The sequence below is a fragment of the Cupressus sempervirens genome, chromosome 1 (genome assembly GCF_028749045.1).
Source record: "Cupressus sempervirens isolate cs-2001-9-10 chromosome 1, ASM2874904v1, whole genome shotgun sequence".
NCBI lineage: Eukaryota > Viridiplantae > Streptophyta > Pinopsida > Cupressales > Cupressaceae > Cupressus > Cupressus sempervirens.
In genome coordinates this window covers 805,347,655-805,419,743 of record NC_143118.1, presented here as the reverse complement: position 1 = coordinate 805,419,743, position 72,089 = coordinate 805,347,655, and the positions used below count along the sequence as shown (strand labels likewise).

At 32.9% G+C, this 72,089-nt stretch overlaps 1 protein-coding gene across 1 annotated transcript; it reads left to right on the top strand.

The window, feature by feature from the left end:
- Positions 1-15,008: 15,008 nt before the first annotated feature.
- On the top strand, positions 15,009-44,334 carry LOC149580315 (mitogen-activated protein kinase 1-like). The gene is given in 6 exon segments (XM_089804065.1): positions 15,009-15,122; positions 27,027-27,035; positions 42,240-42,377; positions 43,246-43,578; positions 43,790-43,973; positions 44,273-44,334. Coding segments are annotated over 6 exon segments (732 nt in total). The 5' UTR covers positions 15,009-15,116.
- The last annotated feature ends 27,755 nt before the right edge of the window (positions 44,335-72,089 follow it).

Genomic DNA, 72,089 nt, shown 5'->3' with positions numbered 1-72,089 from the left:
ATATTTATCTTTAGAAGAAATATAGAAATAGGAATAAGATACAAAATAATGTTCATGAAATTTCAGCCACAATATAGCAATAAAAAATAATTACAACAATAGCGAAATGATTTTAGAAACACAATGCTTTTAATCATCTCTTTGTGGGTGTAAGTATATGATGCAACAACTTTTCCATGTTTAAAAAACATTTATGCATCCCAACCAGTTGAGATAAAATTGAAACTTTGGAATAGGGCACGTACATCCATCACTATTAATAAGCTCATCGCACATCTTTTCTCTTCCTCAAATTTTTTTTTTCTCATATATTAGAACTACCTCAAAACTATGTTTTGAAGGGGTTGTAGGGATTAGTTGTCCTTTTCTCCTTTCTTTTTCTTTCTTCACCTACCACTTTTCCTAGAAGGAGAGGCTCACAATGCTTAGTAAATATTATGTCTATGAGACTATTAATACACAAGTAATGCCAAGAATATGAGCCTATATTGTTGCCCATGCCTCATTATTTAAAGAATATATTTCTTGTATTATAATATCTAGTTTTAAATTTTCAACAAGTAAACAATGGATATTACTGAAACACCTCTTGCATAATCAAAACTCTAAATATCAATAATATAGATTATAATGTACACTTTGTTTATGATTGGAAAATGCCTCCAATTTATAATAAATTTTTATTTGGCTTCTTTTTAAAGGAGCTCTTTTAAAGATTGCAATTAATAGTTGATGTATATATGATGCATATTTATTTGCCTATTCTTTTGGTATGTTGAGCATGACTTTTTCTAACTTTGAATAAACAACAATACAATGATTTAAATGGTTAATATGAATTGTTTATAGAAATTTTTAAAAATATTATTTTGATATTAAGTTCTATACTTTTTTATTGTAATAAATTTATAAGACCATGTTTGTACAATGCTTCTAGAAACTCTAAAATACTTTTTAAAAAAATTCATAAATCTAATTCTTTTTTTAAATTATAGGAATTTAATTTCTTCTTATTGAAGATGAGAAAATATGTAGAGAAAGATAAAATTTCCCTTCTATTTTCATTATTTACAGTATTGTGAAATTTCAAAAATTGAAAAATTATTTCAATTTTACATTAAGTAAATATTAGTTTATTCTTGATAATAAATATAATAAAATACATGCCAAACTCCCCCACAAAAAGGGTGATGTTAGTGCACTAAAATATTTGTCTCAATACTTTATATTCAAGATCAAAATATTAACAATGATAAAAGTTGTGATATTTCAAACATTGATTTAAACAATCATAACACAAATAATAACTAACCAAAATTAATTTCTTATCATGACTTCTTTTTTATTATAGATACATGATTTAATGTGTAATCTACCCTTCAGGTACCTTCCTCTAGATAGTTTAAACATCACACACCAAGTTTGATTCCTAGGCTAAAAGTGTTAAATAGTCAAAGTTGACTTTTTTCCTAAGCTTAATTCTTCCCTTAGTGTCTGATGTTAAAAATAGTTGTCATTCCATTTATCGAAGTGTGTCGGTGGCATCTTAGAAGTTTATGGAAAGTTTGTTAAATCATTCATTTAATATTTTTTGTGATCTACAAAAGAAATGTAATTTTCTAATTGGGACACATGGTGGTGCTTAGTTGTATTTAGGTGGAATTCTAGAAAGTTGTGGATATTGTAGAAGGTTGTGGATAATGTGTAGGTGGAATTCGAGAAGGTTGTGGATAAGTCTTGCATTGGATGGTAAGTGCCTATTTAAGCAAAGCTTATGGTCATTTTGTAATCAAGCTAATGGAGTAGAAGCTCTTTGGATAAAAGCTTGAGAAGTACAGTTCTTCAAGAGAAAGTTGTTTTGTTGTAAGCTCTTCTAGTTGGAAGTTCTTAGTGTGGGAGCTCTCTTATATTGTAAGAGTTTGGACTTCTCTCATTTGGAGAATATTGTAATTGTAAGAATTTGGCTTAGGCCAGAATTCACCCAAGAACTAAAGAACTCAACACAAGCACACAGTAGACCAAAATAGATAGAGTATGATCAAAATAACGATATTCATTCAATAACTAGTTTAGAGTACACTAGGAGTGCTTGAATATAAAGGCCTTAGGAGAGCTTCTAGAATGCATAGAAGTCAACATCATGATATGTCATACAACTAGGCACATGTCCACCAGATATGGGTTATCCTCCATTGAGCACGGAATTAAGTGTGATGATGTGAGGATAAGCCTACAATGGTGTAGCAATCAAATTAGTGATGTAGACAACATGTGCTAAATAAGGAGTGCAGATAATTGTGTTGTCAACATGACAACTCAGTAAATGATGCATACTCCTATGTTGTAGACACCATGTGCATAATTAGAGTTGCATAACTCAATGAGAGTACACAAAATCCTAAGTGTCTCACCTAAAATAATAATAAAATAATGCAAAATAATTAAATAATGCATTAACCTAAGTAAAACTTAAGTAAGTGCAATAAGTAAATACTTATTTCCACCAATAGTAATGATTTTCAAGTATCAATAAAGCATGATTGAAGCATTTTATCATCTCTTTGTCTCCATCTTGTTGTGATCATGGTTGTGAGTTGGTAAGGGTGGTGTGGCCTTGCATCAATTTCTATAGACCTATTTGTTATAAATGTAAATCTCACACTTATGTTCCACTTGGGACTTCTTTAAAGATTGACATCACTAATAAAGTTTTATTAGATTCTCTAATTATTATTTTTTAAATCTAAAATAGAAACCTAAGAATTTTTAGGATTTATGAGATTGTTTGATCATAGTTTTATCTAAAATAAAAACCAAAAACTAACTACAATCTTTTTTGTGTTTCATTTGTATATATATTTTGGAACAAGTAGAAATCTAAAACTTTTGTAGCTGTAATACTTTTTTGTTCTCTTTTTGTCATATTTTTTATTTATGTATATCAATAGATAAATGTTTTTCAACAAGATCAAAAATTTTAATTATTGAATTTAAAGTGTAAAAGAACAACTCCTATAGATGGCTAGTTTGAAGTTCAAAAGAATGAATCTTAGGGGAAGTGGTCATGCAATACTCCATCTCCAACACAATTGATCCAATTTTTTCAAAGAAAATGGTGGGACTTCTACTGCATGCAACTCTTGTTTAGTTTAGTTTTTTTGAGATCTCATATTTGACTTAATTTCTCTTGTACCAATGAAGTTAGTCAAACAAAAGGAAATTCTTAAAAATATGTACCAGAATTCAAAGAGATAGTTTTCTATGAAATTCAAGCATCTCAAATATGTATGCATGAGCCAAAGAGTGCATTAATCTAGGTTAAAGACACTAGGTCTAGTCATATTTTATAATAGAAGAATTATATAACAAGATTAAAAAAAACTATCAACCTGTTAATACAAAAAGGTTTAAAAAAGTGGACTATTTGAAGGTGATAGATTGATGCTCGAATATGGTCATGGAGTACATCACCAAGGATTATTTAAATACCAAATAGTTCAAAACAAATTACAATATGGTATTCACATTAATCTAGGTCAAAGACACTAGGTCTGGTCATATTTTATTAAAGAAGAATTCTAGAACAAGATAAAAAGCACTATCAGCCTCTTAATACACAAAGGTTAAAAACAATGGACTATTTGAAGGTGATAGATTAATGCTCAAATATGGTCATGAAGTTCATCTCTAAGGATGATCTAAATACCAAGCAATTCAAAACAAATTACAATAGGGTATTCATAACCCTGGATATGATTAAAAAATTTTCCCATCTCACTAATAGAAAAGTTTATTCATACTAGGATTTCATGTTTCCACAAATAGATGGCAATTACAAGGAGCCATTCAATGATGTATCATTTGGGATATATGAGAAAGGAGGTGTCATTTAAAATATGATATATTTTAGACTAGATCATCATGGCATGTGAAATAAAAACTATGATGAGATGTACCATATATTACTTTGTAATTATCAAATATAAAATATGATTGATATAATTAGAATATTAAAATATAAATGCCACATATTTTAATAAGCATTAATTAAAAAGTGACATATGTACTAATGAATAACAGGACTCATACACATGCTTGCTCTCTCTACATAAACAAAATTTCAATATGTGTTTAGATAAAGAAAATTATTTTTAGATAAAACATTAATTATGTATCAATTTTCTCACAAAGTCTAGTAGCATTACTTTTATGTCAAACCAAATTATTTGCTACATGTGATACATAATATCAAATAAATTGCATAGTTGATGAAATGGTTTTACTATGTAGAGATTAAATTGGAAAGTTGTGTCATGTTATGAATAGAGCTTTGCAAGTTGAGAAAGGAAGAACCTCCCTCCCCAACTTCTTTGAATGCAACCTTCTTCAGCTCCCTTCCCCTTTTTCTTATCTCCTTCACTTTGGAATCCTCCATTAATCATCTCACTCTTTTCATGATAACCTCACTTTTAAGTACAACAATTTCATCAAATTCACATCATTGAAGGCCAAGAAAAATATAGTCATCAAAGCATTAATACTACTCCCATGCTTGTGCTCTCCAAGAATCATTTCAACTCACTCTAGTTGAGAAACCCTCCTAGTGAAGGGTGGGACAAAAATTCATCCAAGGAACCCATTTAAATATTTTTCTCAATAGCAAGCTCACTTGGGTAACATTCTTGGTGCACCTCCTTGGGTACTTCAAGAATAGATAGCTTTCAATTTTCCTTATAAAATAATTTTCCTATTTCAATATAGCCCTCAATATTTTTTACAATCATCTTCAATACAATTATTTTCCTCTTGTGTATTCTCACAATAGATTCTTTAAACCTTACATACAACTGCGTTCATCATCATATATGATTCCCAAAATCTTTTCACTGATACTAAAGGTAGAATCTAAAACAAGGGATAAAATAAAATAAAATAAACAACACATAATTTTACACACTAAGATTGAATATTTTGTTCATTTATTTAGTACATAACAAGAGCTTACACAATCTACACAAGCTATAGATATTTGATATACAATAGATTTTTATGCAACTTAGGAAAAACATAGTTGGACAAATTATTAAATAATGTCCATTTCACATGTACTATGAATTATCTTGCATTGTGGGTAGACTTAACCATGCATTGTGATACATTTTTCTTGGCTTGATAAAAGTAGAAATAAAGGTGTATGCAAACTATTGTTAACTATTTTACTATAAGTGAACTAAACTCTAAACTAACTATCTAAATTACAACTAATGATGGCAATAGATGAACAACATGGAGTGGAACTATTAGAATCAATTGCATATGCATTTTCTTCAATGAAACTAATTTAAAACCCCAATAGTTTATTCAATGATTCTTATGATAAAATAGTGTCAAAAATGTAAACTAGAAGTCTTGATGGTGGAGCTAGAGTTGGAAAATTTAATAGTGGCATCAATCTTTTGTGTGGGACAACTAAGTAGGATTTGAAATAAGATAGATATCCAATAGAGAGCCTTAGGAAGTGTTAACTTTATCATCACTCTATGATTCCTCCGTTGAAATTAGGAAGTTCTAAGTTACTATAAACATATTCAATCAAGAAAAATAATATCAAGGACTAATTCTACCATAGGTTGTGTTGTATTGGTAGGAATATGTCAACACGAATGGAGAAAGTTGGAGTTGTGCTAATCAATAGAAGAGGCAGTGCACATTGTCTAGAAGATTTCTTAGGGCACTGCCATCTTGTCGACCACATAATAAGTGCAAGACATGAAATTTTATGATATAATGTAGGTTATGGGAGGTGTTTTTCTATCTAATAAGCTTACCAACAAATGATGCTCCAATATGGGGCCAAGATTTTCCATTGCAATTAGTACTCGATAAGATGGGGAAGGTAACCATGATTTAGTAGAAACTCATATAGAATGGTGAGAAAATTAAATGTCTCATCATCATGATTGTGATTTTTATGAGTTGATTCAGAAATGTACTTGTGAGTTCATTCCATCTTTATAAAAGGGAAGAAATCCACTCGTGAAGAGAGTTTTGGAAATTTAAGAGTGTAACTAAGAGGAGAGGGGTGAATCAATTACAAAAAAATCCAATTCCTTTCCCCTTAGATGTCAATACAAACTTTCACTCATCATATAATACTATCCATCTTGGTTAACATTATGATCACTCGGTTAACTAAGAAATCTTAAGATTTATTAATATGTTTTATCCTTAATTAACTTAGTTACAAAAACATAAAGTAGAAGAAAATAAAACAAGCATAGATGACACCAAGATTTAACGTGGAAACCCAATTTAGGAAAAAACCACCTTGCAGCTAGTCACAATAATTTTCACTCTTCTGAAGTGAACACTATTAGGAGTCAACCCTGTTAATGGTTACAAAGTATATTGTTAGGTATGACCCTATTAGAGGATTTAGATCACCCTGTTAGGAGTGGCCTAGTTAGAGGTCTTTAAACACTTCAATCTTGAAATGTTACATTGCTAGAGGATTTAGATCACCCTATTAGGAGTTTCCTAGTTAGAGGTCTTTAAACACTTCAATCTTGAAATGTTACCTTGATAGAGGATTTAGAAAATGACTATTAAGTCAACTCTATTAAGAGATTCTTTTCTACTACAAAGATTAGAAAGTAACAACAATTTGACTTGATTGAAGAAGCAACCAACTTTTCCAATTCAGATCTCTATTCTAGCTTGACTTTTGGATCATTCCTGATTAGATGTTCTTTGCATCTTATCTTACACTCTTTCCCACTCTGCCTTTTCCTTCGCTCACATATCAATTTTATTTCATTTTCTAGTCCTATGTTTTATCCTCACAACTTGATCTTTATTATATATCATAAGCTAGGACAAGTCAGCTTGAATTTTTCAAAATATAATGAGATAGATATCTTGATGGTTATCATTTATGGAAATATCTATTCAATATTTCATTTATGCATTTAGAGATAGAAAATTGTGTAAGTATTAGATAGTTTTACAATAGTCTAGTGAATAGATCTTAAGAGTATAGATGAATCATTGAGAGTTAGCTTATACGCAATTAAGAAAAGCTTTATGACACTTTCACCATAATGTGGTTAAGTGTGCAGATGTATACAAATAGTATGACATAAGTTATGATTAAAATACTAGTGTGAGTATTTAACAGTGCAGAACAAAGCATATTAGTATACAAAGTTGTATGGATTAAGGAATTATTTTGGTTACAAAATAATTACTAATTTATGGTAATCCAAATGTGTGGATATTAATCCATAAGTTATCTTATATTATGTCAAGTGTGTGAATACATGAAGGTCATCTAAGAAGAGTTTTGTGAATGTGCAAGATATAAGTAAAGATTATATATTTCATAGTTAGTGTGATGATATGAAAAGTAATGTGAAGTCATGAGATGTTGTAACTGTGATTTGAACTATTATGAAAGCCGTATGTGATGTGAGATCTGATGTTTGATGAAAGGAAGTGTGAGTTATAGCAGGAAATAAAATATTGTATGTATACCTATCTTGTGAAGAACTTAATTGTATCATTGCATGTTAGGGCAGTGGGCTCTTCTTACATACATTGTATTTGTTCTACCAACTCCCAATAGGGTTGAGGCTTCTAACAAGGACTGGTCTCCTAATAAGGATTTGAAACATTATATGTATTTTATAGACTCCTAACAAGGTCAATACCCTTCACAAGATCATATTGTTTATTGAATCATCTTGTGGGTATCATCCCCATTAGGGTTTTCCCTTGGCCAATGTTTCCCTAGTTCAAAAAAATAATGTTATGAGTTATCTATGTGTATGGTTATATTTACTATTCAAAATTCCCAATTTACTTTCATATACAAGTTATAAAGTAATTAACAATATACAGTTATGGGAAAATTTTTATAGAATATAGATTCACCCCCCATCCCTTCCCCATCAGTATTATCATATTCTAGCAATTCATATTAGAGCATAGTTACTTTGAAGAGACTTAATAGCTTGAGTAAGATCCCAATGAATATGGAATAGTTGAAGAAGAATCTTGAAGAAACTCTTGAGCAGATCGATCTTCTTAAATAAGAAAGAGCCACCTTGAAAGATAGATACAAAGATGGAAAAAAGTACATTGGAAAACTAAAAGATGACATTGATGATTTGAAATATGGCAAGGATTTAAATGCATAGACTAGTGGCAATGATAAAGTGGGAGAGCTTCAGAAGGAAATTGAGATTTTGAAACATAAACTGAAAATAGTTGAGCTTAAGTTAAGTCTTAAGAAAAATGGTGGCATTAGCAAACCAAGACTGAAAATTGAAAATGAAAATCTTGGATCCTAGTTAAATTTAAGTTACATCTGAATAAGATATTATCAAGATTAAACATGTTGAGTTAGAGAAATACAACATTATTGTGAAAGGAGAATTGACACAATCTAAACAAAAATTAGAGAAACTTTATTACAATAGTGAGAAGATAGATCAATAGATATTTCACTAGAAACCTTCTTATGAGAAGACAAGACTTTCATATTTGATTGGAGAGAAATCAGCCAAGAAGTAAGATGTAAATTTAGAGGTGGATGCTTCATTTGTAATGAAGTTTGACATATAAAGAGATATTGCACAAGTAACTCATTTAAAACCATTACTAATTTCTATTGTTATTATTATCATGGTTATGGACATAGGATAGTAGAATTTAAGAAACCTAAGTTTGATAGTAATAATGCAAATAGTAGAATGTTTAGGAATACTAACTCTACAAGTAATTAAAGAGCAAGATTATAGGGCAGATCCAATAATGGAGAGACATCTAATGGAGAAAAGATCCAGTTTGTGTTTTACAAATGTAACAACCTAGACACATTCCAAAGAATTATAGAGCACCTAAGAATTAAAATGGAACCAATCAAAGGAGGAATACACTTATATGTCAGTTATGCAATAACTTTGGACACACAACAATATTATGTACAATGAATAGAAGGAACAACAACAACAATAATAGAGGGAATCACTAGAACATTTTACCACATTTTTAGACCAAAATTTTTGACCATCTATTAAAATATTTTAGATTGGTCAGAATATGGAAGGAAAAATATGTTTCTTTTAAAATCCATGCCTATGTTGGTCAAAAATTTGACCAACATGAGCTTAACATGTTAAAAGTTTTAGCCTATCTTGTTGTTTTGTTTAACATGCATGCACGTGAGCTATAATTATTATCGAGAGAGTCAAGGGTTTTCCTAGTGGTCAATTGATGAAAGAGAAGAGAACTAGGGTGGGAGAGAAACATGGAAGGTTGGATGGTGCAATTGCCTACACCAAGACATGAAATGAAAGAAGGATCAACGTCTTTGGTGATGTAGTAGTCAATCTAGTAGTCTTTTTCATCAAAGATAGAAACCCACTTTTAGTCCTTGTCAAGATAATTTTTGACTTTTGGGACCATTTTCTGCCATGCCTCTAGTAGCATGTACCCTTCACTCACATTATCCCAAGACATGAAGATGCTACACTTGTCACTCCACCAAGTCAACCTTATCACCATACCCTTCTTGATCAGATGCACATACTTTGTGAACAATTTCCTAGCCATGTAAACATTTCCCCTATAAATATCTCCCCTATTCACCATAGCTTGCAGAGCATTGTAACCAATCTATCTATCCTTGTTAGTTAGAACATCTTTTTTTAATGAATGTGTGATGGTCAAATATGTACAGACCAAAGCACCAAGGAAAACCAGGGCAAATGCCAAGGTAGTCCCATGACAAGCTTTTTTTACCTGAAGTTGTGTGTTCTATCATCTATTGTCTATCGTCTATTTATAGTGAGCCTGACATGCAAGAATTAGTAGGAGAAGAGGTAGGAATCAAGGAAGAGGTGAGGAATCCAAGTACTTATCACATATTTCTGTCATGTGTTCCTCCATCTTTTTCTTGTGTTTCTTTCATCTAATTTTTGTATTTCAAGATTACATTTACTATGTGATCTTTGCATATTTGTAGGGATTTGGCTTGCTTTGTACCACATTATGCATTTGAAAATTTATTAGCAACAAGGTAGTTTGAGCTCATATTTTTATTTTGCATTCTTTCTCTTTTATCATTTTCCCTTTGTTGAATATACTTCTATTTCAGCAGCATGTGGCATTTTATTCATTTCATATTTCCTATGTGTTTATTTAAAAAATAAATTGGGTATGATTTGATCTTACTTGTTATCATTGTTTTTTATATTTTAATAGTGATATCCACAGTTATGACATTGAGGTTTTGATTTTTCACACCCATAATGAAGCCTCCATCACTATTGTGACTTTCTAAGTGATAATTCTGAATTTCTATCTTCTGCTCCTTTGGTTGCACAATCCTCTATTTGGTGATAGAGTGAACATGAATTTGGTCTCCCAAGATTATTTTGATCAAAACACCCTTCTTTCTTGAGAAATATATATACTAACCTGGACACACTTAAATTTTTCGGCTTCTTTGTTCTCACTTTCAATTGCATACATGGTTAGATATGGAACATTATACCTACAAAGAAGGGCTTTAATAGAAATAACATGACCTAGGTATTTGTATGCTGAAAAAAAAGCTTTGAAAATGATTTTAGTGTACATTTTCCTAGTCTTCTTGACCTACATGCCCATCCAGAAATTGAGAAAATAGTATGCCAAAGAAGTAAGGACTACCCATCCAAATGAATGGGGTAAATTGACTGCCATTCCACCTCTTGTATGAAATCCAAAGGCATTTTCTTTTGTTTAAATAGCATGTTAATCTTGTGTAAAAGATAAGGTTCATTGTTATCACTAGAACTCAATACAAACTTGTATGGACGATGTGTAGAAATCCCATTTTATTGAACACCATGCAATGTGCACCTCATGGGGGCCTTTGTGCCTTGAGGCACTTCATGTTTCCATTTGTGGAAGAGTGCATCTATAATTTTTCCACTAGATGAGAAAAAACAATATCATCATATCTTTTATCTCAACTTAAGCATCCACACATAATTGAATTGAGAAGCCTAATGAAGATTCTATGTGGTAACCAAGCTTTAACAATGCAATCATTTTAAGAGTGGATCTATTATGAGCATATGATTTGAGAGTGTTTCTTGAGATTTTCTAGCCTCCTATGACTTCGAGAAATCTTAAAAATAAATAGTTGAATAGCAAGAAATTCAAACCGAATACTCACCAGAAAATCAAAGGGCAGGTGGTTTCTTACACTATTGCATAGGTACGTGAGGTTCAATAATAAAGAGTTTGGTAAACTTCATAAATAATTATAAATGTTGTCCATATCTCACCACTCTTTAGGCACAAAAAAGAACTACTAGTAGTGCCTTGGCTTGATGGTAACTATAGATCAGTTCAAACAAGTTGTAACTGCAAGACAATTCTAAAGCTTATTATCAAGTCAATAAATCCCTAGCTTTTATGGTTTATTTTTTGTTCTTTTTTCTCCTAAGGATTGAAGTTGTGAAGGCTATGCTTGTTTACATCAAGGTAGACACACATATCAGAAATAATGTAATAAATTATAGATGTTATTATGGAAAAAAATTAGTAGAGTTTTATATAAGAGACATTGCTCATTATATAATTAGTTGGTCAACATCTACCACCAAATGAAATCAGCAGCGAGGATTAAAACTATTCCTTATGCCTATAACCTAGATTTGGAGGAACTATTGTAGGCCTCAAATACATCAATAAAAACCAATCATTACTTGTAGGATGATAATGAATCTGAGGTGCCTACAAATGTTTTGAAATCAAATGCCCATTGGCAAAGCAATATAGACACAAATTTTTTGTTTGCAAGATAATGATGAGCCTGACCTGTGATATTTTGAAATCAATTACCCATACTCAACATTGAGAAATATCTATGCCTAAAGGTGATATTTTGATAATCAAACTCATGGGTTCTTTGAAATACTTTTTATTCTAAAATCAATTCATCTAAAAGTTCCTGACTTAGGTCCACCCCTATGCAAATATTTTTGGACAAATATAAAGCTATAAGACCCCAATTCATTTAGGATTGGTGCAACCTTTAACTCCCAATAAATCTAGATTATAGGGGTTTGAATGAGGTAATATGATCATGTCATTTATGGATTTCTCTCTCACTTGAACTACTCTAAAGAAAATACAACTTATTCTAGAAGTCGATTTTAGATTGATTCATTCAATCTCTCTACTCTTGTCTTGCTTGTCAAAGCAACATTTGAAATTATTGTATTGATATGCTTGATTATTCCCCTTTTTAATTCTTTCAACTTTCTTCCCTTACTTTCCATGGATCACCCCCTCATTTTTATAACCAAATCAACTCCTTTTCTTGTTCTAGCATCAAACCCCTCGATTGACTATCTTCCCTTGGTTATCATCCATCATTTCTTTCTCAATTATGGTGCCTAGCTCCCATTAGTTATCTATAAGCTATGATTATTGACTCTTCACAAGGAAATCACAATGCTTAGTAAATCTTATAACTTTCTTTTCACTCTAGATGCAAGTTAGGAAGTCAACAATCACACCAAGTCATGCATCTATTTGAAGCTCAAAAAATCACTAGGATTCAGTTTGTAAGAGCATTATTAAATTTGAATCAAAGAATCCCCATGCCATGTTAAAGTTGAGTCTTCCCTAATCACACATTATCACTAATTAATTGTCTCATAGCTAAGTGTTAGGTATATGAAAACTTCACTCTCATTCCAGCTTGGATTGTTCATCATCCATGAATATTTATGGGAATGAAATTGGATTAGGAGATACTATTATTTTATTAGCAACTGTTATGACATCAACAAGCTACCCATATTTCCCTTCCTGCATCTTCTAATTCCTGAAAGATAAAAAATGAGGAACTATTAAAAACATATTGAGGAATTTTTATCAACTTGAAAACTACTAACCTTGGGGTTGGAAAGTCTATTTAAATACTTGTGCATAGGAGCCCACTATATGCAACCACTAAAAAGTGGAAGCCTATGAAGCAGATTCAATAGAAGAATACCATCTCTTCTTCTCTTTCAAAGGGAAGACCCATGCATATGACAAGTCTCTTAAGGAACTAGAAGCAACCTACTATGTTAAAGAAATCTACTTGTCAAAATATCTCTTTGACCTTGTCCTTTTAAGTACCAAATGGATGACTCCCACAAGAGTACATCCACAATCCATTTCAAAGTGAAAAATAGAAGAAATATGATAGAGCCTTACACCTAAAACATGGACACAAACATAATTTTATGTTTGGGATAGTTAATATGGGAGAGATTTTATGTGTTGCACACTCATATGTTCAATGGGGGGCAATAGATTACTACATAAACCATCCAATTATCTCCTATTATTTCCAAATTTCACAAAGAAGGAAAGATAGTGAAATGGAGGAGACTAAAGAATACATGCATCTGAGTGTACATAAATCTCCATCACTTGAAAGAATAAAAGACTTGACAACATCTTTTATCAGGATATTTGATAGTATGAAGAAGAAGAGGATTAAGAAGTGTGAAGAATGCATAATAGGTAGCCATGTTTGTAACACAAGATGTTGACCAAGGGATTGATGAGATAATATGTAAGGATACAAAACAACAGTTTGAAGTTGAGAATTCTCATTTATAGTCTCATGAATCTCATTATTTGGCATTATTCAATTCATCATTATATATGAACAATAACAAATTTGATACACAAAATGTTGAAATATTTTGTGCATAAAAGTTTAATTTGGAATATATAAAAATTAAATTGAAGTATATGTAGTATTTTTGTAATTAATTGATTTATGCACTAGTTTATGATTGATTTACTAATAAAGAGACTTAAAAAATATAAAGATAATTTTTCATCCAAATATTTTCCTAGATTAAGTGTTAGGAATATGAAAACTTCAATTTTTTGACAAGTCAAGTGGCTAAAGTATTTCTAAGGTGGTAGGGGAAATATCTAGCCCTAACCCAAATGTACAAAAATAGGGCCTCAAATATATTAAAAGAAGATTCCAATCAATCCATGGAAAATGTTTTGGCTCATAAGACCCCCAGTTCCCTAGTGCATAAAATTAGTTCCTGAAGGGTAAAAGCACAAACCTATGTCACCTTTTATAAAGAAACATGATATCAGAATGTGACAGTTCAACATTAGTGACAAAAAAAATGGTATTTGTATTTAAAATATGAAGATGATGTAAACTGATGAAATGTGTAGAATTGGATGAATTTTATGCCTATAATTTTCATTATTTTTTTGAGTAGGAATTTATTCATTTTATTTTATTTTGAAGTCCCTTTTTTAACTATGAAAAATATAGGGTGTAGTTCCTATCAAACAAGTATATGCAAATCATCTTTTTTTGTTCTGATTTGAAAATATCTTATAGATGACATGTATAGCTAGTGCACAAAAAAAGAAATAATTATTTTTGATGTATATTTTCTTTGTTATAAGTATTCAAGTTCAACCTTATCAGAATCCAACAGTTTTTTCCTCCTGTCAAAACTTTCTTATCAAATCTATACCTTCTTGAAAAAAATTTACATATTCGTGAAGAGGATTCTCTCCTCTAGAGATAAATATAATTTTTCAATTTTTTTGATATGATTTACTATTTTTTTCCTTTTTTGAGGAAGCATCTTCTAAAATGTTAAAATATTGACTTATAATACTTTGAGATTATAGCATATTATAACTAATCAAAACACTCAAAAATTTATATAATGATGATATTGAATCTGAGATCTATAAAAGGGTATTTTTAGTTTTTGAAAAAAATTGAGTTTTGATAGAGAAATGAGATTTGACCAAAATAGGTTTTGGTATCAAAAACAGTGACACAGATCTGTGCTTTTACCTTGAAGCCCTTCCATAAGACCCTACTCTTAATATTAGTTGGAAGTAAGATAGTCACAATGATCTAGTTCTTCTTTGTATTGGTTTGCCTATGTAGCTCTACAATGAATGCAAAAATAAATGAGCATGTGGCTATCAAGAAGATTTCTAATGTGTTTGACAACCACATTGATGCAAAGAGAACTCTTTGAGAAATCAAGTTGTGTCAATATATGGATATGAAAATGTAGATACTCCTCACAAAGAGTAGCATATTACATACAATGTTTCAAATTTCGTTATTCTTTTGTCATTTATTTGTATATTATTTTTGTGGACTAGTTTGGTTCAAGAACTTAACCAATTATTGCAGCTAATGGTCCATTTTTTATATTTCTTGGAAACCCCCTCGAATTGGAGCATTGTGTTTCAACCTTTTGAAATCATTCAATGTCTAATTTTGAGTCCTTTTGTTAGTGTGCATTTCTACTAGAAATATTTTAAGACCAAAGTTATTAATTATTAGTATTACCCAAGATACTCATCTATGTATGGAACATCCTTGTGCTACTTAGAGGTGAAACATTTGGGTTTAACCAATCATAGAGTGGGGAAACATTTGGGCCACAAGAATTTCTTGCCTTGGGCTACCATTGCATATCAATTATCGTGTGGTTGTTTAAGGATACTCAAAGTTTGAATAGTGGACTAACATGAGTAGGATGTCAGATGCCAATGTTATGAAACACATTTTAAACGTTATCATAGACATCATGTGAATGAAGTGTGTAACTACTAACAATGAAAGACTTATGGATATGTATATAATATAAACAGACACATGTGAATACAAGTATCTACTTGTGCTTATAAGTATGCATATAAGAATATATAATATATATGTATATATGCAAATTTATACATTTATAATCATGATTATTGTTGGTGTAAATAAGTATTTACTATTTACACTTACTTAATTTTACTTAGGTTAATGCATTATTTAATTATCTTGTATTATTTTATTATTTATTTAGGTGAGACACTTAGGAGCTTGTATACTCTCACAAGAATGTGCAACTCTAATTATGCACATGGTGTCTACAACACATGAGTTTGCATCATTCACTAAGTTGTCATGTTGACAACACAATTGTTTGCACTCCTAATTTAGCACATTTTGTCTACACCACTGATTTGCATGCTACACCATTGTAGGCTTATCCTCTCATCATCACACTTAATTCTGTGCTTAATGGAGGATAACCCATATCTAGTGGACATGCACTTGATTGTATGACTTATCATGATGTTGACTTCTATGCATTCTAGAATCTCTCCAGAGGCCTTTATATATAGACACTCTTAGTGTACTCTTGATATGGCTATATGGCATATTAAATGAATATATCATCATTTGGATCATACTCTCTCTCTTGGTCTATTATGTGCTTGTGTTGAGTTCATATTTCTTGGATGAATTTTGGCCTAAGCCAAATTCTTACATGGTATTAGAACTAAAGGAGATTTTTTATAAATAACTATTGAAGACCATTCATGCTTCAACACCTTGACTCAAATCTGGAGGATCTGTAGAAATTAGTAGTGTCTAGAGCTAGATCTAACCTCACATTGCATCTAGAGTGTCAATTTGGTGAAGATTGACTATAAATTTGCCTATGCTGGGTGAAAGTTGATCATGAAAAAAAAATTTTTTGCAAATAAGAACCCGAAGGCCCCGATTTGAAGTTTGGATATGGTCATTTTATTGATCTGATTATTTGAATTTTTGGATCTATTAATTCTCTGTATTTTCTAAACTAGTATTTACAAATTTATTAGTTGCACAGATAGAGAATTTTTTTTTAGCCGATCTGAGCAGTGACACCCCTACTCAGTTCTATAATTTTGGTGGAATTTTAGATTTTATATTTATTGTAGGGCTCATTATTTAATCCACAGAAACCTATAGTTAAATCAAGCTTCATAGTCAAAAGTTGTACCCACCCACAACCACATCATATTCTGGGTATTTCATTGTTTGAGTTCGTAGTGAAGGGTTGTGTATTTTAAATAATACATAACCTTCCCCTCCCATGCATGTGGGATATATGAAAAATAAACTGATCGACATTTATTCAAAAGCTAGCCTACAAAAGGTAATTTCTAGGTGCAGTAAAAGGATCTTTGCCCCACCTAAACAAAAATCTAGCTCTATAGAATGAGTTCTTGACATAGTTTGAAGCCACATGGAAGCCACATAGATTGCACCATGTAGACTATGGAATACATGTGGCAGATAAGACCCTGCCCATAGCAATCCACACAGTAATTCCTACGTAACTCTGCCACCCATGTCACTTGCCACATGGTGAACAGTCATCATGACATGAAGATAGGACACTTCACATCTCTGTGACATGACAGAGACCTGCAGTGACTAGTCAGCTCCATGCTGACAAATAAAATCTTACCACATAGAGATTGGTCACATCACCCTCTTCTCGACATGTGGCCCCATGTCATTGCACAGTCAGCCACCTGAGACACATGGAAAAATCTTATTCACCCACTTACTTGCCAATGTTAGTGCCCATTCATCACATTGTCAGCCAAAGACATCTTCAAAATTGATACAGTCCATACATGACACATGGCAGGCCATACTTTTTCATATGGTACTGATGTCATCATAGAGCAGAAGATTGTTGATGTCATCCTATTCATGAGCCTAAATTTGATGACCATATAACCATTAGTTCAAGCCAAATTAGAACTACTATGATGGCCTTATGAGCATCAAATTTATCCTTGTTATTTGTTGATGAAACCCCTCTCCAAATTAATTTTGGTGTTTGCAGTCTGACTTCGAGAGGCCATAACTTGGACATCTAGAATCCAAATTAGGTGCAATTTTTTTTGAAATTGGATAGAATTTTTTAAATGTTTAAGTGTTGTAGCTCTTTTCTAGTTTTGGGCATAGATTGTTCAAAATTTGCATTTTTTGGTGACTATACCTACATAATCCTGCATTTTGCAACTTCAAACACATCGTACGGGCACATCTGAAGTTGAAAATAGGTTCTTATTTTTTTGAAAGTGTGTTATTTTACTCTACATTCTAGATATTTAGTCATATTATAGGGTTGTATTGACAAAAGTGTCACTTTTAGCAATAGGGCCTTTCTTTGCTTTGTATTGCTTTAGAATTGTAGCACATTGTAAAGTTCTAGATTTGTAATGCATCAAGAGATTGTAATAAGCAAAATCAGAAGTCCACAAAGGCAAAAATTTGTAAGTGGCCCATTGTAATCCCACTACTGATAAAGTGTCCAAAGCATCTATTTTGGGAGGGTTTCTTGATTTAGTGAAAAGGGAGGGTGTTCTTGGTGTTGTGTTCTCTATTTTCTACACTTTTCTTTCATTTTCTATATTATGGGCAACTTTAAGTTTCCTAAATTAATTCCTCATAACTATCTACATGGTACATAAAAATTTGGTATCACTTAATGCATAATGGATTTTCATAATATGTAGATGGTACTCTTCCTAAACCAATAGGTCAAGTGATATTTTAGCTTGGGTAGCAATGGATAGAAAAGCCCTACATGATATATATTTGGGGGTAGATAATAAGATCATGTATCAAATCAAGAAGTGATCTACATTCAAGGAAGCTTGGGATACCCTTGAAAACCTTTATGGTAAAGTATCTAAAGAGGATGTGTTCAAAATCAAAGATGAGCTTGTGTCCTTAGATCATAAGTCATATAATTCATTACAAGATTTCATCATCAAGGTGAATGAACTAAGGACAAAGCTTACTAATTGTGGGAGTTCTATCAAAGATGATAGACTGATTTATCTCATACATAATAAGCTACCATTGGAGATTCCACATTTGTATCTTTTTTTAAAACCTCTAACACTACCTTAGGGTCTGCCTATAAGAAAGTCACATTTGATGAATATGCTGATCTATTGGATACTAAAGAACAAAAGTTGAAATCAATGGGGATTCTCAAATCACCTGCATCTAAAGCATTAGTGGCCAATAATAAGGGTTCTCACAATTCAGTTGGACAATCTTCAAATAAAGGAAATGGTAACAAGTGGATGAAAGACAAATCAAAGGATGCAAAAAAGACAACACCACAATCCAATCGACAAGGCAAGTCCTTTAATTCTAACAAGAAGGGGGACAATAATAAGGAGAAGAAAAAGTGTGCTTATTGCAAGAAATCGGGTCATGAAGAGCATGAGTGTTATCTTAAGAAGATTGATGAGTTGACAAACATCTTGAAGAAACATAATGTTCAACTGCCTAATACTTATAAGGATAAATGGTCTTCTTTAGATTCAAAAGGAAAACGGCAAGCACTCATGGCTAATTCAAATTCTTCAAAGGAATAGATATTTGACTCCAGTGCCTCCTATCATATGGGTTCTTCAAAGGAGGATTTTTCTTCAATGAAGCAATCAAAGGTACTACACATCTTCGTAGGAAATGATACAAAAATGGAAGTTGAAGGGAAAGGAAACATGGAGATGGAAAATGGAGAGTTTCAAGAGGTTCTCTATATTCCAAACCTAATTTCAAATCTCCTATCAATCTACCAAATCACTCACCTCGAAGATGGACATAGAGTTGAGTTCCTTCTAGACTTAGTATAGGTGTATAGTCTTAAAGATGACTCCTTGGTTGCAGTGGGGAAAGTGAATCATAACAAGAGGTTGTACTCTTTCTCCCATTTTGTACCCAAGTCTCCTTCAAAGGCCTTATTAACTCAATCAATTTTAAACATGCAATTATGGCATGAATAGTATGGTCATCTTGACTTCCACCACCTTCAACAACTTTGTACATAAAAAATAGTCAAAGCTCTACCTCAAATGAACTTTTCTAAGGGTGAATATTCAATAGATTTAGTTGATTTGCATCCAAAGGGGAAGTTACTAAGAGGGAAGTCATCAAGAGTGCCAGGTGTTCTCTAGATGCTTCACATGGTATTAGTAGGTCCTTTTGCATTCAACTAGGGTCACTATATACTTACCTTTGTTGATGACTTTTCAAGATACACTTGGGTCTGTTTTCTTCATAATAAGAATGAAGTGTTGGACAAATTTATAGCCTTCAAGACTCATGTAGAATGGAAATCCAAGAGAGCCATCAAAGTTCTCCAAATGGACAATGAAAGCATGTATGTGAACAAAAGGCTTATAGAATTTTATAGACTTGAGGAAATTGATCTTCAGAATCTGCAAGCATTCAGTCTACATAAGACAAATGTTGTAGCTTTGAGGATCCACACTATTAAGTCTATGGAAAGTTGTATGATACAAGCCAAGTCTCTAGATCCATCATTAGAATTCAAAGCAATATCTAGTGTCACTCACATTCTTAATCATTCTCCTCATCCAGCCTTAGATGGCAAGACTCCTTTTGAGGCATGGTGTGGCAGAAAACCTATTGTGACACACTTTAGAGTCTTTGGTTATCTTGCATGGGAAAAGGTATCTTCCATGGGTTACAAGGCATAGTCATCTAAGCCTTGTACTTTCATTGGTTATGAAGACAGTGTGAAGGCATATAGACTTCTAGATCCAAAGACACATCAAATTTTTTTGGAGAAGGATGTTTACTTTGAGGAAAGTTCACCGAGCTTGTCCTCTACTCCACTCCACACATCATATCATGTGGAAACTAATAGTGACACCAATGATAGTGCTTCAACAAATTCAGACACGTGGAGTTCTATTGGTAGTTGCAAGGAGAAGTCACTATATTAGTTCAATCCACATGCATACATAGGCACAGTGATAGGTCTAGCACAACAACATACATTCAATCTTCTAGGTATAGGTTTAGTGATAGATTTGGAGGACAATATTGATGATTTGTCTCTTCTTCTTGATCTAGTAGTACCTTCTTCAGTTGTCACAAGGGCTCCATCTGACTCTCTTGTTCATTCTCTACATGATCGATCATTATAGGTTGAAGTGATTGTAGATACTAATGATCAGTAGTTGCAGAAGGGTTCTTCATTAATTGCAGAGATAGACAGTTCTTTGGGACAAGTTCTTCAACCGATTGGGTAGGTTTTAAAGACATCACTTATCCATGGCATTCTTTCCATACACAACAGAAGTGTCTCATTTGTACCCTTGGCATTGTTTCTTCCTAAGTGGAGGAACAACATTCTGTAGTCTTGGATTAGCTTCTTCATCAAAGCAGTCACTAAATGGAATTCTTCTTTTGGGGGGTGCAGAGGGGAGCCTATTCTATCTCTGTTCCTCTTCTCAGCATTCTCTTATGTATATACTGGATGTATGTCATAATGGGGGGGTCTTGATTACTCCATCCATCCATACATCGTTTCATCTCTCTTTTTGGGGAAGGGGTTTTTGCATGAGGTTTTCCATCTTTCTTTGCTTTATAAGAGATTTCATATCATTATGTACATGGGTACCTAACATGGCCTAGTAGTTGGGACCCATCATGCATTTCATCCTAGATTTTGTAAGCTTAAGGGCATTCTCCTAAGTTGCACTTAAGGGGGGGGTGTTGGTGTAAATAAGTATTTAATATTTACACTTACATAAGTTTACTTAGGTTGATGCATTATTTAATTATTTTGCATTATTTAATTATTTATTTAGGTGAGACATTTAGGAGTTTGTGTACTCTCATAGGAGTGTGCAACTCTAATTATGCACATGGTGTCTACAACATAGGAGTTTGCATCATTTATTGAGTTTTCATGTTGACAACATAGTTATTTACACTCCTAATTTAGCACATGTTGTCTACACTATTGATTTTCATCCTACACAATTGTAGGCTTATCCTCTCATCATTGCACTTAATTTCATGCTTAATGAATGATAACCCATATCTGGTAGACATGTGCCTAGTTGTATGACTTTTCATGATGTTGACTTCTATGCATTCTAGAAACTCTTTAGAGGCCTTTATATATAGGCACTCCTAGTGTACTCTTGATATGGTTGTATAGCATATTGAATGAATATATCATCATTTTGATCATACTCTCTCTCTTGGTCTATTGTGTGCTTGTGTTGAGTTCTTAGTTCTTAGGTGAATTCTGGTCTAAGCCAAATTCTTACAATTATATATATACATTTCTATTTAAACATGTATAGTATAGGCACATATTTATACATTTTATCATAGTGGTAAAAATCTGTTAAAAACTAAGAGTTTTGACTATAGATAAAGAATTGATTATATATAGACATTTCTATTTATACACATTTATGTATATGCATATATTTAATATTTATACACTATTAATCATAGCAGCAAAAATCTGTTAGGAAAAGCTCAACAAAGAAGAAGTGAAAGATTTTTATTTTATTTTCAAATTTATTTTAAGAAAATGGCAAAATAGGAGAAAAGTGTGTTGTTTTTAATTCAATTGCATAGAGATATATATAACATATAAAATTCAGAATTGAGACTTTAGACCATGAATTGTGGAACATAGGTTTTTGTTATTTTTGTCAATATCACTGATAACATTGCATTGAAAAATGCATACTTCATAGTGTATGAATAATAAGAAAATCTAATTGTTTTTGAAAATTTTAATTACAATCTACTTTGCATAAAGTCAACTTACCAGCTATGTACAAAGTTCCAAAAACATAGAAGTAGTGAAGGAATCTTGTTACTACAAGGAGAGCTACACAAGAGGGCAGCAAGTTTTGATGATGCAACACTTGATTAAGAGCCTCTCCTAACTTGTTCAACCACATCACTATCATATTTGCACTACTAAAGGAAATCATGTACCACCATTATGGACAACATCATTTGAAGTCCAATTAAAATCTCAATCAATCTTGTTGAAGTCAATTGGCCGATCTTTCTCAACAATACATAGTTTTTACTTTTATAGAAATTTGACAAACAAAAGAACAAGGATTGCTATTTAATAATTTATAGTGATGAGTGCATGTATTTCAATACTTAAAATTTTGGGCTTTCTTTAGATGGTTGGAGGTAGCAGTGAATGATGAAATTAACAAAATAATTGAATAGTTATTATTTATAGGGCATATAATACTCAACAAAAACCTTTTGGTCTCTCATTTCCTTTTCATTAAAAAAAGGTGGTTTCTTATGTATCTATATTAATCATGGGGAATTAAATAAAAAATCATCAAGAAAAATTCCTCATTATATGCATACATGACTTATAGCTGAGCTATGCAAAACAATAATGTTGACAAAGACTGATTTCACATCTAGTCACCAATAATCATGAAGAAAACTTGCTCATTAAATGTATTGATGGCCTACAACTGAGCTATGTGAAGCATCAATTTTTACAAAGATTGATTGGATATATTGTTATCATTAGATAAGGTGACTTGTTTAAGATATTATTTAGAAGCCATCATGACCAACCAATGCCCACCTAATATCCAAGGTACAATGAGCCAATTGTTCATATGTCACTACAGAAAGATTTTATCTTTGTTGTTTTTAGTGATATCCTTGTTTGAAGCAAAAAAAAATTAGGACTATTTAAGAATTTAAATCTAATTTAGAAGTCTTGAGCTCACATTCCTTACTTACAAAGGAATTAGAATGTTACTTTGCAAAGAGTGAGCTTTTGTATTGTAGGCATAAAATTAGCATAGGGAGTTAAGTTGAATCTAGGTAAGATTTGAATCCTTGATTGGTCAAATTCAAAAAAGGTGACTTGTTGGAAAGACTTTAATGGACCATGCTCATGCAAAACCAGCAACCTATTGCTTTTAAAAGAAAAAAATTAAATGAGTAGATGTATATATGATAGAAAATGTTATTATGTATGCTTGCCATAGAGAAATTCAAGTTATGTTTGTTGGAGCAGTACCTTATTATTTTTATCCAAACTTATCATTGAAGTCTGAAATATTATTGTCTTTAAAGAGTGAGCATTTCCAGTGATAAGATTTTAATTCTAAAATTCAATATAAAAGGCAATCAATTATGTTGTTGCCAATCCTTATCAAGGCTACTTAAGTTGCATGTAGTATCAATTGCAGAACTGAGATACATGAAGAAAAACTAAAATGCTAACTAAGTATGCAAACAATGAAATGACCATTACTTTGTCAAAAGATTCTAAAAGAAACTAAAGGACAAGAATATACCTTTTCAAGTGATATAATTTCTTATGGGAATTGAATATTTATTGTGGCTAATTTAATCTTCAAAAAGTAAGAGAATTATAGGATACCTTAACTGGTTTTGGTGACAATAACTTCTTCAAGACATAGGAAGCATACAAAAAACTTGTTTTCAAAGAGGATTGAAACAAGAGTAAACCAAACAAAATAGAGAATGTGAGAAGTCTAGGTTTTTTGCAGCCCTAGCTTGTTCCCAGCCAAAACTTGGAATCCATTAGCATGCACTTTGATGTTGATCCAACATGGGCAGAAGAAACCAAAGCATTTAATAGCTATGGATGTTGTCAAATACGATAAAGCTTCACAAGTTGTTGAACTATTTATGGAGTAGGTATGTAGATTGCAATGCCTTTCAATACCTTGCAAGTAACTTTTCAAAGAAGCTCATCAAATATTTTGGGATCAATTTAAAATAAGTTTTATCACCCTCAAGAAGATAAAAAAACTAGAATTGTTGATAGATGTCTGAAGTCTGAAATGACTTGAAAAATTATGTTGTAGACCAGCAAATGCCATAACCAAAAATGTTTGTATTTGGTGGAAGATCACTAAAATACAACATTTCACACATCTATTGTGACATGTATTTAAGGCATTAGGGTTTGTTAACATCATAATGTTTTTGACACTTGAGTACCAACATACTTAATCATATTCCACATTGGATGCCGAGTACATCATGCATGCCAAGTGATCTTCATGTGCCGAGTGAAGATCAAATGTCAAGTGAAGATTAGATATTGAGTGAAGATCAGATATCGAGTGAAGATTAGATACCGAGTGAAGATCAGACACCGAGTGAAGATTAGTGCCGAGTGTTAACAAGTACCAAGTAACATAAGTTGTTGAGTAATACAATTTTGTTAAGGTGCTGAGCTATCTAGGAAACATCATGTGTCGAGCATCAGCAATACTTCAGGAGCTGAGTAACTCAGTATATCAGCATAAGAGTTTGTAATTGCACAAACTATGATGCAAATAGTTTTTATAGCTGACATAAGGTAAATCTCAAAGGATTTAATGATGAGATCGAATATTTTATTTTTCCTATGCAATTGGCATGTAACCAATAAGAAAAATGCTAAAGGCATGCAACCAATCAGCAAAAGATAAGTATTGAGTGGAAAATGAAGATTGAATATGGATCGTAGATCCATACCTAACCCTAAATCTTCAAATTTCTTTATAAGGAAGACAAAAATTCATTGTAAAATGTGAGAGATGAGAGGTATGAGAAGATATACAAGGGTTCACAAGGAATTCTATTTTTAGAAGTGAGGATTATCAGATCACAAAAAGATCCAAATCAGAGAAAGCAGAACAAGTGCCTGCAATCAGCAATCAAGGATTGTAATCAGTCAGGTTTATTGTACCTAATACTATCTAGCAATTGTATTAGAATGAAAATCCTATGGTGATAGGTTAGCTTAACAGCTATTTTGATAAATCTTTTAACTAGGTGATGAAATCCTTTAATAGGGTAACACTTCATGTTAAGTGTTTGAAAGCCTCTAACCAAGTCACTATTGACACAGTGTAAAGCCTTTAACAGGGCAGACCATCAAAAGTGGTTGAACAATATTGCTGCAGTAATTTTTGTGGGTATCATCCCCACCCCAGTTTTACCTTCTTATTCCTAGAGGGTTTCTGGGTTACCAAATTCTAGTGTTAAGTGTTATTGATGCATGTGTTTTGTTACATGTTTATTTGATGTATTTATAGGTATGTAGTTTACTTTCAGTTAAAAGTTTTATTGGCTAAAATATGATACTTATGATTCACCCCCCCTCTCATAGTACTCTTTCCATATTTGAATATTCCAACAATTGGTATCAGAGCTTAATCCAGGTTCTCTTAAGGAAAAGCCTAGCAGCTTGGAGGAAAAGATCTAAAGATGGAAGCTTTCAAACTTGGAAAGATCATTGAAAATCAGGTGATAGATGTGCAACTTGCTTTGCATAGCTTGGAGGAATTCAGAAACAAGTTAAGAAACTCATTAAAAAAGAGGAAGGATCTAGCCATAACTGAAAATGATATACACTACAAGGAGATTGATACCACCAACATATTTTCTAGTGGAGACACTAAAGAGTTTGATGCAACAATAGCAGAACTGATGGAGAAAAACAAAATTCAAGCAAAGGAGATAAGATCTCTCAAGATGGAACATGAATCATAGGCCATAATGATATGTGAAATTACTAAACACAAGAAAAGAGTAGTTGAAGATAAAGTGATGTTGGAAAACGATAAAAGAAATCTTGCAAATAGACTTGAAGAAAAATGTACTAAACTGACAAGGATCTGAAACATGCAGATGGATACACTTGCCCAAATGATGAACCTTCATCATGAACTCAATGTAAAGGATATTGAGATCTCTACCTTGAAGATGCAGAATGAACAAATGTAGAATGAATTGAATAGAGAAAAAGAGGTAGCAGAGAATCTCAATAAATCAAGTGAAGCCATCAAGTATTTTGAATAGTTGCTGAAATCACCAAAATCTGCCCATGATACATCAGGACTAGGATACAATAGCACTGAAGTTGGAGAATCATCAAAAAGTGTTGAACAGAGAAGTGACAAAGGTAAGAATTCAAAACCCACTTGTCATTACTATAATAAGAAGGGACATACAACTAATGTGTGTAGGAGCAGAAGATTCAATCAATCAAACATACCCAAAAGTTTCTGTCACAAGTGCAACATGCAAGGACATATGATACAAAATTGCAGATCCAATGTCACAAGGACTCAAAGATTTGATGGACATTGTTATAATTGCAAAAAGTATGGACATAAGGCATTTGAATGCAGATCAAAACCTATGTGGACATCAAATCAACTAGCAAAAATAGAAGGAAATGGAAGTCATTATCATTGGGATTACAACACTAGGTACAGTTGTCACTATTGTTAAGAATATGGACATATACCACAAAACTGTATAAGAACACATTTCAAAGGAAACTACAAAAGATGGTTGAATCAAACTACATGTTTCAGTTGTTTGAAAACTAGTCATATCAGCAGAAATTGTCCTACAAGATCAAAGGCACCCAAGACTGAAGATAACAAAGGAAAACAAAAGATTGATGTTGAAAATATAAGAGGGCAAATGAATAAGACTTGGAAAAAGAAGGAAGAGTGCAACACATCAAGTGGAGCGATCACTTCACCCAATGGGTCAAGTGATCATACTTCATCAAACTAAGCACAAGAAGTACACAGGACTAATATACAAAGCTATATCATACATCAGTCCCAAGACAAAGAAGCTAAGCAAAGTATAAATCTACATGAAACAAGATGTCAAGACAAAAACTAAATGTTGATGCCGAGCTGCCTTTGGATGCTGAGTTAAAATAGATGCCGAGCTCCCAATAGCGACTGAGCTGAAAATTGATGCCTAGTTGGATAACTCCAATGGAAGCTGAGTAAAGTGAAATATAGTGGAAGCTGAATTAGGTCAAAATTTCTTTAGAAGCCGAGTTTGTAGTTGAGCATTCAATGTGATGAAATTAGGGTATATTATCACGATTTTAATCAATTTTTTGCATCGCGATCAAGAAGCAAAGGAGAAGAAAGAGAGTTGAGCGAATTCATAGCAAGAATCTAGTATTTCAAGCAAATTGCAACCTCATTCAACATGTTTTTCATCGATCTGAAGGTATTTTCATTTGTGCCGAGCTACATAGTTTCATACCCATTTGTTGTATAAACCCTAGTTCACAAAAATGGCATCAAGTTCAAAGAAAACCCGGGAAAAAGAGTCATTTGAAGTCCAGTTAGTTTCAAATGAAGTGAAGAAACCTGATTTTTACCCTATTCCTGAAGTTGCCTACAAAAATGACCCAACCAGAGCTCTCTCCCACATTCCCCCAAAAGTTGTAATGGTTCAGGATGTGAGGAAATGTTACAGTTGGAAGATAGGAGCTCTAGGAGACATGGAAATTAGACAAGCTTATGATAAACTATGTGTAGATCGAGTACTAAAAGAAGAATTTAAAATTGTTGAAAGGAAGGGTTTGACCCAAGTTTTAAGTTTTCCCACCGTATTCAAAACTAAATGGATTAGACTTGTATTGAGCAGAATCCATGGTGGAAAGTTGTGGTTAGAAGATATGCCCATCAAATTGACAAAGGAAATTATACATAGAGTAATAGGGTACCCAACCCTAGATCGGTACAAAACCCTAAGAAGTGAATTGAAGGAGGTCATTAAAAGGAATACTAGTGCACAATAGAACAAAAGAGGAATGACAATTCATACCATAAAGGATCCACTAGTAGAATTTTTTGTTAGAGTCATTGCTCACAAATTCTATCAATCCAGTAGACTCAACAGTGTACCATGCATTGCAGTAGATGTAGGTTACAAATTGGTGAAAAAGGATCATACTTATGATCTTGTAGAACTGCAATTGCAATAGATCAATGAAAACCTAGCTGTCATAAGAAAAACAAAGGGCACACAATGCCAATTTGGAGCAATCCTAGTTTGCATATTCTTTTATGTACAGAATGAATTTCCTTCTTTTGGTAAAGTAGCATGGAGGAAGGACAGAACCATCATTGCACAAATTAATGAATATATAGAGAAAATGGGAGAAAATTTTGATACCTTGATGACAAGCTATTTTGAGGATTTCAAAAAATCCATGAAGCAAAGGTCAAGAATACCAGCCTCATTAGTGGAAAAGCATACTAATGGCATATGTTTCTTAGTTGACATTGATTTTACTTACATTCAAGTAGTAATACCAAGGGTAAGATGGCTAAGGCCATTTGGATACGAAATCAATATTGATGAGGCATCAGTAGCAATAGTTGCATTATTGGCAGAGGAAGAAGATAAAAATGCACCACATTTTGGCACTTATGATGTGGTAAGATCAAAAATAAACATGGAATTAAAAACTGCTTCTACATTGAAGAAGAAAGATAAATTAATCAAGAAGATCAAGAAGAAGTTTGGCAAAGAAATTGAGGTTGAGGCAGAAGAAGAAGAAGATGACAGTGAGGATGAAGATGAGCAGGAACAAGGGCCAATGGAACTAACTCAAGGTCTTGGAGAAGACAAGGAGGAAGGTGCAAAGGAAGAGGAATCCAAGGAAGCACCAACTGAAGCAGAGCCAAAGAAGAGAAAGGAAACAGAACAACCTTCAGCCATGCCCAGATCAAAGAAAGCTGCCACTCCATCACCTCAAAAGTCAACAACACGAGCATCAACAAGAGCCTCTACTCAAAAGGCTAAAGAGGAAGTTACCAAGAAGAAACAAGTCAAGGAATCATAGGAAGAGCCAAGGAAAGGAAGAAGGTATGTGGCTCAACCTGACACTGATGAAGAAGAGCAAACAGAAGAGGTAAGCAATTCATCAGTTGATACCCTATGTAAAAAGATTGCAAGTGGTGACTTGAATAATTTAACTAAATTTGATTTTAGTAAATTTACAAAAGAAGAACAAAATAAGATAGAAGAAATAATGTATGGAATGATGGCACAGTTCAAGCACACTCCACTTGAACTACATGGTCAATTGCCAAAGGAGCTGTCAAAAATTATAGAAGACAGATGGCATTTTTTCTTTAAAATGGAGAAGGAGATGAGGGAATCAACCCTAGCCAGTGTATTGCCGAATTTGACCAGAGAACAAGTCAGCAAAGTAGTCAAAAGGCATAATAACAGGTTTACACCCAAATACAAGGCATTCTTTATACTTCAAAATAGAATAGAAGAAATTGTTCAAAGAGCAATTAAATCATGGAAGAATTTGTACAAAAGGATTGAAGATTTTCTTGAAGAAGAATACAAGGAAGAAGTTGTTGTACCAACAAAGGAGAGGAGAAAAAGGGCAGAAGAAGAAGAAAAGAGAAGAGAACAAAAGAGGAAAGAAGAAGAAAAGAAAAGAGAAGAAGAAAAGAAAGATGGAGAGGAGGAAGAGGTACAAAAATAGGATACAATGGCAACAGCTGAGCAAGTGCAGCAACTGGAACAGAGTGTGCAAGACACACAATTACCACCTCCTAGCCCTCCACAAGCATCCATCTCACCTGCAAATACTATGACAATTACTGATGTTCCTAATACTTTTGGTCAGAATATCAATCCATTAACTACAGAAGATCTGAAAAGAATTCTTGACCAATCAACACAACAAGCAATATTATGTACAAATCTAGTATTGGTCAGTATAGATGAGTTATAGAAACTAGTAGAAAGTATAGTTAAAGATAAGGTGAATACAAAAGAGCCACCTTCTATCACAACTACTAGTAGTCAATTTGAAATACCAACAAGTATAATTGATGCCACAAGAAAAAAGCAAAGTGCAGCTGTAGAAAAAGGTATAGAACAAACAGGATAGACTATTACATCTGATCCTACAGCACAAACACAAGGTGCACTTCCATGGATAACAATAATTGATCATGGTAAATAGAAGGAGGAGGAAATAGTAAAAACCCCTAAAGAATAGGAGGCAATTCAAACATTAATAAATTTTCCTACCTCGGGAACTCCTTCACACTAGTCATTGCAGATTTCAGTACCATCATCTAGTACTACCAGAGTTGCAAGGGTACTTCACTATGGAGACTCTAAATTAGATGAAGAGATAGTCATACCGAGCTATGACTCAAAATCAATAACCATTGATCAAATCAATGAGGTGCAAGATGCACTAAATAGAAGGAAAAGACAGGAAATACTCAGGAAATAGTATAAAAATAAGCAAACACTTTATGAGATCAAGGACATCTTTATGGATGCCTTTAGTTTGCAATCACCAGATGAGTCAAAGCATATCATAGAGCAACTAATAGATATTGTTGACCAGGTGACAAATGAAGACCTAGAAACCAATGCAAAACTTATGGAATGGTCAGAAAGAAAATTTCAAAGGAAAGTGAATGAGAAAATATCAAGACAAATCGCACTTTCACAAGCAGAATTGGCAAAGCTTATTGATAAGGTGAAGAAGGTACTAGAGAATATATTCTCACTGTATAAAAAGTTGTGTGATTTTTCATACTTCACACAAGAAACAAGCCAAAAGATACTAAGCTTGGAAACAAATTTAAACATTTCAAGCATGCAGTTACCAAGTGATCCAGCTCAAAGTGAGAAGCATTTTGCTCAATCGCTTCACACTCACAAAGAAATAGTTTTCTTAACAACAGATGAGGCTAATATTAAGGCCAAAGTAATATAGCTCCAATCCTCCATTACCCCACATTTAGAGATACTCCATAAAGAGAAAGTATATGCTGAAAATGTACTCAAGAAAGATCCAAATCTTTCTATATTAGATGGACTTATTCATCTTGCTGCCGAGACTGCTATCTAGCATAAGTCACTAGAAATTGCTTTGAACAATTGGGATGCAGCTCTCACAATGATTATGGAGGTAAATAACACATTTTTGGCCAAATACGGTCTTAACCCTTAAACATTCTTTGACATAAGTGTCAAAAAGGGGGAGATAAAGATCAAATAAGGGGATATACAGATCAAATAAGGGGAGATACAGATCAAAAAGGGGGAGAAACGGATTAATAAGGAGAGATACAGATATGAGATAAATTAATGGGAGAGAATAGATACAAACAAATACAAAGGAGGAGCATTGATATACAGATAAGGCACAATCAACTCAGGGGGAGTTACAAAATTTTTGAGGTATATATTGTAAGATTGTAAGCCACAAATTTTGATCAAAGTTCTCAATATGTACATACCAATCAAATTAAGTAAATGTACTTATAAGGTTAATAAGTGTTTTTGTCACTCATGTCAAAGGGGGAGATTGTTAACATCATAATGTTTTTGACACTTGAGTGCCAACACACTTAATCATATTCCACATTGGATGTTGAGTACATCATGCATGCTGAGTGATCTTCATGTGCCAAGTGAAGATCAGATGCCGAGTGAAGATCAGATATCGAGTGAAGATTAGATACCAAGAGAAGATTAGATACCAAGTGAAGATCAGATATCGAGTGAAGATCAGACACCGAGTGAAGATCAATGCCAAGTGTTAACAAGTGCCAAGTAACATAAGGTGCCGAGTAATACAATTTTGTTAAGGTGCTAAGCTATCCAGGAAATAGCATGTGCCAAGCATCAGCAATACTTCAGGAGCCGAGTAACTCAGTATATTAGCATAAGAGTTTGTAATTGTACAAACTATGATGCAAATAGTTTTTACAGCTGACATAAGGTAAATCTCAAAGGATTTAATGATGATATTGAATCTTTTATTTTTCCCATGCAATTTGCATGCAGCCAATAAGAAAAATGCTAAAGGCATGCAACCAATCAGCAAAAGATAAGTATTGAGTGGAAAATGAAGATTGAATATGGATCGTAGATCCATACCTAACCCTAAATCTTCAAATGTCTTTATAAGGAAGATGAAACTTCATTGTACAATGTGAGCGATGAGAGGTATGAGAAGATATACAATGGTTCGCAAGGAATTATATTTTCAAAAGTGAGGATTATCAGATCACAAAAAGATCTAGATCAGAGAAAGCAGAACAAGTGCCTGCAATCAGCAATCAAGGATTGTAATTAGTCAGGTTTATTGTACCTAATACTCTCTAGCAATTGTATTAGAATGAAAATCCTATGGTGATAGGTTAGCTTAACAGCTATTTTGATAAATCCTTTAACTAGGTGATGAAATCCTTTAACAGGGTAAAACTTCATGTTCAGTGTTTGAAAGCCTCTAACTAGGTCACTATTGACACAGTGTAAAGCCTTTAATAGGGTAGGCCTTTAACAGGGCAGACCATCAGAAGTGGTTGAACAATATTGTTGCAGTAATTTTTGTGGGAATCATCCCCACCCTAGTTTTACCTTCTTATTCCTGGAGGGTTTCTAGGTTACCAAATTCCAATGTTAAGTGTTATTGATGCATGTGTTTTGTTACATGTTTATTTGATGTATATACATGCATGTAGTTTACTTTCAATTAAAAGTTTTATTGGCTAAAATATGATACTTATGATTCACCACCCCCCCCCCCCCCCTCTCATAAGTACTCTTTCCATATTTGAATATTCCAACAAGGTTATGATGCTTCCTTTTTTATTGATTGGTTAAATGAACATTCACATGTTCTAGCTATCCTTGATTACCTTGAAGAAAATCAATAGATCTTTGTTACCACTAAATTTTGATTAACCTAATGTATATTTCAAAACCTCTTGCCCAAATTAAAATTCTTGACTATGTTCTCCAAGTTAGAATTGCCAGGTTGTCTGCCTTTATTAAAACTTTTAAATTTTGATCTGATCACATGACCTACTACCAAGTTGCTAGTTCCCAAAAGGTCATAACTCACAACCTCTAGTTCAAAGCTTGTGGAAGGAAGCGATTAACCAACAATAGTTTTATCAAGGCAATTAAGTCTAGGAGACTAGGAATGGTGTAGAAATTTATTCAAATTGGACACCTGAAGATTATTGACATGACTACTAGCAAAGAAATTAAAATGTTAGAATGGAATTATATTATTTTGGTGAAAAGGAATGCATTTAATTCTCATGCTACCAAAATTCCATTGCCAAGTTTTCACACTCATTCTTGTAAGAGAACATTTAATAATTAATCTTTCAAATAAATTCTTCATCCACTCCTTGTACAAGATGCCTTGTGCTTGCCACCCTTAGCAATCATTTCAAATTCAGAATGGGATTACCTCCAAATGTCTAAATTTTGGAACGAAGATCCTCAACCAATATAGCAACTTGACATTATCTCCATCCTTTTCATAGCTACATGGGAATTTAAGATCTCACTATGAGAGTGACAATGTTGAACTCAAAGAGGAAAGAAATAGAGCAAAACTTCATGAAATGCTCAAGAATCACAAAGGAGACCTTGTTGTTAATGATTTCCTCGAGGACATGAAAGGATTACTCAACATGATTCATATAGATGACAATCTTGTACATTGAAAATTAATCTTAATTATGTAATTGTAATGGTTGTTTTAGGAAGATGAATGGCTGTTTTAGTGAAGGAGTTAAGTATATAAGGAAATTTTGGATTTGTGAAAGGGAGGAGTTCCACATAGGAAAAAAATGAAAAATCTCATAGTATGAAATTTGAATTTATAGTCTTTGAACTGATACACAAACATTAATAAAATGAGGATAGTCTTTTTCATACATGTTTAGGTTTGTTCTCCAACTAAAAATAGACTTTGACCTTATCTAGTTATACATTAATGTCTATTCATAGTTATGAGCTGCATAAATAATTCAATTCAAGTTAATCCTTATTATCAAATTATGTTCAAGTTGTCCTAGATATCTTCTCTTTTACTTTTTGGCTTTATTCTATCCATTTAATTCATTTAATATTAGCTTATAGCATCTACTTTCAAGGTTATAGATAGTTGTTGATGCCTTCATTTCTTTCTAATAAAAAGTATATCTAATTTTTTATTCCTTGTGAATCTTTTAAGAGGGAGTTGTACCTCTCAATTCAAAGGAAATTTATTAATTTAGTGATAACCTCTCCAACGGTTAGTGCTCTTTGTCATTCCTCTTGGGCATTTTGAGTCAGTTTATGTATTTATTCATGAAAGGAAAAACTTGTTCATTAACAATTTTGAGGCAAATAAAGCACAACTTTAATGTGGCTCAAGTTACAATAGAATCTCAACATGATCAACACCAAAGTTATATTTTGGGTAAATAATGGTTCTTTGAAGTCACATTACTATAAATAGAACTCTCTTAAAGGAAAGGCAACATAAAAACTTGGACCTTAATACTAATGGCTCTACAAGATTATCAACTACTGTTCAAGGAACTTGGTTGTATAGTATCTTTGACATCTCTGTTGGACTATTTATTGTAGTAGACATTTTCCCTTGGAGCCAAACACCCACCTACCACTCTGATGGCCAATAGAACAATCAAAAAATTTAATGTAAGTAGGTGAGTTTTTAAAAATTTGGAAATGAGAGGGAAATATTTTTGGCAAGAGACAAAAGGAATTTTCTAATCCATTCAACTAGTAGAGTTGAAGAAGAAGGAGATCAAAGCAAAGATTTGCAAAGTAGAGAAGAAGTTGAAGTTGATTAGCAGATCAAGTCAAAGATAGATGGAAGTTCTAGGTTCGTGTTTGCAGTTGCATGTGTTGGATCCTTTTGATTAGTCTATAGGTTTTTTATTTGATTCAACCTATGAATTAGTGATTGCTCCAGGTTTTATTGTATGTAGCCATTAGAGATGCAAGCTTAAAGTTTGAAGTTTTACCAATTTGAAGATTTTAGGGTTATTTTAGGGTTTTTTGGTTGAAGCTGAATGCTCCCAAATTTGTACTAGTTCTAATCATATTTGAATAGAAAGCAAGAAAGAAAGCAAGCATACTTGAATCTATTGTTCTTCCTCTATTTATTGCATTTGAGAAGTTTATTATTAAAAGCTTCACACTTTGGCTCTCTAGTTTTAATGGTGGAAAAATTCACATTGTAAGTCTGGTCTCTCAATCTAGTCTTTGTCTAGGTTATAACTTTGTAGTTTAAACCAAGCTCACTTGGCATCCACTTCTACTGAGCACCACTTTGTAATGGTTGTTGAGATCACTCAACATTTATTTATGATGAGTTGTCCTTTGAGTGTTGAGTTCTCTTGGATTCCTCTTGTGTTGAGCTCACTCGACACCCTCCTATCACTCAGTACCCTTTGGTTGTCGAGCAAAACTATCACTCGGCACCTTCATGTGCCGAGTTAAATTTTATAGTTGTGATTTTAATTGTTCACATGGTATTAGAGCTTTGAGGCCCAACATCTATAGTGAGTTAGGGCATTTTTCTGGGATATTTGATTTGGAAAGAGATACAAGAAAGATATGTTAGTAGTCACCATCCTTTAATGGACAAAATTATGATACATGGGCAAAGAAGATGAAAATCATAATGGTTGCGAATGATTTATGGGAGTTTGTAATTAATGGGTGCAATGATGTGACAGACCTATCTCAATATGTTGCCCTTACCAATAATCAAAAGACTTAGCTAAAAGAGTCTAAGAGAAAGGATGTTAAGGCATTAAGCTTGATTGGGGTAGCAACAATAGAGACAATTTTTTCCAAGATTGTAGTAGCAAATTATACAAAGGAAGCATGGGATATTCTTGAGATGAACTTAAATGGGATTGATAAGGTTAGAGTAGTAAAGCTATAGATGATCAAAAGAGAGTTTGAGAACCTTCAGACGAGGGACAATGAACCTATTGTAGAGTTTAGCTCACAAATCTCCACTTTGATAAACTAGCTCAAATCAAATGGAGAAGAATATGATTAGTAGAGAACAATAGAGAAAATATTGAGGGGTTTGCCTTAGAAATATGACAATCATGTCATGACCATAGACGAAGCAAAGGACCTCACCACATTGACAATGGATGAGTTGATGGGAACTCCTCAAACCCATGAGCACTAGATAAATAGGTCAGCAACAACTTCCCAAGAGTAGTCCTTCAAATCTCAAGAGAATTCAAGAGGTAGATGGAGAGAAAGAAATGGCTCTGGTAGAGGCTTAAGAAATAGAGGTCATGGAAGGAATGGTCAAATGAATGCAGGTGTAAAAAGCTTAGAGCAAGCAAACAAGAGGGAGCAAGCACCTCTCAAAAACAACTCTAGAGGAGGTAAGAAGAATTACAACTCCAATAGGAGTAAATTTGAATGCTACTATTGTCATAAATATGGGCATTATGCAAGTGAATGCTAGAAGAAATAGGGTGATCATTCAAATAAAAATGTTAATGTGGCTGATGTGAACATGGGATATCCAAATAATCCCATAGCCTTCATCATATGTAACATTGGTGAAGAAGGAAGCCCTGAGGTATGGCACTTGGCTAGCAGATGTAGCAACCACATGAGTGGTAATGAAAGTTTATTTTCTCTCATTGATAAGACTTTTAAGTCTAAAATTAAAATGGGAAATAATGGAACCATTCACATAGTGGGAAAAGGATTTATTATGGTCTACACCAAGCAAGGTGAGAAGAAGAAGATACAAAATGTGTATTTTACACCCGGTATGAAGCACAACTTGATGAGTGTTGTACAACTCATTCAGAATGGATATAATGTGCTAATGGAAAATAACAAATGTGTCATTCATGAGAAGGATGGGAGTAATAGATTACTTGTAGTAGTCGAAATGACAAAGAACCAGATATTCTCATTAAGGATAAAGAAATTTTTCTCTTCTCAAGTCAATGCTGCAGCTCCCAAGCATGCATGTATAGTAGTACACCAACAATAAGCTCTTAGGAGCATGATTGAAGACCCCTCCAAGATTTGGCATCTCAGGTATCAACATCTTGGCTTTGCTAGTTTAAACTTTTTGTCCAAGAAGAGAATGGTAGATGGTGTGCCAAGCATTGTAAATTCATATGACAAGTTTTGAGGCTTGCATATTGGGTAAGCAACATAGGCTTCCCTTTAATTTTGGAAATTCTAAAAGGGCTAGAGCACCATTATAGTGCATTCTAATTTGGAAGACCCTATGAAAACTACTTCTATTGGGGCAAGTACTTATTTATGACATTCATAGATGATTTTAGTCATAGGACATGGGTGTATTTTTTGAAGAATAAATCTGAAGCATTTGATAAATTTGTGAATTCAAAGCCCTAGTTGAAAAAGAATATGGTGACTATATTAAGGTCCACAGATCAAATAAAGGAAAGGAGTATACCTCCAATATGTTTGTAATTTTTTGTAGGAAAAATGGTATAAAGAAAGAACTTACAACCAATTATACTCTATAGAAAAATGGAGTGGCTAAGAGAAAAAACAAGACCATTGTTGAAATGGCAAGAAGTATCTATGAAAGAAAAAGGGCTCCCAACTGAATATTGGGGAGAATTTGTAGCAAAAATAGTATACTTGATAAATAGGTGTCCTACAAAATTAGTTTGTGACAAGATACCTCTTGAGGCATGGTCAAGGAACAGATGGATAGTTGAGCACCTGAGAGTGTTTGAATGTGTAGCATATGCACATGTGCCTAAGGAAAAAATGCAAAAGCTAGATGAAAAAGGTGTGAAGTGTATCTTTACAGGGTACAACTTAGAATCAAAGGCCTATAGGCTATATGACCTAATTAACAAGAAGATCATAATTTCAAGAGATGTAGAATTTCTTGAAAATCAGCCATGGGATAGCTCGGTAGATGAATCCTCAAGAACTTCAAGTAAGGTGCTTACCATTGAAGAGGAAGAAGATGACATTGATGATTAGCAAGAAGATAGAGAAGCAAACATAGATTGCAGACAAAGGCAAAAAGGGAAGCAACCCTTAACATACTAAGCAATAGCTCCAAGCACTCCAAGACAACCCTAAGCTAGTATGCAAAATAGTAGTAGTAGCAATACTAAAAATTTAGATCCCATTCTCACTTTCCTATTGCCAAGAAAGACTAAAAGTCTAAGGGAGATATACCAAGAAGAAAGGTATGATGCAGATTATGATGAAAGTGTAAATTTTGCATTATTATCTTATAGTGATCCAATTTATTTTGAGGAAGCTATGAATGAAGAGAAATGGTGTAATGCCATGTATGAGGAAATAAATGTTATTAAAAGAAATGAGACATGGGAGTTAACTACATTTCCTCCCAAGAAACAAGTAATTGGAGTAAAATGGGTTTATTAGACCAAGTGCAATGTTGAAGGAAAAATAGATATGCATAAGGAACATTTAGTGGTCAAGGGGTACAAACAACAGTATGGCAGAGATTATGATGAGACATATGCCCCAGTTGCAAGAATGGAAACTGTGCATATTGTCATAGCAATTGTAGCTCAACACAAATGGAAGGTACAAAAAATGGATATGAAGTCCACCTTCCTAAATGGTGTACTGAAGGAAGAAATTTATGTGGAGTAGCCACCTAGTTATGAAGTTGTAGGTGAAGAATACAAAATGTATAGATTGAAAAGACCTCTTTATGGGCTCAAAAAAGATCCACATGCATGGTATAGTAGGATTGACTCATATTTGATGAGAAATGGCTTTAGTAAAAGTGATGGTGAGCCCACACTTTACATCAAGGTAGAAAATGGTAATGTGTTGATTGTTGTCTTGTATGTAGATGATTTAATTTTCACTAGAAATGACAAATTCTTAATTGGTGAGTTCAAGGAGGCTATGAAAAATAAATTTGAAAAGATAGACCTAGGTCTCTTGAAGTATTTTCTAGGCATAGAAGTAAAACAAATGCATGATGGCATTTTCATCTCTCAAGAAAAATATGCAAGGAAAATCTTAGAGAGATTCAAAATGTAGAACAGTAAGGAAACCCCATCACCAATAGTAGTAGGTCTAAAGTTGAGCAAGGAAGATTGGAGCAAAGTGTGAATCCAAAACTATACAACAGTATGGTTGGAAGTTTAATGTATTTGACTGCAACTTGACTAGACATAATACACATAGTGAGTCTGATTTCTTGATTTATGGAAACACCAAAGGATTCCCATTGGCAAGAAGGAAAGAGGATCCTAAGGTACGTGAATGGTCCCAAGGGATTTGGAATTTTGTATACGATAGAAAATGATTTTAAGTTGGTTGGTTACACAGATTGTGATTGGTCTGGATCTTTACATGATAGAAAGAGCACTTCTAGATACATGTTCCATATGGGATTGGGTGCAATTTCATGGGCATCCAAGAAGAAACTTATTCTTTCTCAATCTACAACAAAGGCTGAATATAGAGAAGAAAATGCAGAAACATGTAAAGCTATTTGGTTAAGGAGGATCTTGATAAATTTGAATGGAAGGCAAGAAGATGGAACCACAATTTATTGTGACAATATCTCATTAATTGCATTGTCTAAGAATCTAGTCTTCTATAGGAGAAGCAAGCTTATAAAAAACATATATCACTTCATTAGAGAATTAGTGGAGAATTGAGATATCAAAATGGAATTTTGTAAGTTTGAACAACTGGTAGCAGACATTTTTACTAAGCCATTAGGCATTGGAACTTTTGTACACCTAAGAGAGTATCTTGGTGTAGTTGATTTAGATCAATATTGATCCTTTTTTTGTTTGGCTTGGGACAAAGGGGGAGTGTTGGGATATTTATTATAGTAGATGTTTTCCCTTGGAGTCAAACACCCACCTACCATCCTGACAGCTAGCAGAATAATTAGAAAATTTAATGCGGGTAGGTAAGTTTTTCAAAATTTGGAAATAAGAGGGAAATATTTTTGGCAAGAGACAAAAGGAATGTTCTAATCCATTCAACTAATAGATTTGAAGAAGAACAAGATTAGAGAAAAGATTTGCAAAGAAAATAAGAAGTTGAAGTTGATCAACAGATCAAGTTAAAGATAGAAGGAAGTTCTAGGTTTGTGTTTGTGGTTGCACATGATGGATCCTTTTGATCATTCTATAAGTTCTTTGTTTGATTCAACTTGTGAAGCAGTGATTTCTCTAGGTGTTATTGTATGCAGCCATTAGAGCTACAAGCTTAAAGTTTGAAGTTTTACCAATTTGAAGAATTTAGGGTTATTTTAGGGTTTACTAGTTGAAGCTAAATGCTCCTAGATTTTGTAATAGTTTTAATCATATTTGAATAGAAATAAAGCAAGAAAGTAGGCATACTTGAATCTATTGTTCTTCCTCTATTTATTGCATTTGAAAAGTTTATTGTTGAAAGCTTCATACTTCATCTCTCTAGTCACATTGTAAGTTTGGTCATTGGGTCTAGTCACTCAATCTAGTCTTTATTTGGGTTATAATTTTGGAATTTAAATTGAGTTCACTTGGCATCCACTTCTGTTGAGCACCACTTTGTAGTGGCTACCGAGCTCACTGAACATTTATTTATGCTGAGTTGTCCTTTGAGTGTCAAGTTCACTTGGCTTCCTCTTATGTCAAGCTCACTCAACACCTTCCTATCACTCGACACCCTTTTGTTTCCAAGTAAAACTATCACTCGGAACCTTCATGTACCAAGTGAAATTTTAAGGTTGTGATTTTAATTTCTCACAATCTCCTGTTTGACAAGTAGTAAGTACAATAACAATGTTTAATTGCCTCACCTCTACATACTGGTGAAGGACATTTGGTTTGACACCAAAAAGCTTCTTAACAACTTGAGAAATTGAAGTTTAGGACAAAGGTACTAGTAGAATGTCTCACCTTCACAATCTTTGTTATTCCTATTTTATGTAAGGTTTACTTTATGCCTTGTTCTCATCCCAATGGTTCAATTTTTTATTATTTTTGGCAGCAAGTTTTATTTTCAATGATCAAATAGTTCTATTATACTAGACCTTCTAACTTCAAATAGAGTTTCTCCACCTATCAATTTCAAATTTCAAGTAGTTTTTGTTTCTATCAGTTTAAATTCTTCCTAGCAATATCAATCTAGTTTCAATAGTTTTGTTAAAGCTTCAGATTTATTTTTCTCTATCTTGTGATTCATATTTGTAGTAGTTCCAAATTTCTATTATAATATTGCAATAGATACAGATTAGAATCACATGATTAGTTTTGAAAAATCTGGTCATAGCATCATCTGCTTGATTTTCATAGTATAATCTTCACTTTTAGTAGTGATCAATTTATGATCACAATATTAATGCTATGTTTGGAAAGAAAATTATGACCTGTACAATTAATTCTGGTATCATGTTGGTTCTCTCTAGAAAAAAATGTTTTTAATATTTCTAGTATCATGTTGGAAGTTTCTATTATAGTCTTGATAAGTATGCTATACATCTCTATGATGTGTATAGAGGAAGAGACTAGTCCTACTGTAACCTTTGCATTTTCAAACCATGTTTTCCATACTAATTTGAAAAGGATAATCAAGTTAACAATGCCTTGGAAAATGACTATGCAAATGCATGACATTCAATAGAAATATATCAACCTAGATAGCACCAAATTATTAATCTAGCATTGTGACTAGATAGTGGGTGAGGAAATCTTCTTGATATGACTTTTCTTAGGATAGTTTATTTTAAGTTTTTTGTTTTTGGATTCTTGCATAATTTCAATATTTTTAAATTTTTGATACTATAGTTTCTAATTGACTTCTATTTGGATTAGCTAAACTAGAAGCATAGTGGTGAAAGCCTATGATTTGTGTATAATAGGTTATTACCATAAGAGATATAATACCTCATCCACAAAGAGAATCTTTTAATAATGTATACATTACTTCTAAATTGATGGATATTGATCTCCACCAAATTATCCATTCTAATCAAGCTTTATTAGAGGAGCATTGTCAGGTGTGCATCTAGTTTCTAAATTAAGCTCACTGCAGACAAAAACTTTAATTTTGGAAAGTATGTCCATTACTCTAGATTCTAAATTATGGTCACTGCACACAAAAAGTTTAATTTTTGACAAGGATGTCCATTATTAAGTGATGATATTTTTGTAACACCTCACCTTAACATCAAGCTAAAAATTAAATAGTTCTAGGAGATGCTACTTGAATTGAATTATGAATGGTATATAATCACAAAGAAGGAAATACAATCTTGAGGATGTATGAACTTTGGACATTGTTTCATATTGTAAAAAATAATTTTTTAGGTGTGTGTATGTATCTATGTGCATAACATGACAAAGTTGGAACTATTTTTATTACCAACATGATATGCTATTGAAAGGCACTCTATATAGCCAAAATACCCTGAGCTAAATGTAGCTAATGCCACAAGCTCAAATAGCTCTCAACCTCTATCGAATACAAGTTTCCATGATCTTCTATGTGTGAAGATTTCAGTCATTAGGGACATAAAACCTCTACAACCTTGTCTCAATTGATTGGTAGAGAACTATGGAAATGTAATGACTAAATCAAACATTACAACCCTCAATGTTGTGTCACATGTTTATGATAATATAATTTGGTTTGATCTATATGGAATATTTAAATTACTGAGTAAGATTAAATAATATGGATCTAGTTCATATAGCTGAACACTTGAGATTATGTGTTTTCAATTTTCTCAATATGTAAAATTAATTGGAAAGCACACAATTACTTGTCTATTGGTTAATTCAGATTGTCATGTTTCTATGGTTGACAAGCTTGGTCCCTTCTATTGCTTATTAAGCACTAATATTTGTGTGTATTTTTTCTTGTAGTACTTCCTGTATCAGATTTTGCAAGGATTAAAATATATCCATTCTACAAATGTACTTCATAGAGATTTGAAGCCCAACAATCTTCTTCTAAATGCAAACTATGATATAAAGATAAGAGATTTTGGTCTTGCCCCTATTACCTCTAAAACTGACTTTATGACAGAATATGTTGTTACACTATGGTATAGAGCACCAAAACTGCTACTAAATTCATTTGATTACACTACAACAATTGATGTGTGGTCTATAGGTTGTATTTTTTTGGAATTAATGAATAAGACATCGTTACTTCTAGGAAGGGATCATGTGCATCAACTATGTTTGTTAACAAAGGTAAGCACTGTGGTTTCTAATATTCACATTTTAAATGATACTTAATTTCATAGACAAGTTGTGATGGTTCTTTATATTTGAGATGTAGTTAAGCTTGAATATTTTGTTAATTTTCTATTTTAGATTCTATTTTTGGAGAGGAGTAAAAGATAAGACTATGATAATAAATAAATATAATCAGTTTTCTAGGAAACAAATTGTGTTTTTATAGTTGATAGGTACACCAACTGAGGCTGATCTTGGGTTTGTTCAAAGTGATAATGCTAGGAAATTTTTTTAGAAAATGTATCAACATCCAAGGTAGTCATTTTCTGAAAAATTTCCACACATACATCCTTTGGCAATTGATCTTTGTGAAAGAATGCTAACATTTAATCCAACAAAGAGGATCACAGGTACACAACATAGATGTTCTTTTGCAGTCTATTCACTAATTCTCCATTTATTTAGTTTATCAATTACTGGAGAATTTGTTTATGCATGTATTTTGGTTTACTATTTTTAGATTATTAGTAGACATTATTATCTCAAATTTAACCTCTCCTCCCTTATCTCTTTCTCCAAGCTTCCTAGGAATAAAGTCCTGTACAAATAAAGTTTAGACTTTAGAGCTTATAACGGGGAGTTAGTTTACCCACATTGTTGTAATTGTTTACACTTCATTCTATAACTCATGTATGGTAATTGTTTACAGTTCATTCTATATTTCTACTTCATGGTGCTATTGAATTGGCTCTGAGGGTGGAGTTTGTCTGAGGTAAGTCAACCATATGCTTGTACTCATTTTCAACTTTAGTTTTTCCTTGAGATGTTTAATGTGTTGCTACCATGATGAAAATGTTCTCTTGAAATGAAAGAGTTGAGAAAGACCTATCGGAAACTAAACTAAGAAATGGGTATTATTTTTTGAGGCAAATAGATGCATTACCAAATCACTTGAAACTGGGGATGGATGTAGAGTTGTGTTTAAGAAAAACCCGCAAAGAAAAAACTACAAGGCTAGAAGAAGCAAGCAACAACCTATTTAATCATAGTGTTGTACATGTAATAATTAAGTAGGATGTAATGCTACCCCTGATTGGACATTGAAGAATTTCCTAGTCCATAGCCCTTAAATAAACAATGTTGACCAAGTTGAGATTAGAAACCTAATTCAACACACTTTCACTTATTTTTTCTACTTTAGCTTCTACATCAAAAATCACATAGGGATAGGAGCCCACAAAAAAGATGAAGACTATTGATCTATGGTGCAAGTTAATTAGTGATGAAGTGGACAATGAAGAAGTGTCCTCTCCACAACTCTTAAAACCATAATGTTAACCTCATGGAGATTAGAAACCTTATATTAATTGGTGGCTTTGACCCCAAAAATTTTGGTTGCATCTACATCACTCACATAATTGATGGTGCCCTATGCATAAATGTCCACTTGTTCCATGTTGTATCAAGTAATTCAATTTGCAACCTTTTAAATTTCTACAAAGGTAAAGTTAGAGTAGGAGAATTTTTCTTGTCAAAGATATCCTTTGGTTGTAAAGTGTCCATTCCATTATCTGTTGAACTAGATATGTCTTGTTTGTTAAATAGATAATGGAATGGATGATTTACAATCAGAGGACACATTTGAAAAGAATTTTTTTTTTTCTGCAACTTTATCTTTTCATAATTTTTTTTTCAATCAACCATTGGTGGAAATTTCAACCAATGCTTGTTAGTTTTCTACCAAGCATTGGTCAAAATTTCCACCAACTAAAAATAATTTGACTAACTATTGGTGGAAATTTCCACCAATGCTAAAAAAATATGACCAAACATTGGTGGAAATTTCAACCAATGCATGTTAGTTTTCCACCAAGCATTGGTCAAAATTTCTACCAATCAAAACAATTCAATGAATGGATTGGTTGAAATTTTGACAAATCAAAAAAAATTTGATGATTGGATTGGTCAAAATTTTGACCAACATTGACAAATCAAGACCACCAAAAATTAAAATTCTTTGATGAATGTATTGGTCAAAATTGTCAAAAATTGAGTTTAAATTTGCTAGTGAATGAGATTGGAAGTGATAGCAGTAAAAAAGTAGTAAAGGAATGTGTTGATGAGTTGAAGGAAGCATTTTTGAAAGCTTGTAATCTAGAGAGTTCACATAAAATATTGGAAGAACAATATTTTGATGCATCTGATGGAAAGTTAAAGCCATAGAGAGGAATATATGGTTGAGTGCACAAGTCTTGATATAATCATAGTAAAAAGAAATAGTGAAAAAAAGGTTATTAGTAAATAGAGATAGTATTTTGAATTTGTAGTAGATGTGAATTTAATGCACAGTATGATTTGAAATGATTTAAGCATCGTGAGCAAGATTCAATGTACCATTTGTTCATGCAAAGTATCTTGAGAAAATTGAAGAGTGATTTGACAACAAATTGAAGTGTGAAGTAAATTTTAGGAAGTTGAAAGTCATAGAAGCCTTAAATTATGAATTTGAGGTATTTTATGCAATATTGAATCTAGTCTAGTCTAGTATTTAAAAATTATAGAGCTATGGCTAGTCAAAGAGTGTGTGATGTTAGTGATAGACCAAGATATGAATCCAAGAAATACCCTCTTGTTTCTTTATTGGATGATCCAATAGGAACACTTTTGCAAGTTCCAAAAAATGTATTGTTCATAGAAAATATCAGAAGTTATATACACTAGAAGATTGGGTGCACTGGTGATGATGAGACTCACAAAGATTTAGGTGATATGTGTAACGATGATTTATCCTTGAAATCTAAGTATGCACACCTCAAGGAGTTGAATTTAGTGAAGCATATTTTCTATACGTAACTCAACAATAATGAATGGATATAAATCATATTGAGTAGGGTACATGATGATATGTTTTGGTTAGGTGATGCACTAGTTGTCATTGACAATGACTTGATTCACAAGGTCATAGGATTAAGAAATGAAGGTTGTAATCCTATTAATAAGAAGAATGATAAGAAAATGGTTGAGAGGAACCTAAAAATGAAGTTCAATAGAAGGAATATGAAGGTTGAACCTATTCAGAACAAAGGAGTCAAACTATTAACTAAAATATTAAGATACAAGTTGAACCATGGATCAAGGGTTGACTCTATACTAGTTGGATTTCTTCATGTGAAATATGTGATGGTTGTTGAAGGAAGGAAAGTGAATTTGTGTGACATTATCATATTGTAATTTTTGGAAAACATTACAAAGATCAAAAGAACAAAGAGTGTAGTGTTTAGATTTGAGTCCCTATTGACTCACATGTTTTTCTATGTTACCAAGTAGTTTCCTAGATTAATCAATTTGGATAGTAGCAAGTGTGTAATGAAATTAGTAACTCAATGATATATATTGAATCCTAAAAATGTTAGAGATAATGACATAGATAGAATGATGAATAGTTTCCAATCTAAGATGAAAATGAGGTATAGGATACCTCCTTCTATGGTGGAGAAATATAAGGATGATTTTTTCTTCATGATGGAGATTGAAAACACCTGCATGGAAGTAGTCATTCCTAGAGCGAAATTCATTGAGCCTATGGGCTATGAGATGGGTGTAGAGCTAATTGAAGGATATGCATAGATCATACTAGAATATGAGTAGGATAAAGAATGTCATAGATGGGGACCATGTCAATGAAGAGAGATCAAGGATAGTTCAATCTGAAGTTCATAGAAAAGAGAGAAAGAAAAAGGTTGAAAAGGAGATAGATTCCATTCTCAAGGAATATAGTATGACAAGGGAGAAGTTTAAAAAGATTAAAGGAATTGCAATAGAGATGAAGGCTAGTGGTCAAACTAAAGTGTTGGTAGAAAATCCCATTACTATGCTAGGACCTTTAGAAATAGTAACTGTGGCACAACCTTTTGCACAAGATCCTATTGCACCCTATGTAGTAGTTGTGTAAGTGCAACTAGTAAGTGTTAGACATGAACAAACAAGGAGATAGCCAGAGGTGGATGCACCTTCTATGTAGAGGAAGTCTTGTAAATTGGTGAAGTTTAAGTAAGAACCTACACCACAAGAAAAGGAAAGGCTCAAGAAAAGTGCTAGTTGACCTGGAAAGAGGAGTAACACTATGAAAATAATTAGTTCTAAAATTTTAGAGGATGATGTTGAAGATAAACCTATTGAACATGACGCATAGGAAGGAAGGAAAACAATAGGAAATAAAACATGGAAACCTAAGATAGAAAATCTTAATACAAAGATTATTAATGATGATAATTTTGTTTAGGTGAATAAATTTTATAGTATGTACAATAATATATATAAAGACGGTTAGAGAATGTTGTTATAAGAAATATGATTTTGAAGAACAAAATGTTTGAGGGTATAAAAAATAAGATTGCTAAAGACCTATACAATAGTTTGGTAAATGGGAAGAAAAGAGTATTAGAGGAATATCTAAACATGAGGATCACATCTATAAACAACTTATGTGATGTTGGATAAAAAGAAGAATCAAACAGGGTTGTGGAGGGTATTGAGCCCTTGCTAAGGAACAAAAGAAGATCAATCCTTAAAATGGGAGGAAATTATGAGGATGTTAGACAAGAGACATTAGAAGCTATAATAAAATATATGTCCCTAGTATGAAAGGTGAGTGCACAAACCAAAGATGATAGTCCAATACATGTATAGATAGATGAATATGAAGAGGAGACACAATAGGCCCTTTCACTACCTCACATTGTTATAGGCACTAAATCCATGCAAGTGGATAGTATGTACATAATAGTAGATGTCAAAGAAAATTCCTTTGTGGCATTTTTGCAATCTATTGTTGGTAATATCATTGCATAGAGTAGCTCAAATGATGAGGAAGAAGAAATGAATAAGGAAGAAAAAGATAAGAGCAAACAAGAATTAGAAGAAAGGAAAAGAAAAGAAAATGAACAAAAGAAGAAAGAAGAAGAGGAAAAGAAGAGAAAAGTAAGAAGAAAAGGAAAAGAAAGAAGAAGAGGAGGAGAAAAAGGAAGCAAAAGAGAAGAAGAAGAAAGAAGAGGAAGAATAGAAGAATAAAGAAGGAGATGAAAAGAGGAAGAAATAAGAGGACGTGAGAAAAAAGGCTAAGGAAAAGAAGAAAGTAGAGGAAAGAAAAGCTATTGTAATTTTAGTAGTATCAACAGTTGGAACATTAACAACTATACCTATTTCTTATGATGATGAAGATTAGATAGAATTTATGGGAACCTTGAGCAAGTTGTTTGAGAAAAGAAAATCTATTAAGTCTTTGGAGAAGACTCTTGCTAAAGTCATGGAGTGGATGCAGAAGATAGTTTTCATAGTTGTAGAAAATGTAGATTTCTAGATTAAGGAAAAAGAGTTTGTGGAGACCTTTGACAAGGAGTTCATAACTTTAGTTGAAGTCATAGTAGCACAAGCATAGACACAACATGATGCATCACTATTTGACACAGTATGCACAAATGTTAAGAACAACATAAAAAAATTAGATGTATGTATAAAGGAGCAAAGGAAGTGCTTAGTTGATAATAGAAAGTTGTATGGATAGTGTGCTATGTCTTACAAATACCTATCAAATTTTGATTGAAAGATCAAAGGCCATATGAGTGAGATTCAAACACTCACTACTAGATTGCAACAACTAGAGGTTAGAATTGAAGATTTTGAAATCAAAATTGAGAAGATTCAAAATTCTATCAAAGGAGTTCAATATAAAAAGGATAAGGTAATGAGGATATTCTCTATTCTCAAAGAATAATTGACACCCAAAGTTGTCATTTTGCAGAGGTGGTTGGAGGAATGTCTTGCAATGAAGACATACTATAATAAATTTTCCTATATTGACTTTAGCGTAGTTGAAGTGGCATCTTATGCACTTTTTCCACTCATTGATATATTAGATATAGTCCAAGGAAACTAGAAGAAGGACTTAGATAAGTTGAAGATTGATTTTGCAAATTGGTTATCCAGAATGATAATCTGATCATCAACATGCAACAAGTTTTTTGATATAGTTTTGACACCTTTGTAATTGATGTCAAAGATGTAGTATTATGTAGAGAAAATTGTATAGATGCTAATGTATATGTAAGGGGGATCTTATATATGTATCAATGCAAAGGAGTGATAAGTAATGTATGATCCATCAAAACATAAATATAATTGTTATGTTTTGAAGGCATTTTTTGTAGTTACTTTATTTTTGTTTTTGTTATGTATAACATCTTTTTGGAACTTAGCCAATTTTTCCAAATGTTACCATCAATGCCAAATTTGAATATTTTTGAAAATATGGCTAGACATATGTCTTGATAGTTTTCATTTATGGTAACATGTATTCAGTATTTCATTTATGCATTTAGAGATAGAAAATTGTCTAAGTATTAGACATTTTTGCAGTAGTACAGAGAATAAATCTTAAGAGTATAGATGAATCATTGAGAGTTAGCTTATGCACAATTAAGGAAAGCTTTGTGAAATTGTCATGATTATGTGGCTAAGTGCACAAATGTGTACAAATAGTACAATGCAAGTTATGATTAAAATACTAGTGTAGGTATTTAATAGAGCAGAACAAAGCATATTAGTAAATAGAGTTTTACAGCTTAAGAAAATACTTTGGTTACAAAATAATTAATAAGTTATGGTGATCAGACTATGTAGATATTAATCGATAAGTTATTTTATATTATGTCAAGATTTCAAACACATGAAGGTCAACTGAACAAATTTTTATGAATGTGCAAGGTATAAGTAAAGATCTTATATTGCCTAATTAGTGTGATGACATGAGAAGTAATGTGAATTCATGAGATGTTGTAATTCTAATACAAACTATTATGCAAGTCTTATGTGCTGCAAGATCTAATGTTTGATCAAAGCAAGTGCGAGTTACAATAGGAAAGTAAGTATTGTATGTATACCTATCTTGTGAAGAACTGAATGGTTTTAGTGCATGTTAGGGTAGTGGGCTTTTCTTGCATACATTTATTTGTTCTACCAACTCCTAATAGGGTTGATGATTCTAATAAGGCCTAGTCTCCTAACAAGGACTCAAGACACTATATGTATTTCATAGACTCCTAAAATAGTCAATATCCTTAACAAGACCCTATTGTTTAGTGAATTGTCTAGTGGACATCATCCTAGCTGGGGTTTTCCCTTGGCCACGGTTTCCCTAGTTAACAAATAATGGAGTTATGAGCTAGTATGTGCATGGTTATATTTATTGTTTAGTTTTTTTGGATTACTGTCATATGCAATTTATTAAGTAATTAACCATATACAGCTGTGGGAAAAAGTTTGTTCCCCACCTAGTATTATCTATTTATGACATGAATACCCTTCCAAGATAATAATAAAAATCCAAATAGTCCACCTCAATCAATTAAAAATATTTGATAAATTCATTTTTCTATCACTCGGCCAACACTAGGATAGAATACTTAGTTAACACTATGGCTACTTTGATGTTGAACCACTCAATCAATATTGAAATCCCTTTGATCTCCAACCACTCATTCTATACTATAATAAGGAATTCCTTTAATAAATAACTACTTAGTTAATATTGGAAAGTCTTCTTTACCTAACTATTTAGTTAATACTAAGATATACAAGGTTAATACTACAAACTGTACATTTCTCGATTAATACTAACATTTGTGTATCATCAATGACAACATAAAATTGAAGAATTATTTTCAATAGAGAGGAGGTGTGTCAAATTGAGAAGAGGATTGATGGTTCCTTGGGTGGGAAAGGTGTCGTGACTACATGTAAGTCATTCATCTTCATGTCTTTTAACTCACCAATTGGAATTTCTTGAACCTCACCATTCATATTCATGTATTTAGACATCAATACCCACTTATATGCAACTAATTATTTCATCAAGGACCATATATAAATATAGTTTTCTCAACATAAAAGTTGATTTAGCTATTAATGAAAAAAAACAATTCTTCTTATCTTTTATGTGAAAACTATTAAAATAGCTCAAAATAAAATAAAACACCACAATAAAAGCTACTAAAATATAAGAAAAAATGTCAAAAATAGAGAAAATAACTCATAAACAAGAATATATTAATCTAACTTTCTTACCATCATTAGAGCTTTCAAAAAGCTTCTAACCATGCAATGCATGTTTGTGCAAAGTACATATGTATAGAGGTAATACAAGGATCTAAAAGCTTCTCTTCTAGAATATTTTATATCTTAGAATGTTATACTCACAATCTAGAAGGTTCCATAAAAGACTCTAGAACTCACAATATGGAATGTTTTGAAGTTGATGAAAAATCAACCCCACAGCTCCCGAGAATCAACCACATGCAAACACCTGTCACAAAAAGAGAGAAGCAAAAGCTATGGAGGTTGGAATTCCCAAATCCATAGATGACACATTCTTGATTAGCCAATAGAGAGATTGCTATTATCAAAAGTGATTGAATAAATTACAAATAGAGATCATCCTTATAAAGGAGATCAAAACCCTATCACATAAAACCTAGGTTGTATTATAATAATTAATAAAAGAATTAATTATTATATATCCAAATTTTAGCTTAAGTAAACTAGAGATAATAAGTGAGTTAATAATTAAATCAACATGATTTAATTTATAAGAAAATACTTTATTGCTCTAGCAAAATGTTGCATAGAAGACTCTAGAAATTTTCTCCGATCTAGACCATTAGAAAACTCTAAAATTTTCTCCCATTTAGAACCTTCTAGACAATTTGAATCTTCAAAACATCCACCCTTAAGATTGAATAGAAGAATACAAAATACGAGAGGAACATTATATTACTAACATCCCCACTTAAGATTGACTAGAAGAATACAAAAGAGGAGGGGAATATTGTATTACTACCTCCCCTTAATATTCACCTAAATCATGCCAACATATCCCATAATTAAAAAAAATTATCCTCAAGCATACTCTTAGTAAATATATCAGTTATTTGATCTTCATTTGGATGAAATTGGAGGTTGACAATATTTTCTTTCAAACAAGATCTATAATATAGTGAATATCAATCTCAATGTTCTTTGTTTTAGCATGAAAAACAATATTATTAGCAACTTTTATTGTTTTTTTTAATTTCCACAATAGAAAATAGTAACTAAACTTTGTGCAAAGCCAAGCTCAAATATAATATTTCAAGTCCAAACTATCTCTTTCCCTACTTCCTTTGTTTCTCTATATTCTACTTCACATCATGATAGTCATATAGTTGCTTGTTCTTTTCTTCTCCATGAAATTGGAGTTGTTCCAAGCCAAAAAAACATAGCCTCTAGTAGATTTTTTTTCATCAATGTCTACCCCAGTCTAAATCAATAATTCCAATAAAATAAGTTGAGTACTTGTAGTTATAATGTACACCATAGAAAACGGTTCCACAAAATATATCACAAAATCCTCTTTGTAGCCATAAATGACTTTCTTTGGGTTCCTCGATAAATGTAGATACCATATTTACTGCAAAACAAAGATATGGTTTAGAATGAGTTAGATAAAGCAAGATACCAAAAAGTTGTCTATATAATGTAGGATCTACCTTCTTGGAGGTGCATTCCTTAGTAAGCTTAACTCTAGATTGGAAAGGAGTAGGGATCATCTTGCATTCCACAATTTCAAATTTCTCTAAAAGATCTAGAACATATTTTCTTTGAGAGATAAATAGCCCATCACGAACCCTACAAACATGTAGGGTGAATGCAAAAGGTTGAGTCACAATCCCATGGAAGTAAATTCCATGGAATGGGACCTCTTCAGAAAAGGGTACCCAATTCTAACCATTATGGTTTAGATGCTCGATCCATATTTAAAAACTAGGTATTTAATTTTTGAATATGGATCAGGTACCTGAACCATGATTTAAAAGTTGGATACTTGATTTTAAAAATTGGGTACCCAATTTTGAAAAAACATATAAGTTGTTTTTTTGTGAGGAATTAGGTCATTTTTAAGCTCATTGGTAAACGGGAGCCTGATTAATTCTTGGAAATGGGAGCTCATTGTGTTTTCTACTAACCCCCAACTATTATTTTTCACTCTACTAGGTATTTTACTTTGTTTTATATTATTTAATTTCATTGTTTTTAGTTTTTTTCTTTATAATTCCATCAATTTATTATTATTTTATTCATGTTTACTAGTTTTGTATATGTAAGATTCTACATTTCTATAGTCCATAGTTTTATATTTAGATTAATCATTAATTTAAATTCTCCACAAATTAAAATGTCATCATTTTTCATACTTAGATGTTGATTTAAATTTTTACTTTGTAGATGTTCATTTAAATATTATTATTTGAAATGTTTCAATGTATTTTTAATTTATATGACCTTAATTTGTGTAATTAAAGTTGGATAGTAACATTGACCTTAATTTATGTACATCCTAATGGAACCATACATAATGTACACAATTTGAAACACTTACTTCAATCCTACATCTAACTCTAAACCTTAAATGCCTAGCTCTAGATAATGAGTTAAGTTTCAAGCCTTATGTTCCTAATCCTACCATATAGACCCTAAATTGTAAATGAAAATGTAAACCATGATGTTAGAAAACCATATCCATGACCTAAACTAAGTTTTATGAGCTCATACCCTAAAATGTTATTTCTAAAACTTAACCATGTAACCCTAATCAAGTAGTTTAAGCTGATGTGTGTATGTTTGAATTGAATGTAAGTTTAATATTTTATGTAAATGTATTGAATTTATAAATTGGTAACTGTTGTAATCTCTCAATTATTTGCATTATATGAAAAAATCAATTTAGAATTTGTTTTAATTTTTAAATAATAAATAATCAATCTTTGTGCATTAAATTTAATTCTAAATGATATATAGAATAATAGATAAAAGTAATTTACCTAATTTATATGAAATGATCTAGAGCTATGTACATGTATATATGTATATCAAAACAACAACTTGGTTCATATTCAACATATTAAACTTGAAAATTTCCTCTATCAACTCGAATAGGCCCCTCAAACTTGGTAAGACAATATAGATCCATGAACCTTTAAATTATTTTAGGTTTTGCTAATATCACAAGATGATTTTATTGTCTATATTTTACATGTAATATAACAATAAAAATTACCTTTTTACCTTAAATATATATTAAATATCTAACATGAAAATTTTACTCAAAGGTAGAATAAGAAAGATCGAATCATACTCTATTACCATAAACCTTAACCTTATCAAACCCTATCACAAATATTAAATCATAATGGTAAACAAGGTACACAATCTTAATACTAATCATGTCATGGGCCTAAATCATTAACCTAAGACTAACCCTATTAAAAATCATAACTTTAACCATAAAACTAATTATATTCCTAAGTCTAAACTCAACCTAACCATAACTATACAATAAAAATCTAAACCCTAAACATAAAACTAAGCATAACATGCACTCCCTTAACTTAAAACCAAAATTTTAACTCTAAAACCTAGATTCATGTAACTCTAGCCCTAAGCCCAACTCTAATCCTAACATTAACTAAACCCTAGTCCTGAGCAATCATAACCAAATCCTTAACACAACCTTAGCCCTAATTATGACATAAACCTAGACTCACTTAAATTTAATTTTTGATTTTGAATAATTCATGTTTCCCTTCCAAATCAAATTTGTACATTATAGTTTGACAATATAATTAAACAATAAATATATTTTAAAAGATATTTTATTACTATGTAAAATTAAATTTAAATTTGATAAATTTATATTGTAAAAAAGTGATATTGCAATAAATATAATTTTAAATAGAATCAATTCAAATTCAAATCTAATTCAAATCTAATTTTGATATAGGTATCTACTAAATAAAAATAAAACTTTATCATAAATACAAATTAATTAAAATTTAAAACTCAATATATTTGATATAAATATTAATTTTTTAAAAAAATCAATACAATTGAAATTGTAAAATACTTATTGGTATTGTAAATATGTTGAACTCTCAAATATCTAGTTATTCATTTTAAATAATAAAATGCCTTCAACATAAGCATTATCCACACATAACTATATTTATAAAAAATAAATCATATTACTATAAATATTTCTCTATTGAAAATGTTGACCCTTTTCCATAATTCTAAAAGTGAAATTATTTCCAATCTTTCTTGAAACAAGTATTTATAAATTTATAGTTCTTATATATTTTGAATAGAAATTTTTAAAAATTTGATATAACTATTGTAACTATTATTAAAGGCTTAATGTTTGAATCAAATTTTCATAGTTCTAAATTGTAACTAAATTGTAACCTTAATTCTAGGGTAATTAATATAAATGTTGTAACTATATTGTAGCCTTAATTTTAAATGGAAATTTTTTAATAAAAAATGTTAAATCCTAAATCTTAACCAACATATATTAATGCTCAATCTAGTAAAACCTAATTTTGTAAATGTTAACACTTTCAAACATTTTTGTAGAGTTTACTCATAATCATAACACTAAATTTTTTTAAAAGTACTTCTAATCCTTATCCTAATGATGTGACAATAATCTAAATATGATTTGAATCTTAATCCATACCCTAACCCTAACTTATACTTTATAGTTATTTATGTTTATGATGTCCATAATTTTTCTTTAATCCAAACATATTGTCTCCTCTTTTTGTTATATTCAAGTAGTTAAAAATGTATTAGATGTAAATTTATATGGTTTTAAAGATGTATTTATAGTCATATTTTAGATAAACATTGTATTGCATAGTAATTTTGTGATTTTTTATGTTGTTTATATATATGCAGATTATATTTGATGGACCCAACCCCACCCCACCCCCTCCCTCATCCCCATCCTCTCCATCTCTACCTCCACCTCCAACACCACCTCCATGACCACCTAGTCCTCCTCCACCACCTACCCCTAAGGATCTACACGAGAGCATGAGGTGCAACCTTCATGACCTCATGCAAGATATTCATACTATTAGGTGCAAGGCCCTTCCCTCTCTCACCTACTTCTCCTTGTAGGTGGCGTGTAAGGCATTGAACATTTTATTGAGCACTTAGATAGTGATATAGATATCCTCAAACTATGGAGGAAAAACATGTGTGCCTTCTATTCTAATGGCCTATCCTATAGAGAGGTCCATCAGTTGAAAATAAAAAAATATCATTTTAAAAGATATTTTGTAAACCCTAAGACATGTCTTGAGATAATCAAGAAGCCTCACATATTTATTATATGGTGCACACATCCTCGTATATTAGAGCAGTTTTAGGAGTGGTGGTGGATAGTATTTGACCATCCACCACATGCAAATCATTAGGTGCCTATGTACTTTCTTAAGAAACTATGGGCTGAGTTTGAATTAGGTTTGAAACCAAATTATTTTCATATTAGATCATTTCAAGGGGCTGGTGGAGGATACCTCGGGATGGGCCTAGGGAAAGCTTAGTGATAATACAATGAATCATAGACATCCTCAGCCTCTTGTTCCTCTTCTTATGCCAATTGTCCCAATGCCTCTCCATCATTGAGTAGTGTCATCTACCCTTACTTCATTGAGTGCCCTTACAAGAAATTTAGAAAACTAGTGGATGTAGGTGATGGATATTCATCCACTTGGACACACTTGTATGAGTTGTGGAGGTATATGTAGAGGCCCCCCCCAAGGAAATTCCAATGCACCATAGGATGGCCATGATACTAAGTTCACTAATTTTGATGATGAAGCATATGTTGCTCATGGTGGTAGTGGTGATGATATTGATGTTGATTCATTTGTTGACCTTCTTTGTAGAGAGGGAGAGAGTCAGGAGTAATATGTAAAATTTAATTAAAATTTATAAAGTACATAATTATTTACTTTCTACATATATGCATAATTATATTAACCATATCAATATATGTTGACTTTTAATTAATAGAGGATGGATGGTACTTATCCTCCTAGGAGGTAATATAGTCTTTCTTCAAGACCTACATATGTTTGCATCCTTGATACGATATGCACTTTGAATTATAAGGTAAAAAATGTACATTGGAACTAAAATTTATTAACATGTAATCAGATATTATTTTTATCTAATTTTCTAGGGATTGTCATCTTTTACACAATATGATGTTTGTATAGGTCTTGTTCCATTGACCACTGAGGCACAACCTCAAATACCTACAGTATGAACTTTTGAAGAGAAATAATTTGTACTTTTTTTTATGTACACATTTTTATTAACTTATCTTCAACTTTGATTTATGTATAATCATGTATTTTGGTTTTATGGAAAAGCGATAGATTTTGTTTATCCATATAGGCCTCATTATACTCTATTTTCAAATCCTTCATCTTTTCGACCATTTTAGACATGTCGATGATCATCGTGGTACTATATCTCTAGACACATCTATGACATTGGCTACTACCCAAGTCTAATATATATATTTACATCAAAAAAATGCAATGTAAATTATGTACTTTATAATTTAAGAAGTTTGTAATTCATGTATATATAATTTTCACTCAAAGTTTATGTATCTATGATTTTTGGACTATGTCATCATGAGTGTTGTTGGGACTATAGTACTAAATGAGATGGAGGGACAAACATCATCCTTTTAGGTTAGTACTATGATTTATACATAGTGCATTATGATCCTTATCAAATTTTTAAAAGTTATGTATTTTATTAGAGGACCTCACCACTACCACATTAGATATCTTTAACAATGCACCTACTCCTATTACAGAGGGGCACTTATCTCATGTTGTATTATTTTAAATAAGTACTAAATATTTTAATTTATTTGTAACCTAGATTTTGAAATTTTAATTTCAATTAATCTTACATACATATTGTTTTCTCATAATCTTATGTATGATACCCCACAAGATGTCCCACATGATGAGACACATCATGTTACATAGGATGATCCAGCTAAGTCCTATTCACGTAGAGTAAAGAAGACTACAAATCAGATAGATTAGGTCTCTTAGCACCTTTAGATTGCATTTTCATGGCACATATTTTTTATTCTAATACACCTTGTATCGGTACAATTAACTATATATATATTATTATTTTTTGACTTCATATATCATGCTATGACATGTTAGTGTTGACATTATAGTCATGTTTGTTATTAGTGACACACACTTATTCTAATTGTAACTATCTACTGAGCATATTGTATAATTAATAGATTTAACCAAGCATTTCAGTCTCTACCGAGTTCTATAGTTGCTACCAAATCCAAAAGATAGTATTCAGTTTGTGCCGAGAAGTTGATAACATAGTGGTGATTAGTAGTATAAACCAAGCTTCATAAGGTTTACCAAGTCTCTCAGTGAATACCAAGTTATCTAGTGCTTACCGAGTTCATAGCTACAACAATGAGAATCCAGTGATGACCAAGACACTTAGTGTTAACCAAGTGACTTAGTTTATGCTGAGCTCATAGTGATAGCATTTATTGGGCCATGTAGTATAAACCAAGTGATTCTATTTATATATCAAGTTTCATAGTATTCACTAAGTCACTAGTGTAGATCAACTTCATACTACTTGGAAAGTGATCAGTATGGACTAAGCTTCTATGTTTACCAAATGTATGATGATGCCAAGCATTGACTGTGGATGCCAAGTATCAAAACCTCATAAAGCTAGTCTTTAGAACATGAGTTCTTACAGTTTGGGTCCACTTTGTGTAAACTTGTATTGTAGCCAACTTTCTAATTTGCAAATTGGATTGGTATATATATAATATATTGTATCACATCTAATGTAATGAATATAATTAATATAACAAGAATAGAAGAAGAGAAAAGTACAAGGCTACAAGCAGTATAATGAACACCAAAGAATTATCTATCACTATAAGGTGATCAGGACACTCAATGGTATCTCATTCAAAAAATTGAGTTGCAAATCAAAGATCAATCACTATTTCATCCTAACAAGTGGATTAGTTAAATCCTTTCACAAAGTAGACTTAACAGTAGGGTATGTGCAGGATCATGGTGTGTCAAAAAGTGGCGATGTGAAAAAAAAAGAGTTTGAACATGTATAAAAGTGCTTCAAAATCTGCTCTAACTTTTTTCCACCTATATAGCTACCAAGCCTGGAAGGAAAGGCCAAGCCTTATCGGATATTCGATCTAATATCGGATATCCGATATAATCGAATATCTAATTATATATCAGATATCCGATAATCATATGATATTATTATTATAATATAATAACAATATAAAAACATTATATTATAACAGTATAATACATTATAATATAATATTATTATAATAATAATTATTATACAATAATATAATAATATTATTATTATTATATTATAATTTATAATATAATATTGTTATTAAATATATAATATAATATAATAATAATAATAATAATAATAATACTATAATATAATAATATTATTATTATATTATAATCGTATAATATTATACTATAATAATATAATAATATAATATAATATTTCAAAGCTATATGTTATATATCTTATATATAAAATATAAGATATTCAGGTGATCGGATATCTGATTCAATACTAGATATCTGATATTATATTTGATATCTGATACTTGAAGCATTACATTTAAAAAAAAGAATAGATCCACGGGCTCTTATTTCTCACATTTTGGGGGCCAGTATTGACGTGCGACCAGATATCAGTTATAAAATTAGATATCGAATATTTAGGTATGGTTTTTTTAAAAAACTAATTTTTAATCTAATTTTGATAGATTTTAGCATGATTTTGTTTGTTTTAGTTGAATCTAGGGTTTTTTTGAAAAAATTGTTAAAATTAAGGTTTTTTAAATATATATTTCATTTTGCAATTCAATAGGAATGGCTACTCAGAATGATGACACTGAGGCAGGAAATAATATTCCTCGTAACCCCCCACCAAACGATCCAATACCCCCACAAAACCATCCACCAAATGATCCTCTACCCCCTCAAAACCCTCCTCGAATTGAGGATTTGATAAATGAAAATCTCACCAAGTTGAGAGGTTTGCATAGAACATCTAATAATGTACCTGCATTGGCTCCTATGTTATCCACATTGAATACCATAGTGGATAACATTGAAACCCTTACAAACCAAAAAAATGCCTCTCTTCATTAGCATGATCAAATGCATGAGATGTTTGATGATGGTTTGGATTATGATGAGGTTGTGGCCCTCAACATAAGCAAAGACAATTTGGCCAGCCTTTTTGCGAACCCAAAAATGGGTTTACCAGTTGACCCAAAAATGGGTTTACCAGTTGACCCAAAAAAATCTAAACTATTGATTAAATGGTGCACAAATGATGCCATACGTGCAAACTTTTGGGATCGTTGGTAGATGGTCTTTGATATCCCTCCACATGGAAATTTAGACATGCCATTTTATTTCTTTAGAAAATTATATGCTAAATTTGTGTTGAAACTTAAAGTGAACTATTGGAGCATGAAGCCCAACATGGGCTTAGGACTAGGAGCTCCTTAGGATAGACCGTCTTCCCAGTGGAAGAAAGCTGGCACTTTTGTCCCCCCCACTGATATCTCCCCTCCTCCTCGAGTGCAGTATCCAGATATTATGATAGAGGCTAGCTCTCAAACTATCAGAGCCATTCATAGGCTGAGTAGCCTAATGATATCTTAGGCTAGGTCAATCCTGCCTCCTTGTGTTGATGATGTTGGTGCTAGTTCATCATTGACTAGCTCATCACATGTTTGTGTGCCTCACACTTGCATTACGTACAAGAATATTTGTCTGGGTCCCATAGGTGATCTTCCTGAGTATCATTTTGTATTAGACAAGGATTCACCAGACACACACGCAGAGGCTACAGACCCTGATGCAAGAGAGGAGGGGAATGTAGAGGCATGGACTCCTTCAGTGTTGGTACATGTATATATTTTTTTGTTATGACATATTTGATTTAAAGTTAATTTTTATAATAGAGTAATTTTAATTTTTAAGCCATATTGACTTTTATATGTATGTGATCTTCATTCACGTTTAGTTGATGACTAAGGAGGAGTTCAGATAGATTGATGATGCCACACTCTCGGCCATTTCATTTGGCCTTGAGACATCTATGATACATTATGTTGTGTTTTCATTTTTTTTCTATTTGATATTGTAGCATATATGGTTGCTAATCTTTCTTTTATCTTGTAGGTAGCACCTGTCCTGGAGGGACAAAGTGCGGAGGGTGAGCTAGTATGCATTGACAAAGGAAAGGTAATCACGTGCTTTCTATTTGATTAAATATCAATGCATTCTTGTAAAATGTTTGTGGTAATCCCATTTAGTTACATTCTTTATTGTATACAGGGTGTCGCTACTGGTAATGAGCCTGTATAGATTCTGCATTGTAGATCATCAGAGATTTCCATTCGCACTGAGAGCCCCATTCTATGTATAAGTATCATTTATTTTTTATTATCTTTATCTTCATAAATAAATTCAAAACTGATTTTTGTGATATTAACAACTACTATTTCGTATCTTAGAGGAGACTCCTAGTGCACATGAGGTCCGACGAGAGAGTTATGTAGATTTGATGATGCGGCCACTCACTCTTGAGGAGGAGCCTACAATAGTAAGTTGTAGTTGAATTCATGATTAAATATGGTATAAATTTAGCATGCTATAAATTATAATGTTATATTTTAAATTGTAGATTCATCTGACAAAAGTATTTGAACATATATAGCCCACAATCAGAGAGGTTCCAGCATTGTCGAGGGCATAAGAGAGTACTCCAGACTAGCACAGGAGGTCGACGAGAGAGGTATTTATTATGAAATTTTGATAGTATTAATCTCCATTACAAAAAAGATCATTATGCATTTGATTAATTCAATGTTAGATACATAGAATCATATAAATTTAGTAGTTTAACTTTGAGTTTTCCTTTTTTGTTCATGTAGGAGGCATCCGATCCACCTAGTGCAGTGAAGAGGCTGCATTTTGATCGTCCACCAACACCCTAGGATAGTATAGTTTTTTTAGGATGCATCATGAGAAATTTTGAGATGGCATATGCCACATTGTATACAGAAACATTGATATTATACACATTCTGATGGCATGATCAGCCACATTTTGTATATAGATCTATGTATTTTGATATATATTTCAGTACTTTGTCTATAGATACATGAACTTTGATATATATTTGTGAAAAATTTTGTCTATGGATCCATGTATTTTGATATATATTTTTGTCATTTATGTGCACAATAATATACATATTAATTTAGTATCTAGTATTGTTCAATTTATTGTGGATCATGTGTCATGCCCTAAATTTTACTAGTAAAAACACAACAATTTTTTTTTGTAGCTTACGAAGTTGCATAAGAAATTACATATTTTAAAACAAGGTTATCATTGAATAGGAGTTCAAGACTCATGTGGATAGTGTCATCTGGTTGTAACATTTTAATCACAGGTGGTTTTCAAATAGATTGGATGACAGTCTAGTTCAAGTTAGCATCACAAGTCAAAAGAGAAAGTTCAAGATACAACACCCATAAATTAGTGAGGTAATTCATATCCTAACAAGCCTCTGATACTAATATTCTATTAAGGTCTGTTGATTGTATCATATGAACTAGGTTGTGATTCTAGCATGTAACGGAAGGGGATTAGAATTACTTATTATTCTCATTACCAATGTACACACATTCATTAATCATTACACTATATATTAATGTGACAATTACTATATGGTGTGGAAGTGTAGTATATCTTAATCGATTAAACACACGTATCTAGAGAATTTAGATTTAGTACTCATCACATGAGCACCCTTAGTCAAATAAGAAAATGTAAACTTATCTACCACACTATATCGGATCTAACCATTGGAAATTAGAAAAGCTATGCCCCCAAGGTAGCTTTGAAGTCTACATGATGGAGAAGGGGCCACTTGTATTGATAGTATCCATCATTCAACACATACTATACACAACTTATGGAATAAACAATTTGTTTTATGTGCCAAACGTGTATCATGTGCTTGCATCCATATCTTATTGGTTACAAGTCCTCTAGAAGATTGGACCAATACTAAGTCATTTTCTCCCTCTTTACTATATTTAGTCATCCTTATGCATTCTATCAACATTTCTTCCTCATCAAACTAGCACTCACTACAATTTCCTAAACACAAAAATTACTATTTCAATACATAATTTAAACTCACTCTAACAAAAGATAATTACTAACTATCTAGCTCATCATCTACTAACTAATCTAGCTACATTGCCATGCTTTTACATTTACTATTTTAATTACTATAATTACTATACTATTACATTTACTTTTTACATTATTACATCTAATTATTCACCATAAGCTTACTTTCTCACTATCAATATTATTATTATCAAAGCATGTTAAGATTCAAAGTAGTTTCATAGTATGAATTAGTAAGCACATAAAATGAGAAACCCTTAGTAAGTCTAAGGGCCAATTCAAAGTACTTAACTCAATAATAATTCACGATTAGTATTTAAACATATCCTACTACATCATCATATTGAGTGTGTCAATTTAAATTTGTTAGATGAATTGTTTATGCAAGGATTAGGTGCAAGCGTATAAATAAGGTTTGTATATAACATACCTTGTTGTTCTAACATATATGTATTCATCATTTCATGCAACTAACATAGTAAAATGTGGTGTACATGAATCATATTATCATTAATTATACATAGGGTACATGAGCTGATGAGCTACCTCTAATGAAATGCCTATTGACCCTTATTACATACTAGCTAACTAATGCTTTATTCCTACACTACATTTTCAAATTGGTATATATATATTCTACCGACTTTGATATTCTACTAATATCTTCAATCGAATCCACAACATTCATTATCTAACTAACATTCCCTCAAACCAAATATAAAATTCACTTGACATTAAATCCAACATCTACACAGGTTTTTGATGAATTCAATTCTATCTAGTAACTCTTATCTATCAATGTGCTTTATTGACTAGATAAAACTAGATTTGACTTATTATTTTAATCGACCATCCATCCTTATCCTTGATTCTCCAATCCCATCATCTCGACAACTTACTTCATATTAACCCTATTATATCTGTACATCCAACTATCCTAATTTACAGTCTTAACACTAATTTAATTAAACCCTCCATACTAACATCATGTTTAATTATATATGCATTCTCGTAAATTTATTTATTTCATTTAATTTATTTTCCTATATTGAGCTTTTCCATTACCATATGGTTTAATTGTTACATGTTTCTAAATGAGCCCCTTGATATAAACATTACCCTTAAACTAAGCTCAACTATACTAAGTGTCATTATCCTCTACTCAAGACTTGAAATGATTAAATAATTATTTGATAAAAATAAAAACAAATCTAAAGGGTGGATCTCCTATCTATCTTAAATCCTCATCATTCCCTAACTCTTAACAAGGCCACATTTCTTCCCACATGTGGTCCCCACAAGGTCCCACGTGGGTCATGTGCAGAATTTTGACTAATCCAAGCCTTAGGACATCTTTTTCCCATCCCCCCAATCAGAAATCCTAATGTGAACAATTCATATTAAAAGTCATCTTGACATTCTCCTAAGTACAAATCCCTTGGGATTGCTATCCCACTCCCCCTTAATTTCAAGTCGACTACCTATGCTTGGGAACACGTGACCACTGCTGCAAGGTGGGGACAACTAGTACATAAGACAAGGATGTGACATAAACCATTTCTCCTATGCACCCAAGTATATTAATGGGGATGAAATCCCTTTTCAAGGAGGCAAGCTCAAGGATAAAAGTTTTGACATGACATGTCAAAATGAATGTCAAATTTAACAATACACCTTGGGGAGTGGAGAAAACTTTTTGCATTATGATGGCTTAGGAAATGTTGGGGGCTACTCTAGAAGGGCGGTCAAGATCAATCTTGGCTTTTATTGAGTGCATGTGATATGAACAGAAAATTTTCCTTCCAAATTATTGAGTGCACAACAAGATTTTAAGCAATCTACTAAGTTTTAAATTTATACAATCAATGGTATCACATAACATCTATGGATTGTTATTATCAACTAGTCATTTACAATACCACAAGGAGAAAACTTTCTTTCACATTTTCAAATGATAACAATGATGTCAAAGTAAATCTATGACTTATACCAATGTTTTCATAACAATATAAACTCCAAATGAAACATGCATATACAACCTTATCAATTATTTCCTCTACACGTACATTAGGTAACAATGATACAATCTCCTTCCATCACAATGGGGCAACATAAGGGACTTTTCAAAATCATAAGGAACATGAACATTGAAAGATATGGACAATGAGTAGCATGAACATTTTCCAACATGATCGTTGAGAACGTGAACAAGCTGGTGAATCCTCCTTCACAAATGAGGGCACAATGTCAAGTTTTCTCATCCAACATTAATCTACAAGATGATCATTCCAAGATATTTCCATTTCTCCCTTGGACACAAATCTGCATATGCAACACAACAAAATAACAAGGACCATGGGTGCTTTCCACCCAACCATTGGCCTCAAAGAGACCACCCCCGCACTAGGGAACAAGGCTCAAACTGGGATATAGATACAATCTTTGAATGCATAAACATTACATTTCAAACTTGATAAATTTCTCCCCAAGGCTATTTCACAGTGGCTTCATAGATGGAACCATAAACATAGGGTGAAGGTGTGTTCTAAAATGGAGACTTGCCATACCAAACCATATCTACAATAAACAATTTTCATGCCCTTTTGAGGCTATCATAATTCAAAAAATTTCATGCCCTCTTGGGGCTATCATTTAAATCAACAATTTAATGCCCTCTCGGGGCCTCCACATTTCCTCCTCCAAACTCACTACCATCAGCTGTAACTCCTCAAACTTCCTTTCTACACCATACTTTCCTTATCACCCCCCAGCAAGATATGAATGGTTATGGCATACAATGGAGCCCATACTCCAAGGTTCTCAATACATTTTTTGAACCTAACTTAAGCGCTTCACCCTGGACTTCTCTTCCCTTCCCACAAGGGTGAGTGTAAGTCCCATGCCCATAACAATACTCAAGCACAAAACAAGAAAAAAAAACCAAGTAGAAATAAAACAAGAAATTTTCAAGAGCACAACACAATATAAATACCCATAATACAACAAGGAAATAGAGGAAATCCAAACCTCATACTCACAATACTCCACACAATACAACAAGATGCACAATGGTGTCACACTAATCTACATGTAATGAACACCATTCAAGCACTCACATGAATGCTACTCCACAATGCAATGCAATGCATACTCCATTGATAAACTCTGCACTTGCATATTTGCTTAACCATGCTAAAAGAAAGAAATGGAAAAGAAGCAAGTTTGAGATACCAACCTTGGTCCAAGCTAGGGTAAAGATAGTTGTAGTAGAGCTCCTCTAATCTCCCTCCAAAACCTAACTGTCTCTAAAATTAAAGAGTGGGTAGACACCACACTAGTTTGGCCAAGACCCTCTAATAAAGCCTTCTGACTAGCTTATTTTAGATAAAACACTAATCCACTACTTCTTACAAACTTGTCTCCTCTAACGATTCATTGATAGCCCTCACAAGCTCTGAATTATGACCCTCAAAATATTGACCTCAAAATGCACTTAGAGCACCTTGGAGACTCCTTGGTATGGGGTGGCCGCAGATGATGGATGGTATTCGTAGCTAGAACAAGGGTGTCACTAAGGTTCACCCACCCACCCAAAGTTAATGGAACTGACAATTCAATGCCAAGATCAATTATTTCAAAGTTACGCTATGGTGCACCTATGAACTAAGGCACACTACGAGTTTTGGCATCGAATAAGATTGTTGTGCCAAATCCAAATGAAATGCAATCTCTCAAAAATGAGATAGGTCATTTTAGGCCTCAACATCACTGTCCTATAGCATTTTACAGCTCATCGATAGCCCTCACAAGCTTCGAGTTATGACCCTCGAAAGATCGACCTCAAAATGCACTTAGAGCACCTTGGAGACTCCTCAGTACGGGGTGGCCGCAAATGATGGATGGTCTCTGTGGCCAGAACAAGGGTGTGATTAGGGTTCACCCACCCATCCAGAGCTAATGGCACTGATGATTCCATGCCAAGATCAGCAGTTTCAAAGTTACACTGTGGTGCACCTATGAACTGAGGCACATTCTGAGTTTTTGCATCAAGTGAGATCACTGTGTCGAATCCAAATAGAATGTGATCTCTCAAAAATGAGATAGGTTATTTTACGCCTCAGTATCATTGTCCTATAAAATTTGACAGTTCATCAATATCCCTCACGAGCTTCAAGTTATGACCCTCGAAAGATCGACCTTGGAATGCACTTAGAGCACCTTGGAGACTCCTAGGTATGGGGTGGCCACAAATGATGGATGGTCTCCATGGCCAGAACAAGGGTGTGACTAGGGTTCACCTGCCCATCCAGAGCTAATGGCACTGACAATTTGATGCCAAGATCAGCGGTTTCAAAGTTACACTGTGGTGCACCTATGAACTGAGGCACATTGTGAGTTTTTCCATTGAGCGAGATCGTTGTGCCGAATCCAAATGGAATGTGATCTCTCAAAAATGAGATAGGTTATTTAGGAGATATGTAACATTCTTGTGCATTAGGTTCTTGTGCATTGTCATGTTCGACATGGTCAATTATGCAATTTAGATTATGACTTGCTAGCATTTCATCTTAAAAAATTTCATTCTCTAAATTTTCAATTTCGACATTATCATTTTCAATAGGTACATTTTCATTCCCCAACTGTACATACTCATTATCTGAGTATGTGATTTCACCTTCGGCTAATTCATCGTCAACTTGACTAATATTTAGTAGACCTTGTCTTTTTCTTCGGTGTTCCATTTTGTCTCTTTCCCTATATGCCGCAATGTTTTCATTGGATATCTTCCTTTTGCGTTTATCCTTTCGACGACTGCTGCTCCTAATTGAGATGAAAAATTTGAACACCTAAAGTTATATTTTTGATTTTTTTTATTGGTTGGGCCCCAAAACACAATTTTTTACAAAACCCGTGAAAAAAAAATAGAAAAAGTGATGTTGTCGAGTCTGCAGGGACAGGGATATGTTGGAAACTGGTGCCGGCGAAAATCGGATATCCGATATAAAATCAAATATCCAATCTTTTCTAATGAGATTTGGAGAGAAAATAGCCTTTGCTATATTAGTATTAATATTATAATAATTATTGGAGGGAAATCAATTAATAGTATTCTTATTATTACTATAGATATAATAGTATTGATATTTAATGTTTATTTATATTATTATTATTATTATGCTACAATAGTATTAATATATATATATATATATATATATGCCATAATAGTATTAATATATACATTATTATTATAGCTATAAAAGTATTATTATTATTACTATAGATATAATAGTATTAATATTTAGTGTATATTTATATTATTATTATTATGCTACAATAGTATTAATAGTATATAAATATGTCATCATTTAACAAGTCAAAGGAGGTCATAGGTCACCCTATGACCACCTTTGACCCATATATACCATTCTAATATGTCCCTAGGGGTCCTAGGACCCTTAAGGACATATCTCATCATTTAACGGGTTGTGGGGGGTTATAGGTCAACCTATGACTCCCTTTCACACATATTAACCATTCTAATATGTCCATAGGGGTCCTAGGACCCCAAGGGACATATGTCCTCATTTAATGGGTCAAAGGGGATCATAGGTCACCCTATGACTCCCTTTGACCCATATTAACCATTCTAATATGTCTCTAAGCGTCTTAGGACCCCTAGGGACATATCTCATCATTTAATGGGTCATGGGCAGCCATAGGATAACCTATGACCCCCTTTAACCCATATTAACCATTCTAATATGTCCTTAGGGGTCCTAAGACACCTAGGGACATATGTCATAATTTCATGGGTCAAAAAGGGTCATAAGTCACTCTATGACCCCCTTTCACCCATATGAACAATTCTAATATGTCCCTAGGGATCTTAGGACCCCTAGGGACATAGCTCATAATTTAATGGGTCCAAGAGGGTCATAGGTCACCCTATGACCCCCTTTGACCCATATAAACCATTCTAATATGTCCCTAGGGGTTCTAGGACAAGTAGAGACATATTTCATCATTTAATGGGTTGTAGGGGGTCATAGGTCAACCTATGACCCCCTTTCAAACATATTAACCATTCTAATATGTACCTAGGGGTCCTAGGACACCTGGGGACATATCTCATCATTTAATCCATCAAAGGGGGTCATAGGTCAACATATGACCCCCTTTGACCCATATTAACCATTCTAATATGTCTCTAGAGGTCTTAGGACCCCTAGGGACATATGTAATCATTTAATGGATCAAAGGGACCTATGACCCCCTTTGATCCATATATACCATTCTAATATGTCCCTAGGGGTCCTAGGATCCCTAGGGACATATCTCATCATTTAATGAGTTGTCGAGGGTCATTGGTCAACCAATGACCCCCTTTCACACAAAATAACCATTCTAATATGTCCCTAGGGAACCTAGGACCCCTAGGGACATATGTCATCATTTAATGAGTCGTGGTGGGTCATAGGTTAACCTATGACCCCCTTTGACCCATATTAATGATTCTAATATGTTCTTAAGGGTCCTAGGACCCCTAGGGGCATATCTCATCATTTAATGTGTCAAAGAGGGTCATAGGTCAACCTATGACCCCCTTTGACCCATATTAACCATTTTAATATTTCTCTAGGGGTCTTGGGACCCCTAAAGACATATCTCATCATTTAATGGGTCGTGGGGTGTCATAGGCTAACCTATGACCCCCTTTGACCCATATTAACCATTCAAATATCTCCCTAGGGGTCCTCAGACCCTTAGGGACATATCTCATCATTTAATAGGTCATGGGGGGTCATAGGTCAACCTATGACCCCCTTTGACACATATTAATCATTCTAATATGTCCCTAGGGGTCCTAGGACCCCGAGGGACATATCTTGTCATTTAATGGGTCATGGGTGGTCATAGGTCAACCTATAACCCCCTTTCACACATATTAACCATTATAATACGTCCCTATAGGTCCTAGGAGCCCTAGGGACATATGTCATCATTTAATGCATCAAAGGGAGTCATAGGTCAACCTATAACCCCCTTTGACCCATATTAACCATTCTAATATGTCCCTAGGGGTCCTAGGACCCCTAGGGACATATTTCATCATTTAATGGGTCATGGGGGGTCATAGGTCAACCTATGACCCCCGTTGATTCATATTAACCATTCTAATATATCCCTAGGGTTTCTAGGACCCCTAGGGACATATGTCATCATTTCATGGATCAAAGAGTGTCCTAAGTCACCCTATGACCCCCTTTGACCCATATGAACGATTCTAATATGTCCCTAGGGTTTCTAAGACCCCTAGAGCCATATGTCGTCATTTAATAGGTCAAAGGGGTCATAGGTCACCCTATGACCCCCTTTAACCCATATATACCATTCTAATATGTCCTTAGGGGTCTTAGGACCGCTAGGGACATATCTTGTCATTTAATGGCTCGTGGGAGGTCATAGGTCAACCTATGACCCCCTTTTACACATATTAACCATTCTAATATGTCTCTAGGAGTCCTAGGACTCCTAGGGACATATGTCATAATTTAATGCTTCGAAGGGGGTCATAGGTCAACCTATGACCCCTTTTGGCACATATTAATGATTCTAATATGTCCCTAAGGGTCCTAGGACCCTTAGGGACAGATGTTGTTATTTAATGCATCAAAGGGGGTCGTAGGTTAACCTATGACCCCCTTTGACCCATATTAACCATTCTAATATGTCCCTAGGGTTTCTAAGACCCCTAGGGACATATCTCATCATTTAATGGGTCATGGGCGGTCATAGGTCAACCTATGACCCCCTTTGACCCATTTTAATCATTCTAATATGTCCCTCAGGGTCTTAGGACCCCTAGGGACATATCTCATCATTTAATGAGTCGTGGAGCGTCATATGTCAACCTATGACCCCCTTTCACACATATTAACCATTCTAATATGTCCCTAGGTGTCCTAGGACCGCTCGGGACATATCTAGTCATTTAATGAGTCGCGAGGGGTCATAGGTCAACCTATGACCCCCTTTCACACATATTAACCATTCTAATATGTCCCTAGGGGTCCTAGGACCCCTAGGGACATATGTCATTAGTTAATGTGACAAAAGGGGTCATAGGTTTGACCAATATTAACCATTCTAATATGTCCCTAGGGGTCCTAGGACCCTTAGAAACATATCTCATCATTTAATGGGCCATGGGGGGTCATAGGTCAACCTATCACTCCCTTTGACCCATATTAACCATTCTAATGTATCCCTAGGGGTCCT